The sequence below is a fragment of the Pinus tabuliformis genome, chromosome 4_2, assembly GCF_031772625.1.
Source record: "Pinus tabuliformis cultivar Carrire ecotype Pingquan chromosome 4_2, CPIR1, whole genome shotgun sequence".
NCBI lineage: Eukaryota > Viridiplantae > Streptophyta > Pinopsida > Pinales > Pinaceae > Pinus > Pinus tabuliformis.
In genome coordinates, this window is record NC_142304.1 from 365,221,824 (window position 1) to 365,293,912 (window position 72,089).

Consider the following 72,089-nt stretch of genomic DNA (forward strand, 5'->3'; position numbering starts at 1 on the left):
AAGATGGGGTATTTTTGACATATGATTTGTGTATCTTCCCAAGTAGTCAATCCAAGGGTATACTTGTCCCACTAGACCTTAACTTGGTCTACCAGACAATTCCTAAGTTGTCGAACCCTACGTTCCAGTATACGTAATGGTTCGACCGAAATGATTCCCTCGTCTGATACCTGCAGTTCCTTCCATTGAAGGTTATGAGATTTTTCAGCTATGTAATGCCTTAATACATATACATGAAATATATTATGAACTTTATGCAAGTGAGGTGGCAGTGCAAGATGATAGACGACAGGTCCAACTTTTACCATGACTTTAAATGGTCCGATAAATCGGGGTGACAACTTTGTCCCTTTTCTAAATCGTATAGTGCTTTTATTTCATTTGATGCGGACGAAAACCTGATCCTCTACTTCATACTTCCTATCAGTTCTGTGAGCATTAGCATAACTCTTTTTTCTATCATGCTTCTTTTAACCATTGTCTAATCCGTTTACCTGTTCCTCCATCTCTTGGATTAATTCTGGCCCTAATATCACTCAATATTCTAACCTGTACCAACTTAACAATGTTCTGCAATGTCTACCGTATAATGCTTCAAATGGAGTCATTCTAATTGAACTGTGGTAACTGTTATTGTATGAAAATTTGCCTAAGGATAAGTACTTTTCCCAATGTGATTGTTGATCCTTAACGTACATCCTCAACATATCTTCTAGTACTCGATTTACCCTTTCTGTTTGCCCATCAGTCTCGGGATGATAAGTTGTACTCAAATTAAGTTGAGTTCCTAAGGTTGACTGCATGCAAGTCCAGAATCTTGAAGTGAATCGTGAGTGTCTATCTAATATAATCTTCTTAGGTACTCCATGAAATCTAATAATTTCATTTATGAATACTCGAGCTACGTCAGCAACTTCGTAAGTATCTCTTACAGGAATGAAATGGGCACTTTTTGTTAATTTATCCACTACCACCAGAAAAGCATTGTGTCTTTGTGAACTAAGAGGTAGCCCAGTGATAAAATTCATAGAAATGATCTCCCATTTTGTCATAGGAATATCATGAGGTTACAAGAGACCTACTAGGTGACAATGATCAACTTTTACTTGTTGACATTCAAGACATTTTGCAACGAATTGAACGATATCGCATTTCATGCCTGATTAGAAGAAGAGTTTCTTGGTATTAGTATACATTTTCTTTACCCCGGGATGTGCACAATACATTGCTATGTGGGCTTCCTTAAAGATGGTGTCTCAGAGATCCCCATTATCAAGAATATACATCCTTCCATGAAATCGCAAGATTCCATCATCTTCTAGTTCATACCCCTCAAACTTAGGTTCTTTTGACTTTTTACTATCAAGACTAGATCTTACCTTTAAATACTAGCTATCTCTTAGGATATGTTCTAGTACTTGTTGCTTTAAGTCTACTTTGATAGGTATGAGGGAAAATATTTGAGATCTTCTGCTTAAAGCATCTGCCACTACATTCTCTTTTCCTTTAATGTGTGTTATTCTAAATTCATACTCACTTAGGTATTCACTCCATCTTCTTTGTCTAGCATTCAAGTCTCTTTGAGTAAACAGATATGGTAGACTTTGATGATCGCTTTTGAGCATAAAGCTTCGTCCTACTAGATAGTGTCTCCATATTTTTAAAGCTAGTACTACAGCGGCTAACTCTAAATCGTGAGTTGCGTAGAGTTCTTCATTAGGCTTTAACTTTCTTGAGGCATACACTAATACTCCTCTATCCTGCATTAAAACTGCACCTAATCCTTGTTTGTATGCATCAATACATACAGTAAAATCTTTGTCCATATCAGGGGCTCATAAGATTGGTGCAATGGTCAACAGTCTTTTGAGTTCAGAGAATGCTTTATTACATTCTTCAGTCCATTCATACCTAACAACTTTACGTTGGAGAGTTGTAATTGGCTTTGCAATTTTGGAGAATCCTTCCATAAATCTTCAGTAGTAACCAGCTAAACCCATAAAGCTTCGCACTTCATGTGCATTTTTCGGTATTAGCCATTCCATGATTGCCTTTAATTTCTCAGGATCTACTGAGGTTCCTTCACCAGATATGATATGACCTAAGTAATGAATCTTTTTCTGAAAGAAAGAACACTTGGATAAATTTCCATATAACATATGTTTTCTAAGGCAGGATAATACTATCCGTAAATGGTCTTCGTGCTCTTTCTCATTCTTAGTGTAGATGAGAATATCATCTAAGAAAACTTGTACAAATTGATCAAGATATTTGTGGAAAATGTTGTTCATAAAGTTCATGAATACTGCTGGTACATTGGTCAACCCAAATGGTACCACAGTGAATTCATAATGCCCAAAGCGTGTTCGGAATGCAGTCTTAGAAATATCATTTTCCTTAATCCTTAGCAGATGATAGCCCGATCTAGATCGATTTTTGAAAAGACGGCAGCTCCTTTCATTTGGTCGAAGAGGTCATCAATTCGAGGCATTAGATACCAATTCTTTACTATAGCTTAATTCAAGTCTCGATAGTCTATGCATATTCGTAAGGAACCATCTTTCTTCTTGACAAAAATTACAGGAGCACTCCAAGGTGAAATACTGGGCCGAATGTGTCCTATATTCAATAGTTCCTTCATTGAATTTTCAATTCTTGAAGTTCCGGTTTTGTCATTTTGTAAGGTATTTTAGAGATTGGGTATGTACCAGGTTTCAATTCTATTGTGATATCTAGCTCTCCTTCGGGGGGTTAATCCTGGTAGTTCCTTTGGAAATACATCCCGAAATTCTGCTAACACCGGATATTGTTCTAAGGATGGTCCTTTTTCCTTGCTTACTTCTTGAAATGCATATGCCTGAAAACCTTTCCTTAAGAAATGCTTCATTTGCATTGTTGATATGAAGCGTAAAGATACTTTTCTCTTGATACCTTGAATTTGGATCATTTCTCCTTCATCATTTATACAAAGAATTATTTTCCCATAACAATCTACCCAAGCTTGATGAGTTTCTAACCAATCCATACCTATGACGAGGTCATAAGTTCCTAGGGCTATGACATAAACTTTTAACTTAGTCGAACAGATCCCTAGATCAATTTTGCATTCCTCCACACTTAAGTCTACGGATTGGAGTTCTCTTGAGGCCATTTCTACCTATCTGAAATCATTTTTCTTGCGAGCTGCCAACCCACATTTATTTAATGCATATGACGAAATGAAACTATCTGTGGCACCAGTATCAAATAATATTTTGATTTTTATACCATTAATAATACCTGAGGATTCCACTACAATATATTGATGTGTTGCCTGATTGTTGTCGACTATTGCGTGGATTCTATGATTGCCTTAGGTATTTGTTGTTGGTTCTTTTCCTACTCTATGCATTATACTTTACGAAGCTTCTGAACAACCACGTTGAAATTGCGGTCCTCCACATCCCCAACAATTAACTTGGGTCGGTCCTCTTGAATCATATTGTGAGTTTCTAGATAAGGAGCTTCATCCTCTTATGCCACTCCCTCTCGCATTTCTTCCTCTATTAGCAGTTCCACGAGATTTCCATGGACTAGTGTTTGATGATTCAGCAGCTATAGTATGAACTACCATGGGATCTCTTGCTCCTACTCCTCTTGGGGTAAATCTATTATCATAATGAGGTGGTCTTGAGCTACTTCCCCTGAAGAAGTTTCGGGGAGTTTTTCCTCGAAACCCTGGTTGTAGAGGTTCTGTTGGCTTGGCATCCCTTTTTATTCCTAGATGCTCTTTAGTATAACGGCTACATTCTACTGCCTCAGGTACTAATGATGGCTTCCACATCCTAACCATGGCCCTGATACAAGGATTTAACCCATATATGAAGCGCTCATCTTGACGTTCATCAAAATCCAAATAATGAATATATTTCACAAGCTCCATAAAGCTTATTTCATATTAATCCATTGTCTTGTTACCTTGGATTAACGTATGAAAGGCCCTGACTTCTTGTTCTTGAAAATATGGAGGTAAATACTTAGCGCAAAATCTTTCCTCGAACGGTTTCCAAGGAACATTATTCGTTGTGAGGTGTAGTTGTCTTTCCAAATTTCCCCACCAAATCAAGGCGCTTTCCTTTAATTGAAATACGACAATTTTTGTTTTTGAAGTAGAAGAGTATTATCTTAGTGCAAAGCATCTGTTCATTCCTTCTAACCATGCTTCAGCACGTTCTCCAGCTTGTCCTCCTGAAAATTCTGGGAGTTTAATTTTCTGCAGCTCTCTAGAAATATCTTCCTTTGATTGTCTATACTCAGAACTTTTGGGTTCCGCTGGATTTGTTTCTTCGGGTTGAGGTTGCTTTTCTTTGGTTTTAGCCATTGTCAACCCTTTTAATGTTTCCAATATGGCTTCCAATGAGCGCATTATAACAGTCACATAACATTCAACTCCAGTGCTAGAGCGATTGATGTTGACGATGGTCTTGATGGTGGCCGCGATGGAGATGGTGATGATGACAGTGGTGGCGTTAATGATGGTGATGTTTCCCGATCACGTCATCATCGTTGATACGTCCTTACTATCGTAGTGTCCCCTATATACATAATAAAATTGTAAAAATTTGAGGTATACTTTCAGATTTAACATATAATTTTGCAATTTCAAGTTTACAAACGGGTATAGTTTTTTTTGCTATTTTTACCTGCTAGGCAGGTCTTACTGGTATCGAGGTCAAGGAGGGTGGTCTCGCGACCTCCTTGTCCTAATGCAAGGTATTCTATCCTAATGCCTAATAATTCTTAGTAAGATGCATGGGTCTTCATAGACCATAGTATTTATTTCGTAATTTACCTAATCATGCTATAAAATATTTACAAAATAAATGAGTTGAACAAGAATAATTTACCTTTTTAATTCCTTTTTCCTCATAGTTTGGACATAATGCTCAAAACTAATATCTTAAATCATATTAATATATAAAAATATTTAGAATTTATTTTAATAAAATCTCCATATTATATAAGGTCTCAATATAATGTATACAAATGTGCCCCTTGTAGGCTCCTCCCTTGACTTGATATGTTATATTGAGCAGGTTTGATTGTTTGGAGGACTTCTATAATATATATGGTAAGGTCTATTAAAATATAAAGTCTCAATAATTATTATAAAATCATATATTACATTAATTATCATTTATTGATTTTATAAAGTTATGGTACGAAACCTAAAATGTTGGTTCTCCTCTAGGCATCTATCTTATTATTTCATTATGAACATATTCTTGAAACCTTTCTGAATAGCGTCGGTAAATACTAATGGTAAAATTCAACAATAATATCATAATTATGTTTAACTCGCAAATTACTTCAGTTGTAATGGGTTCGACCCTAACCCTGAGATGCTAATCTTTAATATGAGGACATGTAATGGTTTTAATATTCTTATACATTACGTATTTATAATATATTTTCATGGTTGCGTTTGATGTAATAAGAGAATTTCCAATTAAATTAGTGGAGTATATGATTTATAACCTACGCTAAGATATTACTATGTCATAGGAATTTACGAGAGCCATCGACTAGGTGTTTTAACTTTAGCATAGGTTAATAAATTTAAAGGCCTTTAGACACGGATTTGCTTCATTCCAAATTATAATTCCATTTTGGCTACGATTATAAAATTAGCATTACTGTAGTGATGAGTGATAGACCTATCATTTGTGTGTGTATATATATATAATGTGTGAATAAACAGTGGTCCCTACTAGATGCTACAATGCATCGATCAGCTTAATGGAAACTATGGTTGTGTTAATTTATATAGTCAGTCATTTACTAAAATTATTTATGTGACTTATGTATTATCATAAATAATTATATTTCTAAAATACAAATAATAAAATTTAAATCCTTTCAAAATTATTTACATGGTCTAAGTATAATATCCCACATTAATTATATTATAACTCAGCACTTTGATACACCTGTTCATAAGGTGAATACGATTTAGGTATATCGATACATTTAACTGTGCATATAATAATTCAGATTGTGGTTACATGTTCGAATTCCGCTGGTGGTTGACATGCATCAAATAGTCTCATATGACACCAAGTGCCATTCAAGAGATGGGTTCCGACGCGTCAAACTGTTGAGAAAGGGTGAGTGAGCACCGTGGCACCATGGCTTCCTTAGCGCATGCAGGTCTATAGATTTGCAATTGGTATATATTTTGTGCGACTACATACCATTCTCTCTACTCAGTCCAGTTTCCTCCTGGCAAAGGTCAGGGTATCGAATCACGCTGCTTATACATTTGATGCTTAATGCATCGAGTTTAGATTTGATAGCAGAACAGCTACGAACAAGTAAGGAGGCATGGGGAAACACAAAATAAATGAAGACGTGTTGTTGCAAATTTCCTCAAGTAGAAAGTATGAATTTATTAAAAAATCACTATATATATATATATATATATTTATTTATTTATTTATTTATTTATTTATTTTTATTTTATCGACTATTTGAACTTTCGACTTGTAACTGATTGCCATTGACACCAAGTATGGCAATCGTGGGCATAAACCAATTCAGCAAGGGTTTAAACAAATTTGCCCAAAAGAAAGGAATTAAGACAAGTGTGTAAGGGTTTACTACTTCGGCTAGCGCTCGATTGTACAAATGTACACACTCTGGTCACTTCCCATAATGACCGTAAAGCAGGTGCAAATATATCGTTGCAGATGTAAATCACCGTGCCAAAGTTGGCTTGTTCTCTGAGGAAATCATCTTTAAAATCCTCATCAATGTACCATATTTGAAAAACACTTGCATACAGAAGGCTTGATATAATACTATGGCTTATTCATTAGTGACTCTCTTATTTTCTGAGCTTGCATGTACCTCTAAGATTCACTTTTTTTTAAGGTAACATCTATCTATAAATTGTTGTGGATCAAACACAGTGGCACATAGAGCCTGTATACTCTATTTTATAGCTCGCTTATATTTGTAGTGCCTTATATAATCATTTCTGATGCTTAATAAACTCACATGACTAGTTCTGACTTACTATATGTATAATCTCTATTGTACAGTGATTCACTATTTTTTTTTACCATTACAGTGATAGATTATTACCGTGACCGATTATTACAACATTATATTAGTCGGATGATTACAGTGGTGTGTGGCTTGTTCTGTGGTTCACATTACAGTGAATTAGCTCTATCTCTCATACAGTTCTTCTTATTGCCAAAGAATCCATGGTTTTATGAAATAAAAGAATGTCCTCTTTTTTTCTTTTTTTATACAAGCAGGATCTCACTAGAGGTCCTTATGTCTTTAGATCCAAATACACGAGGATCCCATTGCTTCAGCTAGTGTAAGACATCTCTATTTGTCTGTTCATCACTCAATAGTTTAGTAATTTTTGAATTCAACTGTAACCTTATCTTAACAGACTTAACAAGTTCGAGAGTTTGAACTAAGCTCTGATACCAGAATGTAAGAGCCCTAATTTCAAATTAATTTCAAAATACCAGAATATGAAATTTAAACACCGAATTTAAGAATTAAGCTAATGAATACCAACCTGTCTGCTCCGCTGCAATTCTTGTCCAGCTGCGTTATCAAAACGGCCAAAACCTCCCTACCGAACTGGGTACAACCTAGGTACTCAGTCTCAAAATGCTTTTCAATTAAAGCAATCTGATCCTTGTGCCCAAAAACTCCAATACAATCAAGACTCAAGACTCCTACATGGTTGTACCTCCATGTTAAAAATTGTTCTCATGTCTGTACCTCCATGTTAAAAATTGTTCTCATGTCTGTACCTCTGTGTTAAAAATGGTTCTCCTCCCCCCTTCCTCGAGATTTCCTTCCTCCTTTTAATTCACGTCCACCACCTTCCTCCCATCTCTGTGTCATTGTTTTGTTATGTATAACTTTTATAAAATCAAATTTTGTTGATTTTATTTGGATACGTAGATTTGATTTGATTGAAGTTTATTATTATTTTAATAAATTAATTTGATTTATTTAGTTTATAATTTTAATTAATTTATATTATTATTTTATTAATTTTAATTTTAATTTTAAATTTTAATTTGTAAATTAAAATTAACATTTTCTTTTAGTTTAAGGATATATGTGTGTTTGTGTGTGTGTGTGGGGTATATGTATTACCTATCTAATTTTATATATAGGATATTCTGGTGAGATATTAATTCATTACCTTAATTTATATCTCCTCCTATAATAACCAACATATATATATATATGTTGTGATACATGCGGGTCCATGCATACATAGCTATCGTATGGAGGTCTCATATGTATGCTAATATTCGTATTTTATTTATAGTTGTGGGTGGGTCATTACAAAGATGATGAAGAGGGAGAAGGAGAAAGAGGACATGTTAGAAGACACGTATGGAGCTGAAGAGATAAGATGATTATCAGGGAAGAAGATGAAGGAACACCACACTATAACAAAAGATCAAGATCAAGATCACATGGAAGATTCCTCATCTTCAAGTCATAATGAGGAGGAAGAAGAAGAACATGTACCATCTTTTCAAGAAGACACAAAGAAAGAAGCAACAAAAAGGAAAACTTGGAACTGTCACATCATCATGCAATCCATGTCATCAGTGTCATGTCATGTCCTATCACAAGTCATCATATGCGACATCATTATTGTGAATTATGTAATTACCTATTCAAAATGTATTGTAAAGTGGAAGTCAAAAGGACACATTTAGAATATGAAGAGTCATGTAAAATTGAAAAGTCATAGGAATTCAAACAGCGATGAAGGTAGTCAAAGAGTCAAAAGGAAGGTGAAGCATCACCTCTTGGTTATATTTACACCCTCATTGTATGAGCAAAGAATTTTTCACCTTGACTCCTCCCGCAAGGCATTAGAGAGATAAGCTAGTTCTTTTGAGGAGTATGGAGTGGCTCCAACGCTCCACTATTGGAGCTAGTGATGTTCATTGTATACATGTGTCTTGGAAATTTTACTTAATAATAGGAGTCTTTCATGGCCGACATGTTCTTCATGCATGGATTATAAATATTTGTAGCGGATGTTTGTATTTCATATTTGTTTTCATATGTTCTAAAGTAGTTGAACTATTTCGGTTATTTTAGTACTTATCATATTGAGAATGTGTTGTAATTGATATTATTGTTGTTGCATGCTCATGGACTATTCCGTTGGATATTAGACAAATCTTGCTTGTTACATTGGTTGCAATGACCATTGCATCTCTGTGGACTATTCCACTTGATGTTGTACGAATCCTTCTTGTTCATGTGTGTCTCTACTATGGTGGTACTACTACCTCTCTCTTAGAGACTCGCTTATCCTCCCCTCCACAGTGAAAGAACTTTGAAACACATATGATCGAACACTCACCAGGCGCACACCCTTGCTTTTCGAAGGTGCATTCACGTTTCTCTCTCTTGTTGATAGTTAGAACCAAGGAACAACTATAAGAATACATGACAACCGGATCGATATTCCGAATGGGGCTCCTACTCCAAACACTGTGAGGTCTAATTGGGACTTCACATCGAGGAGACCCCCTTGGTTGATAGATTTCCAGCACCGTCAACGCCAAGGTAAACCTAGATAAATCATCGATAAATGTCAAAATATACCTCACACTTGCTAATGAAAGCTTATTAATGCAACAAAGATCACTGTGAACCATCTCCAAGAGTTGTTATGTGTGTCATGACTTTCGAGAGTCAAAAGGTGCCTAATGATGCTTTCTTAGTGCACATCCTCTATAGACTCCACACAAACTCAATAACGTGGAAGAATCTTTCGTAAAATAACAACCTATTTTGTATTGTCATTGTGTTTAGACTTTAAAAATTTAGATGTTTGAGTCATTCATAGTGGAGTTGACTTTGGTTGTTGGTCTATGCAATAAAGGAAACTATTTCAACATTTAGTTATTACATGTCATAGAACTTATACAGTCCATCATTTGGGTTGAGAATCAGTTCATCAACAATTGACTTATCTTTTCTCAAATCTTTGACAAAGAACAAATTTGACCTAAAATCAACATTTTTTATAGTTTATGTCAGTTGGAAAACCAACAACAGATTTGTGCTCAAACTAGGCACATGACAGACATTCATGATTCTCCCATGTCAATGAGGTACATCACGATGATTGAGAGCAAAAGAATCTCTAAGATAGATATTTTTCTCAATAGTTTTATCCACGGAGGAGAATAGGGCCAGTCATTTGACCTTGGGAGTGTCTGTCTTGACACCTACCCTTTTGTGACCTGATTGTAAGTACCTCAACGTACTTATAGGGGAAGTATATAACCTTTTACAAGGTCAACCCTTGTGTGTAAAGGGGAGTACTTGTTGGATTATTGGGAAGTGTACCTTCTAAGTGTGTAAGAGGGAGTACTTGTTGGATTATTGGAAGTGCACCTTCTAAAGTCTTGAAGGGATTGCCATTGTTACAAAGTTAGTGGACTTAAGGGTCTTTTCTAAGTGTTGTGTTATAAGGGTTTTCTTTGTGTTACAAGGGTATAACCTTCTTGCTTGCATCCTTCCCACTCGTATGTTTTCTTTATGAACTTACCTTCACTCTAAGGCCAACTCCTTTCCTCATCAGCAACTCACCTTTATGGATATAGATCAACACCATCCAATTCAAGATCTCCATCATCAATATGTGGCACCACAAAAGATGATACAATATCAAAAAATGACATCAAGAGGCTTATCCATTGCTTTGATGTGAGGACATGTGCCAAATGGATCCAAGTGTCTTACGTTGAAATGCTCTATAATGGAAATATTGGATATAGTTGATGGCTACTTTCTATTTTACTAAAAGAAATGGAAAATCCTACTTGAAGGCAAACCTTAATTATAACGACCCTTAGGAAACCCTCATCAAATAAGAGTGACTTTCCAATTCCATTTGTAAATATATGGATTTTGAATGTGCTAAAGGCTACAAGAGGCGTCCATCATAGCTTTGGTTGTTGTGGGAGCACCATAGGCCTTCTAGATATGTGTGTATCATCATTGGTGGACAGTGTCTTTCTCTTGTCACACCAAAGATCTACAATAAAATGTTTATTATTATACCAAAGGATTCATCCAGCCTCAAGAGGTCATTGGCTTACTGTTGCTTTGCTTGACATTGTTTGGTTTCTAGTGAGGCTTGTAAGAATCCCTATAGCTTTGGTCTTCAACTTCAGCTCCCAACACAAAAGGGCATAGTGAGCATCACTAATCATATGTTGTTTAAAAGGAAATGCACTCAGAAGTACATATTCTCCGACAACTAGTTGCCCAATTGTAGAAGCTCTAAATGGCATCATGTAGGGGAGTGTCAGGGGATTGGAAACAAGTTAGTTCTATGATTTACTCACTTCCATTGTTATTAATGTTATATAATATCTTCAATTTTTGCTCCTTATATGTAATCTTTGAGTAGTTAGATGTTTATAAAAAAGTGTAATTTCACTATGATAGAGCTAGGATAATAAGCAGTCCCAAATTGTTATGTTACATATAGTTTATTGTATTGTTGTGCTTCATACATATTGATTATATCTATTTTTTGCACTCTAATCATGTAAATTGTAGTTGATTACCATAACCTGCATTCATGGAGAAAAGTACTATTAATACAAAAATCCATAACTTAGTCAAAATATTTGTACATGTTCAACTTTCTTCCCACTTTGCAAGCATCCTTTGCTTCCTATAGTTTTGGAAGCATGTCCTCTATTTCATACAACGTTGTTAACATAATAATTCTTTATCATTTTCATCGAATTCTTCTTGCCAATTCATCAATCTTTAGGTTCGTCTCCTTTCCTTAAACCACCCTTATAAAATGCATGTAGCGTCATATGGCAACCATATGTTGTTTCCATACATTAAAGCTACGATCATTGGACCTTTGAGTGAGGTCCAACATTGTGGTTGTGTAACTCACCATTTTCCACCAAGTAAAATACCAAGCATAAAATAAATTAAAAGAAATGAAAAGAAAATGTTGATCGAACTTTAAAAACCACTATTACCTCCACACAAGTGATATGCTTGCTCGTGTAGTCTATTGCACAACCCAACATTGTTGCACCAGTTTAACACCACTTCTATATTGTTGTTTTGCATCAAGATCTTTGTCCAACCAACACTAATCAAAAAATAAAGTTTATGCGAAATTCTACACCATGTACATTGCAAAAATTTTAAACGGAAAGTGATAACCAATACCTATGTTCTCTATATTTTCCTTGATAACATGTATTTTTGCATATTTATTGCTTCTACAGACAATATCGTCTAGATCTTCCCTAGTCACAAATTTTTCTATACCCAAGGAACCTACACTTTGCCTACATGTTTTTCCTCTTGGTAACTTCTTGGAATTTGTATATATCTCGTACATTGGGATTTGCATCTCTTCACTATGAGTTTCTATCTATTGCAAATTACCTCTAGAGCCACACATATTTGTGCATTTGAAATCACATTGCCAGCCACTAACAATGTGCTTTTGTCATCACACTTATGTTGTTAAGTGTGAGATTCATGTTGCTTGTTGATTCATAGCTTTATTAGACAATGTTTTTTCTTGTCTACCTTTTATTTTTTAATAAATTCTCCCTCAATTTCTTACTACGACAAATTTAATTTGATAAATAAAATTATCTTCTTTGCAAATGTATACTTGTAGCCTTTCACTCTATGGTTCGGGTTGTACTTGTGATTTGTTTTGGTGAGTGACAATTTTTCAAATGTTGTCACATTTTATGTGATAACTTCAACCTCTTTTATTCTTCCCCATCTCTTAGTGGCTTTCTTAGTTTATGTTCTAGCTCCAATACTATATAAGACTCATATAAAAATTATTTAAAAAATCATTGCTTAAACATACTTTCAACAACAAAAATTATATAAGTTATTGACTTGCAATCTCTAATTATAATAAAATGTTTAATTAAATCAATTTTATGATAAAATGTTTTAATAATATATCACTCATTTTGAATTTATAAATTAAACTACATAAGTTGATATAATCATTAACTGAAACATAGTAAATTGAATATAATCCTTGAATAAAAAAAATAATTCTAAAATATATGAACTCTTTTATCATAACATCACCCTTGTCTTGAGTATAATATTTTACATTTTCAGTGTAATGTTAGAAAAGTGAATATATCCTAACAATTTGTTTATGCAAAGAAATAAATCGATCATAATCCCTTTTATTATTTGTAATTAGAACATCAATGATATCTACTTTCGAGCATCATTATTGTAATAAAGTTCAAACCAGTTTTTAAACTAGCAAGCTAATAATGTGATCAGAATTAGTCCTTTTTAAACCACCTGTGTGTCGTGATGTAGGGTATACTGCAAATTAGGGGCAGATATCAAATTTTGTGAGGCAGTTGAGTTTGTGGCCTTGGTACATGATCATAAATTATTTAAAGATGATAACCTTGATACACGAAGATAAATTATTTACATGGGATTATGAAATTATTATTATTTATCTGCCTTTCTAACACAATCTTAAGAGGTATTTTATTTGCACAAATTATGGTTCATGGCAATCACTTGAAATAAAAAGATGAAAACTCTGTTGGTGGGAAAAAGGAAAATTTAACTAGAAATGTAAAGATGAAGGTTCTGTTAGCGAGATGCTATGATGGTAAGAAGGAACTAAACAACAAAACTAGAAAGTAGATTCATTTACAAAATTAGATTTTATTAGGGCAAGGTTAAAGAGGAAGGACACCTAAAACACGGAAGTACTACAAAACTGCCTCGGCCTTGAAACACCACCTAAGAAAAAAATATTGGCAGAGGCTGAGCTAAAACGCCAGCAGCCAGTAATGTAAATTTGCTCATCATGACTGTCAGCCTAACAGCTCTCTCGTCAATCTGGACCAACCATTCCACTGAAATTTTCTTTAAAATGAAGATAGATCATTGGTAACTTCCTAATTCTGTAATTCATAGTGAAACCCAAAAATAGATGGGCATGTACTCAGGAGATTATTTCTGGTTCAAAAGTACAAAGCTTTGCATGCAAAGATATAGTAACTTTTTTGCATTGAAGAAGAGGTCAGGTCACCCCTTTCACGATTGTGAACACAATTTCTTCTTTAAATATAGCTATACACGTCAAAGTTCTGCCAGAATTGGTTTACGAAAAGACGATAAATCCCATCAAAGAATCGCTTGATGAAAGGAACCTTTTATTTCCCTCTCTCGAGGGCAGCTTCTGAAAACAATGTGATGTTATTCGAGAACAGTTTAATATCTGTGACTATGTCATAAATGATTCTCCACAGCCACATTCGCCTCGGGAATTTGGATTGATGAAAACAAACTCCGACCTGTTACACCATAAAAGAAGTAATCCTTAACTATGGTAAAAATTAATGCAGTCATTCAAATTGACAAGTTCGGATGCAACATTGCAATGTATTCTCCAAAATGTATCACTAAACAAATATTTAATACGAGTGTTCTGAAAGTCGATATAGGTGAAGACATTTCCTACATCAATCTATTGTCCACAAAATCCATCTCAGTCCCGATAACATGCATAAGTGCCTTCGGATCAATCAACACTCGAACACCTTTATCTTCCACTACTTCATCAAATTTTCCTTTTTCATCTGCAAAACACAGATTATTCAAATCAAGTTTGCAGCAACATCTAACACAGAATCTGATGGAATTTAGCATTTCTCTATATATAAAACATTTAAGAAACAACTTTGCAGAAAAACACACGGCGATCTGATCTAATTTTGTATCACGTCCAAAAAAATTTGTATTTACTATTACCTACTCATCATGTGGAATGTTGCCAGTGACAGGTTTGACAATAAGATGGGACATACAGCAGCTAGCTACTCCAATACATCATGCCAATTGCATGCACTGTGAATTCTCAACTGATAGAATGCTAGATTTCATCTACTTGAATTGTTAGGGTTATGCTCACAGTGACCAATGTTGATGATAAACTATGATGGAGCTGGTTGACATAAACCACCTATGTCATCGTTACATATAGGTTAAACCTTCTTTGTGAATTTCAATCTCAATTAAAAAGTTCCATACCAATAATGGGGCCTTAGATCATTGGTGAGGTCGACAAAGTATGGGTTCCATTCTGACAATAGTCTGCCCCACCTGAATGGCAAGTCAAAAAAAGGATCAGGCAGACTAAAAATCCCAGGCAAATTTGGTGGAATCGATGCCCCTCAGAGCTGGCAACTTAGCTGAAGGAAGGCCATGTTATAAGTCTGGCCCGACCTTGGAGCGTGTTTCCTGGAGCAATTTCCGAGAAAAAAAAAAAGAAAGAAAAAAATAAGGGCTCAGATATCATATTATCATTTTACCATTGCAAAAACCAATGTCCAGGCTGACAAAAATTCCCAAGAAAATTTGGTGGAAGAGATGCCCCTCAGAGTTGGCACCTTAGCTGAAGGCAGGCCATGTTATGCAGTCTAGCCCCTGACCTTGGAGCATGTTTCCTAGAGCGACTTCTGAGAAAAAAGAAGAAAAAAACAAGTGCCGGGATATAATATTATCATTTTACCATTGCGAAAACCGATGTCCATGTCAAGGTTTGTTTTCTGTGCCAATAGAAAAATCTTGTATATTATGTTTTTGTTCATGCATATCAAGCAGATTATTTATATTTGTATTGTCACTAGTTTGATTTAGACTCAATAGTCGCTATTTGGCAAAACTCGTGCAACTATCCCCAGTGCCCATTTCTGAATGAGGCCACATTTCTATTTCAACATAGCTGGAGGTACAAGGCAATGTGTCAAATGCTTGGGTTCTAGTCCAGTTAGAAAGAAAAGTCATAAAACAACAATTGACCATGTTCTGAGTTAGATGTACAAGGTTGAATGCACGATGAAGCAGAGCTGGTGAAAGTTGAAGCAGCGACTAACTGCAAGCAGATTGGTGCTAATGATTTACAAGTTGTTGAAAACCATGTGATGAATTGTGGTAGCCTAGAAGAATGCAGAAGTGAGGTTATGGAATCCTAAGAGGTCAACAACTACATTGCATGGACGGCCCTGCAACTCCAAAGAAGCCAAAGCCCGAATTGTGTCGACTCAGAAGCCACAACACCAAGAATGTTGGTGCACAAGGGAAGAAGCACTGGCATGAAAGCCAAACTGGCACAAAGGAAGACATTGCTGATTTTTGGTAGCTTGGGAGGTACTCCAAGCCTTAAATGATTGAGGGTTTGGAGGAAGGAGCTCCACAAGTGGCCTTGTGGGCTTGAAACCCAAGCCTAGGGTTTTGCAACCAATGTTGTTGGGCCAAAACCGTGACAATATTGCAACATGTGATGGATGAGGATGATAGTAGATGTCGATACGAATCCAACGCATCAAGAATCGTCCAATTCCGAGTTGTCATTGAAGAGATGAATTTTTTGAAGGTCATGGTTGGGTTTGCACATGTGTTGGTCAAGTCGGCCTACTGCTTTGAGGCCTAATGACAGTTGTACAAACCCATGGAGAGACTTCGTTGAAGCCCCACACAAAGGTATAAAAGGAGGACTTGTGTGAGGCATTATGCGAGAGATCCTTGTGCAACAAAAGGCAGCTCACATTAGGTGAAGGAGATCTCTGTTTGGGCCGTAGGAAGAAGGCAGATTCCAGCGAAGGAGAAGATGGCTAGTTGAGCATCTTCATGACTGTTTTGGGAGCCGAGTTAATCTGCAGTAAGGGCCGAGGTGTTTGAGACATGGTTGGGCTGATTTGGGCAGATCCTGTAGGTGTGTTTCCTCTCTGTTTTGGAGCAGCGCAGATCTGTGTTTATTGCAGGAGCTTAGTGTGTCTTGGAGAGGGGCCGAGAGGCCTAGAAGCATCCTCATGCTAGGCCGCATGCACAAGCAGTCCAAGTACAGGATTGGAGGAGCATACTAGGGCTGATTTGTCACTGAAATAGGCCGCAAGCGCTTCTGTTGTAGAGAAAGTGATTTTGGGGATCTTTAAGGGTGGTTTCTGTTCTGTTTTGACAGGCCGCAAGCTTTGTTGAAGGAACAGACCTGTTCTGGGCTAGTTGAAGAGGCCATAGGGCCTAATTCCTCTGCGCAGACCAGTGCTTCAGGCAGCAAGTTTGGACAACAACTTTCTGAAGTGGACGGCTGAGATTGGAGGCCTTGTAGTGGGTTGGAAATTGTCCTAACAGCCAGCGAAGGAAAGAATGTCTAAGGATAAGGGAGGCCGCAGCTGTAGGTGAGCTTTTGGGAATGTTTGGAGAGGGCTGACAAGGACTATTAGAAGCCCTAAACAGGTCACAAAAGCTACAGCAGTACACAACCCTAGAAGGTATGTTTTGATGATGACTTTGATGCTAGGGATGTAGTGTCTAGGTTGGACACTTGCTGGATGACTGTGGCAGCTAGAAGAAAGGGTTTCTTAGTAGGCAGATGCTACAGTAGGAAGCACAAATCCCTAGGCAAGAGGGCAGCAGCAAGGAGGATGAGTGTCCTAGAAGAGGACAGATTGTAGAAGTCTGTTGGCAGCGAAGAGGAAGGGCTTCATAGGCGTTGGATGCCCTAACTAGCAGCAGCTGCTACAGCAAGACCAAGTGTGGACATTGGATTGGGTATTTATGGTCTGTTGGAGGACAGCGTGATAGTGCCCAAGTTGGAGCCCAGTGTGCACCATCTTCATGGACCTAGGTGGTTGCTAGAGTGCCAGTTGTTGAGCTCAAGGTTTGATGAGCCATAGAACAGCTGAGCAGCCCTAGACTTGTGTGTGGAGAAGGACTTCTACAGCAGATAATGGGCAATCTTCCTAGCCCGTGTTCATTGTGGGAGATGGACATCTTGCAGTGATAGGTGGCAGCCCTCCGTGCCCTATGTTGTTCTTCATTGGAGCAGTGCAGGAAGACCATAGTGAGCTGAAGTCCCTGAGTCACTGAGGAGCAGCAGTGGGCAGATTGTGAGTTGTTCACAAATGGAGTTGTGAACAACTCGACAGGAGTCTCGATGTGTTGTGCCCTTGATGGACTAAGGCACAACTAGTGAGCAGATTGATCGCTGAGGTTCAGTGACCACATGGACTTGGATCGTTGATAGAGGCAGTGTTGCAGATCGGGAGCCGAAGGACCGGGCAGGTACAAGGTACGAACAAGAAGAGTTGAGAGAGTGCGCTACAGCGAGATGACCAGAGTATCTTGTTGAGGGTAGATTGGTTGTCGATGGATTGACACCAAGCCCAGTTTTGTATTCTTGTACTAGTGGATGTATGAGGGCCATTATCCCTAGTATGGGAGCCCTAGACTGTTGTATTATTCAGTTTGATTAATATAACAAAGTTGGGTTGAAAATTGTAAAAAATTGTCTATATTTTGTGCACTAGTAGATTTACTGTTGTTTATATTCCACTGTGCAAAGTAGTTTCGTTGTGATCTTTGGTTTGGTAGCGTCAGTGATTTAAGATTCTATCCCAGACACCATGATCGTGGAAAAACAACAGACATGAACATAGAGAACAATTACAATAATTATACTCAAGAACACATGGCCATTGAAGACTTCAGTTAACAACCTCCCTTTTTTGGAATTTGTAAAAATAAAAATAAAAACATATTGAAGTATTGCTCACTCTCTGAGTAAGCCCGCTACCTTACTGACAGTAGGTAGCTTAGCTACAGGGTAGCACCAAATCACTGAGCTGCTCTCATCATTGTGCTGCTCCCATCACAGAGCAGTACCTCATCATCATGTTGTACCCATCATCAACAAGTCGCTGCAATACCATGCTGTACCATTGTGCTGCACCATACTGCACCATGCTGCACCCATCCTTACTGTCATCTATATGCTGCACCACTATCATTGTGCACTATGATGCACCATTCATCATGCTTCACTAATCATTGTGCTGCACCCAATTGCTGAGCTGCTCATTATCACCATTTTGGTGCATCCTTCATGCTGCTGCAACATATTATGTTGCTGCACTCATTCATGCTTGCTGTAATATATTATCATTATGCTGCACATACAGCATCCAATATGCTGCAACCATTTACACTTATCAGCCTTAGCTGCTTGCTATGGCTTGCAACCTAGCAGAGCAGCTAGGCTATGGTTGTTTAGGCTTCTTTCATATTCAGGCAGCGGAGAGCTTCTTTAGGACAGCAACCAACATATTGCTTATGACAGTCCTCTAACAGTCCTCCTTAACTGCCTCTAACAGCCCTCCTAAACTGCCTCTAACAGCCCTCCTAACAGTCCTCTTTAACTGCGGATAGGTTCCCTCCATGGACTGCGTCTAGGGCACCAACGTGACACATAAGACTGCAGTTAGGGATTGCTAAAAGGCCTCCCCTTGCTGTATTCAAACCCTTAATGAATGCGGCCTAGGACAGCATATTAGGGCTGAGGTAAATGTCCCTTCTTGCAGCGTAATAAGGCCAGCATTTAGAGTGCTACACAGAACTGCGGCTAGGTCTCTTTTAGATCGGCGTGTAGACCTGTCCTCAGGACAGCAGATTAAGTGCTGCGGCTAGGAGACTGTATTAAGGTCATCTTCATAGGGTCATCCATGACAACGATTGGCTGCAGTGTAGATTCTTCTAGGACAGAGTTTAGGTCTCTCTGCGTTTAGAGCATGACAGCATTAGAACCCTTGTTCCATGACTGCGATTAGGTGGCATCTTCATTAGGCAGCGTTAGGGCTTTATTTCCTTGCCAGCGTTAGGAGCTAGGGCATCTTCTTTAGGGCTGCGTAGATCCTTCTTACCTATGGCAGCATTCAGATCTAGGGCATCTCTTCATTAGGGCAGCGTTGTCTCTTAGGATCTCTTCTCCCACCAAAACCCAAAGACAAGTGGAGAAGAAGAGATCACAAGAAGAGTGTGTGTTCAAATGACTAGCAAGCCACCTCTTTTTATATTAAAACGTTGAGCACAAGTGGGGGCAATTTGGTTGCTGGCCGACCTTGACGAATTGTCCCATAACACTAAAAAATTCATACCTCCATGAATACATGTCAGAATCAGATGATATTTAGATCAATCCTTCACCTCTCTATGAGAGGAATCCAAGAAAAATATCAGCAGCCATGAATAAGATGACCCACATGGATTTTGGCCCTAATTGCCAATTTTAACAGCAAGCCAGATCTAGGATAGCAATAAGTCTTAGCTCACACAGCAAAGTGGACAACACTGTTGATGCTGTTGAGAATAGTAACGCTGTGCATCCAACTATCTGGCAATTTAATTTAGTTTTGTTTGTTACTAAGGTGGCTTTTGATATTTCTGTAGGATGCTGAATGACTCAGCCATCCTACAGTACATACAAATTAGATTGCCAAAGCAGCACAGTTTATAATGTATATTTTTTCTCTTTTTTCTGTAGCTGCAGTTTATCCTATTCTTGAACATGGTATAAGAACCATTCCACAGGAAGAGAGAGACGACATTTGTGAGAGAAGCTAAGACAGCCTAGAAATGCTATGGATGTGCAGAATTGCTTAAGAGGAGAGGTAGATGAAACTTAATTTGATGGAGAAGCAGGTGACTGTGATCGAGAAAAAAATACTGCACTTTTAAATTAGAAGTTGTTTCGAGTTGCAAAAGTTAGCAGATGAATGTGTTTGATGGGAAAAAGTTTGCTGCCATATTGAAGAAAGAAGAGTTTAAGTGAATGATTTGCTATTTGAAATGAGTTGCAGTTATTTGATTTTCTATCAGATGAAGATAGTGAGAGGGATGGGCAATGCACATCTAGAAAGGTGACTATGGTCTGCCTCCAATTATCAAGAACCAATTTTGGGTGTCCAAAGGTTTTGCATAGGTGACTTTTGCAGTTGTCGCCATATTGACGCTTCACTGTAGACGGAATATTGAAAATAGTATAATTTTTAATTACTATTTATATATTTTTGAATTTTCTCAGTATATTCAGATAACTTTAATTATGTCAGTACTTGCACTTTGTGGGACTTTGGTAGAAGTTAAAGAGGAATTTAGGTATAGTTATGTTCTTTGTGGGACATTTTTGATAAATCTCATATAATACTCCATGTTATTAAATTAATAAAAATAAATAAATAAAGTAGCTAATTAGTAATTTATAAATAAAAATGAGTAAAAAGAAAAGATAATTAAAAAAAGCTTAAGATAAAAATAAAATAATACAAGATGATCAGTGGATTATGTGCATGAAGTTTCTCCTATTTTTGGACAAAGGAGTCCTATTTAATGGATGAGGAGAAGAATGTGAAATATCTTTTCTCCGGTAGAATTATTGGGAGAAGGTTTAGGCACTGGCTCAGGTAGTTGATTTAGGACTTGGGAGTGGGTAGCTGCAGAAAGAAATGGTGCAGGTGAGCATATGGTTGAAAGGAGAGTCATCCCCCACACATTGGGTGCAGTCAGCAAGATCAAAGTAGTGCAACGGTTCTAAAATCACAATATTATAAGTCAAGTTCTTCATCTCACAGGTTAGTTCTCATCATCCACTACTCTCGTTTATGTAATTATTAATGGAATCCTCTTTATGTTTATCAGTTAATGGTTTGAGTTTCTATATGTAATTTGTATATAATTTTATTGAAGTTCAGGCCATTGCATCTTACATCTCTGTATTGGTTTCCACAGAACACTGTGTATCACACCATGGGCCCTCGAAAAATATATTTTATAATCTATATACTGGAATAGAAAATGAGTTTTCTTTCCTTGGCAAAAATATACCAAAAGAATTTGATATAGCAACCCTAGAATCAATGTGATCTATAAAATAATTCACCCAAGATTTTCCTCCAACTTACAAATTTACCGTAACCTTGACCTTCTTAAAGGAGATTTTCTCCACTTGAATTTCTGACTTGCAAATGGGTAGAGCTCATCCTTTTATAGCCTTCTCCCCTCAACTTGTTTTACAATTAATTATTTAAATAGGTCCAGAGAGTCTTACATCCTCCTCTCCGAAAAATAATAACAAAAGGTTATGAGAAGGGTCTTGAAATGCTTCCTCTGTAGCATGAACAAACTCTTGAAGATGCTTTCCTTCTTGGATGAATGGGCTGTTCTAGGACTTTCCAGGCTGAATGCTTCCTTATAGATAGTCACTCCTTAACTACCCGCATAAAATAATAATAGATGCGGAGTCAAAGAGGGTGTTCTTCAAGGTAGGAAAGTACTCCTTGGATTGATAAAAGAATTCCAGGTCTCCATTAGAGCTAGGGTATTCCTTCAAAACTTTCTACAAATCGCGACCAATTTGAAATCACTTCAACACCCTGAATATTGGTCATATTTTCTGCACGTATTGGCATTGATCTACAAAGTATCTAGGGACACTATCAAAAGACATCCGCTCAAGATAGTGGGTGCTGCTAACCAACTCCTTACTAAGTGAATCTCATGGACATATGTATCCCTACAATGAGGATCTCATAGAGCAATTTGCCAAATTAGGTGTTCCTTTCCAAATACATGGAAGAACAATTGTAAGTACATGCCAAATGTAACCTCCTACCTTGGTCCGCTATTCAAGACGCTCATCTTAAAAATGTACATTAAAATAGGTATAAAGGACCAAGTCAAAGGACAACTCATCAAGATGTGGTTCCACCTTCGTTGTGGGATAAGGAAAAAGATGTTAAAATTTGGGTACCAAAGGACAAGTGGTTCCCTAAGTCTTTGATCTTTGGCCTAGGGAAAAGTGTCCAAATTTATTTTTTACTTTTCTCCTAAAGTGACTTTATAAGTGGTAAAGTCAATTTAATTTAAAAGTGACTTTATAAGTGGTAAAGTTACATTCTTATTTAAAAGTGACTTTATAAGTGGTAAAGTTACATTCTACTTTAAAAGTCACTTTATTAAAGTGAATGAAGAATTAGAAAGTGAAAAAGTGACTATGGAAATAAAAGGCTAAGTGGGTCTTTATTTAAGTGGGTGAGTTAAAAAATAGAAAGTGAGAATTAAATGCACATTTATTCTCATCCCTAGATCTAAACGAATCTTAGCCATTAGATTTTAGGGTAACCCAAAAGGTCATTTAGAGAATAAAAGGAGAAGAGAAGAAGAAAAGATCAATTCATTCTTTCATGAGCATTTGAGAGAGATAAGAGAGAGCAAGGAGAAAATTTCTGAGCAGTGAGGAAGTGAAGGAAAGCAGCAAGAAGACATTTCAGCAAATCTGGGCAACAGCATTTATTGGCAAGCATCCCAATAAAAAACCGTGCTACAGGAGAAAGGCATAGAAATCGAGGAAGAGGGACAGCAAGTTTTGGGCACGTTTTTTGAGGCTGGTTGTACAGCATTTAATGTTGTTTTTATTGTTGTAAAATTTCTGTTTTGGCTGTTTGCTAATTGGCATGATTTTCAAGGTGGATTTGAAGCACGGAAATCAAGATAAGTTGTAATTTGTGGTTGCTGGAATTTTTACTGTGTATTTCAGTTTCTCTGTAAAAACATTTTCAGAAATAAAGAAGAGCTCTCAAACTAGTTTTCCCCAAGAGTTGTAGGGGGTTTTCCAGGGTCACATTGACCAAAAATCACTGTGTTATTTTCTGCATGTGGCTATCATAATTTTGTTGTGTTTTATTTCTGCAATTTCAGCAGTTGTGAAATCTCTAAATTTACGTTTTCAGAAAAAATATTATCATTTCCAGATTTTAGAATTTTTATCATGCTTGGATTCAAAACTAAATGCATGGAGTGATAAGGAAAACTGATAACCGGAGTGGGGGTTGAAATTTCTTCATGGTATCAGAGCTTGGTTGGCTGAAAAGTGCAGTTTGGGACAGCAAAGTAAAAATTACAACACGCTGATTTTTACACAGAAAACAGAAAACTTTACCACAGATTTGAAAATTTCAATTTGGTAGGACATTGAAACATGTCTTTCGATTTAAGAGTTGAAGACAGGTTGGATGGGCAGAACAACTACAGTGCATGGAAGGAGAGAACCTAGAGCATCTTTGAGGAAGCAGAAGCCTGGGGCTTTATGGTAAATACCACACAGAACCCAGTAGTAGTACCTGCTGACCCTATACAGTTGGCAGAGTTTGACAAAAAGAATGCTAAGGCAAAAAGATTGATTCTGGAAGGAATCAAAGACCATGTCATTCCTCATGTTAGAAGAAAGACTTATGCACATGAGATGTGGACAGACTTGACCAGTCTTTACCAGAGCTCAAATGAAAACAAAAAAATGGTCCTAAAGGAGAAACTAAAGGCCATTAAAATGGCTAAGACTGATAATGCTACAGCATACCTCACAAAGATCACTTCAGTGAGAGATGAGTTGGCAATGGTAGGTGAGATCATTGCACCCATTGAGTTGGTGAGAATTGCTTTGAATGGTCTTCCCAAGACTTAGGAGAATTTTGTGGATGACATTGTTGCACGAGAAAACCTTCCCGATTGGGAGAGGTTGTGGGATGATTCATTCAGAATGACATCAGAAAGAACCATCTTGGGGCAGCCAAACAGGTGGAGGAGGATGACAATGTGGCATTGTTAGCAAGAGGCAAAAAGGGCAGAGCAAAGAAGCAAGCTTCCAACAGTGGAGGCAAAAGCAAAGGTAAAGGCAAGCAGCAGAACAAGGAGAAGAACTATTCCAAAATCAAATGTTGGAATTGTCAAAAGTTGGGACACTATGTTGTTGTGTGTCCAGAGAAGAAGAACAAAAAAGGGAAAGATAAACCCATGGCAGCTTCTGCAGAGATAGAGAGCTTCTCAGAGAGATTTGATCGGGAGTTTGGGTTCATAGCTTGTGAGGCCACTAGTACAGGATCACCTGCCATACAGGTTCAGAGGGAGTGTGCATTCCCCGCTACTAGCAGAGCATCTTCTAGCATTTGGTATGTTGATAGTGGCGCTTCCCGCCACATGACAGGAGTCGAAGAGTACTTCTCAGAGCTTTCAGAGGGTGATACTATATGGAGGTAGTACTTGGTGATGACAGCGTTGTTAGAGCAGTCGGTGTGGGGACATTGACATTTGATAGGGGACCCAAACCTCCCTTGAAAGTGTCAGATGTTCTATATGTGCCTAGAATGAAGAAGAACCTGATATTCGTCTCAGCACTTATCCGTCTCAGCACTTACGGATAGAGGGTATGATGTGTTGTTCATGAGAGGGCAAGTGCTTATATATCCTAGGGGAACTCCAGCTTCTTCAGCTAGAGAGATTGGTGTGCGCCATGCCAAGGTGTACAAGTTCTCATTCCAGCCCCTGATGGCATTGAGTCGCGGCGCCCGAGACAAGACTGACAGCAGATCTAGCAGTTCATAGTTGTGTGAGATTTGGCACCGCAGGATGGGGCACATGTATCATGGGGCCTTGAGTACATTGCGGGAGATCACCACTGGTGTGCCAGATTTCAATTCTGATCACCTTGATGTATGCAGAGGATGTGCTATGGGGAAGTTTTCCAGATCCCCTTTTCCCAACAGTGACAGTAGAGCGACCGGGATCCTTGACTTGATTCATACCGATGTGAGTGGTCAGATGTCTCTTGTATCCTTGAGTGGCTATGATTACTATGTTTTATTCATTGATGACCACTCCAGGAAGACCTGGATTTACTTCTTGAAGACCAAGAGTGAGGTCTTCAAGAGGTTTCAAGAGTTCAAAGCTCTTGTGGAGACCCAGACAGGTAGGAAGATCAAGGTCCTCAGGTCGGACAATGGAGGGGAGTATACCCTTGGTGAGTTTGTTGATTTTTGTGTTGTGGCGGGCATTAGGAGGGAGTTCATTGTTCCTTACTACCCCCAGCAGAATGGAGTTGCAGAGAGGAAGAACAGATCCATTGTAGGGGTTGTCAAAGCCATGCTTCATGATCAGGGATTAACTTTATTTTTGTGGGCAGAGGCCTGCAACACTGTTGTGTACTTGCAGAACAAGAGTCCACATCGTGCCTTGGGGAATGTGACTCCAGAAGAGGTTTTTTCTAGGAAGAAGACTAATGTTGGGCACTTTCGTATCTTTGGGTGCCTTACATATTCCTATATCCCCAAGGAGAACAGTACCAAGCTAGAGCCCACTGCAGACAAGGGCATCTTTGTGGGTTATAGCGAGACCTCGAAAGCTTATCGGATTTATATTCCTACGTAGAGGAAAGTGGTTGTCAGGCGGGATGTGAAGTTCGACGAGGAGAGAGCTTTCAGGAGGTCACGGGAGTTAGAGTATCCAGAGTCACCGAACCCTCAGGAGCAGCTGAGTCAGTCACAGGGATTCAGTGGTTAGGGATCAGGAGGTACGTCAATTACAATGTCAGGTCCATCAGTGAGCAGTGACTCTCAGAGTCAGGTGGGTGGTTCTTCAGGCAACATGCAGGGCAGTCTGCAGAGCAGTTCACAGGGTAGTCCACTAATGGACAGTTCGCACGATACTTCAACATCTGCAGGCACAGGTTCAGGCATGAGGTTAGTTGACAAGCCTTCAGGATTTCAGGATTCTGATGATGATGAGAATTCTTTCACTCTAGTGGGAGAAGTATGCTCAGGGAAGAGGAAGCCCAAGTGACTTCAAGATACCTTGCGCGAGGCCAAATCAGTTGCTCGGCCAAAGAGACAGGTTAGAGAGAGTAAACCACCTAAGCGATTCTGTAGTTACATGGCATTGGTAACAAGCATTGTTGACTCCGAGCCTTCTAGTTATGAGGAGGCAGCCAACCAACGAGTCTGGAGAGAGGCCATGATGGAGCAGTATTCTTCTATTATGAAGAACGATGTTTGGGAGGTAGTGCCAAGGCTTGAAGGTAAATCAGTTATTACTTCCAGATGGCTCTACAAGATAAAGCATGCTGCATATGGCAGCATCAAGAAGTTCAAGGCTCGAGTTGTGGCGAGAGGGTTCTCACAAGTAGAGGCAGTTGACTATCAGGAGACCTTTGCTCCCGTAGCTCGGTATACATCTTTTCGCTCCATTATATCGATTGCAGCAGAGATGGGTTGGAAGATCCACCAAATGGATGTGAAGACCACATTTCTCAATGGCTTCATTTAGGAGGAGGTTTATATTGAGCAACTATAGGGCTTTGAGGTGCATGGGAAGGAGTCCCATGTATGCAGATTGAAAAAGACACTTTATGGCCTAAAGCAAGCTCCTAGAGCTTGGTACTCGAGGATTGATACATACTTGCAGCAGTCGAGTTTCACAAAGAGTGAGGCTGATCCAAACCTACACTTCATTGTGGTGGGTGAGGAGCCTCTCATTCTGGTGTTGTATGTTGATGACTTGATCATCACTGATGCAGAGAGACTCATTGAGGGCTGCAAGAGAGATCTTGCTTCAGAGTTTGAGATGAACGATATCGGCTTGATGCATTATTTTCTCAGATTGGAGGTGTCACAGGAGGAGGGGCATTTCTTCCTGGGACAAGGGAAGTACATTGTGGATATTCTTAGCAGATTTCACATGGAGGACTGCAAATCCATGCCTACACCTATGATCACTAACTGGAAGAAGCTTCACGCTTTTGATTCCGAGTTGGTGGATCCTACTCTATACAGACAATTGATTGGTTGTTTGATGTATGTGGTCGACACTCGACCAGATATATGTTTTGCAGTTAACACTATGAGTCAGTGCATGTGTGAGCCCAAGAGAGTGCACTGGGTAGCTGCAAAACACATTCTTCGTTACTTACAGGCGATTGTGGATTTTGGTCTGGATTATAGACAGGGTGATGGAGTGACACTGGCAGGGTACACACATTCAGATTGGGCAGGTTATGCTTCAGATAGGAAGAGTACTTCCGGGTGTTGTTTTAGGTTGAGTTCGGCAATTGTGTCGTGGATTCGCCGGAAACAATAGTCAATTGCATTGAGCTCAACTGAGGCAGAGTATATGGTTGCTAGTTTGGCTAGTTGTGAGGCCATATGGCTTTGCAAAATGTTGTTTGGTCTATTTGGTCAGGCATATAGACTTTCAGTAATTTACTATGATAATCAGAGTTGCATAAAACTCACAGAGAATCCAGTTTTTCATGACAGGTCAAAGCATATTGAGATCAAGTATCACTTCATTAGAGACTATGTCCAAAAGGGCGTTGTCAAGCTTGAGTACATTTCTACAAATGAGCAGGTAGTGGACATTTTCACCAAAGCCTTACCACGGGACAAGCATGTATACTTCAAAGACAAGATGGAAGTGGTGAGAAACACTTTCCTCGGTAAGAGGGAGTGTTAAAATTTGGGTACCAGGGGACAAGTGGTTCTCTAAGGCTTTGAACATTGGCCTAGGGAAAAGTGTCCAAATTTATTTTTTACTTTTCTCCTAAAGTGACTTTATAAGTGGTAAAGTCAATTTAATTTAAAAGTGACTTTATAAGTGGTAAAGTTACATTCTAATTTAAAGATGACTTTATAAGTGGTAAAGTTACATTCTACTTTAAAGGTGACTTTATTAAAGTGAATGAAGAATTAGAACGTGAAAAAGTGACTATGGAAATAAAAGGCTAAGTGAGTCTTTATTTAAGTGGGTGAGTTAAAAAGTAGAAAGTGATAATTAAATGCACATTTGTTCTCATCCCTAAATCTAAATGGATCTCAGCGATTAGATCTTAGGGTAACCCAAAAGGTCATTTAGAGAATAAAAGGAGAAGAGAAGAGGAAAAGATCAATTCATTTTTTCATGAGCATTTGAGAGAAAGAGAGGAGAGAACAAGGAGAAAATTTCTTAGCAGTGAGGAAGTGAAGGAAAGCAGCAAGAAAACATTTCGGCAAATCTGGGCAGCAGCATTTATTGGCACGCATCCCAAGGAAAAACCGTACAGCAAAATAAAGGCACAGAAATTGAAGAAGAGGGGCAGCAAATTCTAGGCACTTTTTTCGAGGCTGGCCATACAGCATTTAATGTTGTTTTATTGCTGTAAAATTTCTGTTTTGGTTGTTTGCTGATTGGCACGATTTTTGAGGTGGATTTCAAGCACGAAAATCAAGATAAGTTGTAATTTGTGGTCATTGGAATTTTTACTGTGTATTTCAGTTTTTCTGAAAAGCATTTTCAGAAATAAATAAGAGCTCTCAAACTGGTTTTCCCCAAGAGTTGTAGGGGGTTTTTCCAGGGTCACATTGACCAAAAATCACTGTGTTATTTTCTATGTGTGGCTGTCATAATTTTGCTGTGTTTTATTTCTGCAATTTCAGCAGTTGTGAAATCTCTAAATTTGTGTTTTCAGAAAAATATTATCATTTCCAGATTTTAGAATTTTTATCATGCTTGGATTTAAAACTAAATGCATGGAGTGATAAGAAAAAGTGATAACCGGAGTGGGGGTTGAAATTTCTTCACAAGATGCCAAGTGTCTTCACGTAATGCATGGCACTCTCCTAAAAGCTTCAATGGTGTGAAATGCTTCCATGTATGTAACTTATTCCTTGGGATATGTGAAATATTTCAAAGTACAATTCAAAGTAAGAAAATGCATCATCATATGTAGAATGCACCACAAAAAGTGAATTGCTGCCACATGTGCAACAACGTCTCCAAATATGTGAACTCAACCATAGAACATGCCTCGAATAACATGAGCACAATTGCATCTCAAAGAAAAAGGCAAACACGTAGATCTCCATCTCTCCCAAGTCTGATGAACAAGACTATGTTAGGATTCATGATTCGTACTAAGATCCCAAGCTCACATCCTCATCACAATACTACTCGAAGAATGCCTCAAAATGCAAAAAAGAATCTTGCATTTTCAGGTGATAATAGGTTTCTGAGGAGACATGGTTCTTTTCATAGCATTACATGAGAATGGCAGATTTTACTGTCACCTAGTGGCCAAGAAGGGTGGAAAGAGCTTTCAACATTGATGAGATAATGGAAGAAAAATATGATTGGCACCTTATGCACAAGATACTTTCTATTAAGCTGGGAAGCCTGATGCAGTGTTATCCCTGCCAATTTGAAGATCCCTGTTTGAGAGTCATCATGTAGGCAAAGAGATGAAGGTTTCAAGAAACCTTGTATTTTGAGGTGATAATAGGTCTCTGAGAAGACATGGTCCTTTTCATCCCGTTACATCTGGATGGCAGATTTTATTGTCATCTAGTGACCAAGAAGGGTTAAAGAACTTTCAACATTGATGAGGCAATGAAAGAGAAATAAGATTGGCACCTTAAGCATGAGATACTTTTGATTAAGCTGGGATGCCTGATGCAATGTTATCCCTCTGAGAAATAAGATTGGCATCTTAACCATGAGAATCGTGTTGCAGGAATCGCCCCCCCCCCCCCGGATCCAAAGGCAGAATCGCGGATCGGAGCGAATCGATCCGGAATCCCCACTGGAAGCGCGATTCCGTTTTGGAGGTGGCGCGATTCCGGGCAAAAAAAAACGATTCCTGCCATTTCATGTTGCGGCCCCCCGGAATCGCGGTTCGGCAGACGCTTCGGGCACGGGGTGGCGCCACGCAACCTGCCCGGAAGCGCACGCCATCCAGGCGCAACCCGGACGCAACCCCGCGGGCAGCGAATTAAACATATTTTTTTTTTAATTTCTTTTAAAGTTTAACTTAACTAGCATGAGGGGGTGGGTTAGGTGAGTTTAAGGTGACTTTAGGGTGACTTTAGAAAAGAATAAAGCCCCCATTCTCTTCTCATTTGCTCACTTTGAGTTTATGAGAGTTGGAGAAGAGATGAGAGGAGAGGAGAAGAGAAGAGAGGAAAGGAGAGGAGAAGAGAGGAGAGCTTGGAGGAGTGAAGAAGGAGGAGCTAGGAGAAGGAGGAGGAGCTTGGAGCAAGAGCTTGGAGGACTTCATCTACAAGAGCTAAAGAGGTAAGTTCAAACCCCAAACTCCCTTGTTTTTTTGAAAAAAAAATTGTATTTTTCTCCTCTCTCTCCTACTCTTTCCCATTGTTTCTACTTGCTCCTTTATTTACAGGTTGTCCACCACCTATATCCATATTCCAAAATGGTGTTCTTTTGGCTTCTATGTATCATTCCACTCTTGGTTTTAATGATGGCAAGGGTGAGGAATAGAGGGGAAGAGGAAGGGGATGAACTTGGTCCTAATAGTAGTGACCCAATGTATGATGAGGAGGAAGGGTTTGAAGAGGAAGGGGATGAACTTGAAGAGGACACTGAAGCACAAGATGGGAAAGGTACATCAAATCCCTTGTGGAACTATGTGACCAAACTTGAAGGGGGAAAGGGTGGTGGATCTTACAAATGGATGTGCCCTCATGGTTGTCATGGAGGAAAACCATATACGGGTTCATATACCCGTCTGAGGAGGCATCTTTGTGGGGTGCTAGACAGTGATGAAAAAAAGGGTTCTGTGGGGGTAACCATTTGCCCAAACATTTCAAGTGAACAAAGACAAAAATACATCAAAATAGAGATGGCTGCACAACGAAAAAACAAGAAACAAAAAACTCATTCTGAATCAAGTGCAACCTCTAAATTTGGTAGTTGCCCATCTCCTCATGGTACTTTTGCAACCTCTGGAGGTAGAAAAACAATAGGGGATTTCCTTAATGTTACTGGGAGGGATGATGTGGATGGAAAGATAGTCCGTTTTCTTTGTGCTTGCGGTGTACCATTCAATGTGCTTCGCTCTCCCTATTGGCATGAAATGGTAAAGGCCATCAATGAAGCCCCAAAAGGATACAAGGCCCCCAACTATGAGAAAGCTAGAACAGTGTTATTAGAAAGAGAAAAAGCTAAGGTTCAAAGAGCTTTGACACGTTTTACACATGAGTGGGTGGATTCTGGGGTATCCATTGTATCAGATGGGTGGACAAATATTAGAAACCAACATTTGATAAATGTTCTTGGTGTTTCTTCTAGTGGTGCAGTATTTATTGCATCTCATGACTCCTCCTCCATCAGTGCAACTGCACCAAACATTGCAGATCTCCTATTGAAATCAATCAAAGATGTTGGTCCGAATAATGTGGTTCAAGTGATCACAGATAATGCAGCAAATTGTAAGTTAGCAGGAAAAATTATTGAGCGTACTCATCCACACATCTTTTGGTCTGGGTGCCTGGTTCACACATTGAACCTTTTGATGCATGATATTGTGAAACACAAAGATTGTGGGTGGATTGCTGAGGTTTACAGGAAAGGGAAGCAGCTCATTAAATTCATCACAGGGCATACAAGGGTAAACTACTTCTATGGCACTTACTCCAAGTTGCAATTGCTTAAAATTGCAAAGACAAGATTTGCTAGTTATTACCTCACCTTTAGGCGGCTAGTGAGGGTGAGACAAGCTTTAACTAATCTGGTGTGTGCTGAAACATGGGATGAAATTAACGTCAGTACAGATGGTGCTAATGAAGTCAAGGACACTGTTCTTGACAGTTACTTTTGGTCACAGGTTAAATATGTTTTGCAATTCACCAAACCAATTTATTACATGATCAAGTTTGCAGATTCAGATCGACCAGTAATTGGGGAGGTGTATGAGCAAATGGATAGCATGTTGGGGCAGATTAAAGACATTGTTGAGCCTAGAGATACCACCTTGTACAATTATATTCGTGAAGAGGTGGAAAAACGATGGGATATGCTAAATGTTCCATTGCATGCATTAGCATATGTTTTGACACCTAAATACTATCATCCATCATGGCTTTCAAAACCAGCACCTGGGGGGGAGTCAGGAGAAAACCACACCAAGATAAAGAGGTTCACGAAAAATATATGGCTGCATTGAGTAGATTAATCCCTGATGAGGAGGAGGCTGCATTGGTACGGAGACAGGTGAGCAACTATACGAGCAACACTGGTCCATTTTCGAGCATGCATGCAATTCAAGATCGAGAGCATTTTTCTGCTCTTGAGTGGTGGAACATGCATGGAGGGCCTACTCCACTTCTACAGAGTTTGGCATTGCGGGTGCTATCACAAGTGGTAAACACTTCTTCTGCAGAGAGGTGTTGGAGCTCTTATTCTTTCATCCACAGTGTTAAAAGGAACAGGTTGAATTTAGACCGGGCAGAGAGCTTGGTTTATGTTCATTACAACTTGCGATTGTTGTCCCATTACTGTGAAGATGCAAAGTCTAATAAAGACTTGTTGACTTGGGACAAGAATCCAGAGGAGCCCAATTTGGAGGATGGAGTGTTGCGACTAGAGCAATTAGAGGATTCTCTTATCCAGGTATGTCCATTGTGGTATGAATTTTCCAATTTTCCCTTATAAAGCATTTCTCTAATTCATGTTTTTAATTTTTTTGTTAACTAGTGTTTTTTTTTTGCATGAATTTTTTGAGCGATTCTAGGATGATGACACGGGTGTTGATATGCCACCACCCCCACCCCCATCTGGTCCCTTGGTTTCTAGGTTCCATGGTTCAACACCAACGGCAGGGGGTTCTTCTTCATCAGTTCCAGTGCCACGACTTACACAGGGACCATCTTCTTCATTGCCACCACGTGGAGGCCCGCCATCACGTTCTATTCGTGGTGGAAGGAGGAGAGATTAGTAGATATATTCACAATCTACTTCTTTTTGTCATAGATTACTCATTAGACTTGTAGACTTGTGAATTTGAATTTTGAACCTTTTTGGCTTGGCGGTGACCAAGTGACATATTTTGTAAACATTATTATTTGAATTTTGGACATGACAAATGTTGACAGTTGCTCACTTGCTAGATAAATCATAATATGCTCTATGTTTTATGTTTTATAATATGCTTAAATGTTTTATGTTTTATAATATGCTTAAAAATTTGATGTATGTTTGTAATAGCTAGAATATAGATGATTGTTGTACATACTAGTAACTACAATGGAATCATGGATGCCATATCTATCTTGATTTATGCAAAAATATGCATGTTTTCATGTCTTCTACAATTAATTTGGTATTTGGGATGTTTGTTTTGAGTATAAATGCAAAAAAATATATAAAAATATATATATATAGCAGACGCTTCCGCGGACGCTTCGCTCCCTAGATTTTTGGAAAATGACGCTTCCGCGCTCCGCGCTTCCGCTTCGCTCCCGCTTCGTGCAACATTGCATGAGATACTTTTTATTAAGCTGGGAAGCCTGGTGCAGTGTTATCACTGTGAGTGATCATGTAGACAAGGAGATGAAGATTTCAAGAAACCTCCATATGCATTTGAGTTAATCTGGCGTGCATTCTATTTAACAAAGGGCATGCAATTGCACCAATGTTAACCTTCAGCATGCATTTGTGAAGATGGCAGGTATTATTCCATGGCATGTATGTTCCATACTCTAGCATACATGTTAAGGCATTCAGACTTCATATTCTAAAGCCACTGTAAATGGTGCTAACACAAGGAACAATTAGATCTGTAGAAGGTTGAAAGGTCTTTTATTAAATGAGTCAGGCAGAGTGAAAGAGTGGACATTACCTAAACTGTAGAAGGTCAAACAATTGGCAGAGGCTGAACCAACAGACAGGTGTAGCGGTTAAGAATAAAAACATAAAAAAAAAAGAGGAAAACAAATAGCAGAATGAATGGGGAGAAAGGGGTGCCTGATAGAGAAGAGAACAAGTAAGCAGGCTGATGTGCCCAACAGCCTGGCAATCATAGCAGTTTGTAAATTAATATAGATGTCTTAAGTCATTTGTAATTAGTTATGCAGAAACTGAATAAATAGATAGGCCGAGTGCATTACATGTGGTTATACCCTGTGAAGTTTCCACATTAAAAACCTTCTGTGTTAAGGCAACCCTTGCCAAGGACTAGATACAGGAGAGTCAGGACACTCTCAAGGTACTCAAGGAGAATATACAGGTTGCTCAGAATCGGCAGAAGATGTATGCAAAGCAGCATCAGACAAAACGCAGTTTTGAGGTAGGAGATCTTGCCTTCTTACGATTACAGCCCTATAAGCAATCTACACTCAAGAAGAGCAGGGCAGAAAAATTTAAGCTGAGGTTTTATGGGCTGTACAAAATTCTTTGAAAAGTGGGCGAAGTGACGTATGAATTGGAGCTACCGAGTGACAGCAAAATCCACAATGTATACCATGTGTCGTGCCTCAAGAAGGTTGTGGATCAGCAGGTCATCACCTCTGTCGAATTACCACCATTAGATGAAGAGGGACAGTTGGAATTGATTCCGGAAACGGTCATGGCTGTGCGCAAAAAGAAGTTAAGGGGAAGAATAATTCTAGAATACCTCATCAGATAGAAGAATTTAACAGAGGAGGATACAACATGGGAAGGAGAGCGGATTCTGCAGCACCCAAACTTGCAATTGCTTGAGTGCAAGAAATCTTGGGCAAGGGGGACTGTAATGTCCTCTACGAATTGAGGACAAATAGGACTTATTAGCGTATCCATCCCCGTAGGCTATAGTCCTCCATAAAGGGGATAAAAACCCAAAATACCCATTGTTGTGCAAATTTTGGGTCAGCTGGGCGAAAAAACCCAAAACTGAGGTTTTGAGTAAGGTTCACTCAATCAATTAAAAAAGATGAAACCCCTTAGAAAGTCTATAAATAGAGGAGGCTTGAATTCATTTCGGAGCATCGAATGTGAATCATTTCATCTGTTTTGAGCATTGGCTCTGAGGGTTTTAAGACCCCCTTCTTCCTTGTTCAATTTCGGTGGTGAAAGATCCCACCCTAATTGACTTTTCTTTCTCTCTCTGTTCTGGCACAGGAAATCCTTTGAAGGGATAATCATTTTTTGGAGAGTTTTATCTACAGGCAGCGAAGTTTTCTCTCTTTTTGTTTGGGTCACCGAAATTGAGGAGGGCAACGAAGTCTACTTGTATTCTGTGTGACGCAGAAACATAGCCTGAAGTCAAACGAAATCACTTGGTGATTCGATCTTGTTCAGGATTCATTGGCACAGAAATGGTCTTCTAACAGACAGCGAAGTTGTGGGATGATTTCGGTATTAACACAGAATTCTGCATCCAAAACCAAGCTCGGACTGAACCTCGCTCTGGCCAAGACATCCCTGTAAACAAGGTTCAGATATCTTCAATTAGGGTAGCAAAGCACAGTTCCAAACCCTGCAATTATTCAGAGACGGATTAAGAATTCTGGGAATGACATCCTCTTAAAACTAGCAAGACCAAGCAATCAGAAGCCTGAAAGTGGTACGTGTTGGCTCTTGATCGTGATCTGTGAATTCGGCACTAATTTGGATTGAATGCGAAGAGTTACTTCACAGGGAACGTGGTCTTCGTGCTTCAACAGGAATCACTTCTTGTCATAGGAAGGACCCGTGGTCCCTCGACAGAGTCAAGTTGCAGGACACGTTCTTCCAACAATCGGAAATCAGCCCCGCCTGAAGATTGTAGTGAAAAATCACATAATTTGAAGCTGCTGAACCAGACCCCGATTTGGAAAATGAATTAGGAGGACCGATTCTGTTTAGAGTTTTGGAATCATCAGTTAGAAGGAATTTTATAATTCTTGATTAGGTGAACTTTTATAACTGAACATTGGCATATGAACTGGAATGGATCAGCTTCCTGTTGGGACACAAATGGGACTTGTGGCCTGGAATCAAGTTGTCTATAGTTGAATCACATATTACTGTTGCCATTTGCAATTATACATGATTGACTGTTTGGTTATCTTGTGAATGAGAATTTCCGTACTGATTGTTAAGGATTATAAGTGGCCAAATAGTATACTACACATACATTGTATTGAAACCCTAGGGATAAATTAGGGCAAAAAAATTTACTGCCATATTACAATTTTCCAGAAATTGAAGGATGTCCTGTGGGGCAATGGAAATGACTCCGTCGATTTTTTTTTTTTAAATAGACAAGAAAGATCCATCATGTCGGCCTAATAGGAAATCCTAGAATGTCACTATTGTGCCCAATATATCTGCCCCAAAACCCTAATCCCTCTGATTTTTTCAGTTTGTCATTTACCTGTCTTAAGCAACAAAGAACAAGAAATTTTTTTGAACAAGCTTCCTCTTATTATGATTGAGACTAACACACCTACATATAGCATTACAGAGGATTCATTAACACAATTCAATTTGGTTTCTCTTCAGACTAAGCAGCCATGAGGTGGAGGTATCTATAAGCACTAGCATGTCACTGCCAGGACTTGAATCCTAGTGGAGCCTACGATCAGAGAACCCACACTTGCTAGAGAGAAAAAAATTGGGGTTTAAATAGATTGACTTTTTTCAATAGAGTTGTTAGTGGTGGCCAACAATAGGTATTTAAAAGTAAAAAACAATTTACAACTTTAGTATTTTGGATTTCAGTTTTCTTGATGTTCACTTTCAGTTTAATGGTGGTCAGCCATTGAACAAATTTAAATGTACTTGGTTAAACATTTTTAATTTTGATTAATGACTCTGAAACTTTTCTTTGATATCATTGCCAATTAATGAATCCAAATCATGATTTATATTTAATATTCTTGTCCAGTCTTGACTCTTGAATATTTTTATATCATTAGCGAATGAATCATATAATTTCATGTTTTAATTTTTCTAATCACATAATTGTCAGTTGTGTTTATTTAAATATAAATTTCTTTCATCTATATAAAATTTTGTGTGAAGTACCCCAACGTTCCCCAACACCCTTATTTCAAAGAGTATAGTTCCTGTCTTCATCCCCACATACTTGGCAACTTTGCTTTCAGGTTTCTGAACCAAATGAATGATTGGATTATGTAAACACGATTATGCAGATGTGTTGCAAAAGTTAGATAAAATTCCAACCCACAACAACCAGAAGGAACCTATTGGAGTCACACCTGGCCTATGATTCACCACATAGGAACTTATACGATTCCTAAAAGAATGCAAATGTTGGCAAGATTATGGCATTAACTCAAACGAAACCCAACTCAGTGCTAATGACCCTTAAAGAGCTTGGTTTTAAAGTCATATATATTGCCAATTCAAGGTTGCCAATTGCAGATGCTTCGAACTAAACATTGGGGTGGATTGCATCCTTTTCCATGTAGAGGTTGCTAGGAATCTCGAAGCAAGGAAATTTCCTACATAACAGAACACCTTAAGGAAGGGAAAGAAACGGAGCTACCCCTCTACTTTTGACATGGAAGACATCATATATAATGAAAGGTCTTACCTGAACAAGCAAATCTAAGGAATTAAGGGGTTAACCCTTTGCTAGATGAAAAGGAGGGACAAACTTGTTTTAATAGAAGGACCCACCACATATCCCAAACTAAAAGGTTGTTAGTACCATTTCAAGCAATCAACGCATCAAGTCATTCGTCCCTGATAGAGGATTTTACCTCAAAACAAGAGAAGTTGAGCTCCCAATTCAAGGGACCCTTATATAGATACAAAACCTAAATTGAGCAATCTTTGTCTTGCATCATGCTCTCAAAACTTTTAGCACTAATTTATGATCGACAAACAAACAAGTCAATGCAAACATGCCAAATCCATTCCTTGAACCTAAGTTAAAGCAATACAAGTTGCCCTCTACAGCACCATTAGCAATGTGGATATTCATAAAGAATATGAACATTAGTTGGCTGGGATCTAGGTGCATCAAGCAACAATGACACGGGAAGGGGTCAAGACCTGGGGATGAACGACCCATTTACCTCAGTGCAACAAGACTTGTATGGATTCCACATGGATTTCTTTTCTTCGAAACCAAAATTGAAGACTAAGTTGAGGATTTTTATGTTGGGCCTTTTTTAGCATTACACAAAATAATGAAGATATACCCCTGTAAGAGTTGTAAAGCACCTCACTTCGCTTGATGCAATGATTATTTCTTATGCATCTTTTCCCCATACTTAATCCTACCTACCATTGTCCACAACAATTGTGGTTCATCACTTTAAGTTTCTTATCCTATAAATCTACATAATAGAGTCAAAATCAAAATCAGAACAAACTTTTCCAATTCATCCAGCTACCATTGAACTTACTATAAACGTAAAAACTTTTTACTTTTAGCTTTTTAGGTCAAATCTTGGAGCATTGGTTGGGGTGTACATCCCGGAATCTCCCTATCCACCTATGAACTTGCTATAAATGTAAGCATTTTGTAGCTTTTTAGGTCAAATCTTGGATCATTGGTTCGGGTGTCCTGGAATCTCCCTCTCCTAGAGTGCTTCGAATAATATGTGAATGATGCACAAAAACCCCGGACACCAATCATGAATGTTGATATTGCCATTTCAGTCCTTGGTAGACCTAGTTCATATATCATATCCGCCTTTGAGAATTTTAACATTTTCTCCCCTTTCGGCGGGTTGCTAGTTGAGTTAACCACCACGGCCAATGTTAGTGAGAGTGTAGTCATAACCTTTTCGAGATTGGAACTCTTCTGAACCATTCCTTTTGAGGTGTAGTTTTTTCTTTTACTTCCAATTTTTATTGTCTTATGTATTTTAAATTTTCTTGTACCTCTTCTAAAATCCAACTTCTGTGGCCAATGGTTCCAATCAGGGTGGTCATATCAAACATTTGGAATGAAGTTTCCTACTTCATGAATTATTGAACCTCAATGTCTTCAATATTTCAACTCGCTCCCATGCTTTCTATCTCTATCACTGATGTTAGTGCCCCTTACTCAACACACTCTACCGTAACTAACATTCTTGACTTGTGGCTATCTCAGCCCTCTCAATTTTTGGCGAGATTCCCTTGACTCGGTCAAACCTCCGTAACTTCTTGCCTTTCAAATTTCTCCTTGTTTTCACTTAGTTGATTTGGCTTGGAAGTGCTTCTTCTCTTTGTACATATCTCTGTTTTCAAAACCGACCGACTCGACTGAGTTGGTTCGAGCCAGGCCAAAAAAAATTGACTCGGCCTTGGATTCGGTTCGTCCGATCAGGTTAATACCGAGCCGGCCAAGTTGTCTAACAACTCGGCAGGCTCGGTATTAACCCAGCCGGCTCGGCCGAGCCCGCATTAACTCGACCGGGTTAGAAAAAGCGGCCCAACAACCCGTCAAACAGCGATTTTTTTTTTAATGTTCTTTTAGGGGACTCCAAACCTGTTCTTATTTTGCCTATGTTGTCTTTAGGGTCCATTCCCCTCTCCTAAACCCTATTTAACCCACCCAACCCCTCTCATTTTCTCACAGCCATCTCATGCATTTGAGACTTGAGTGAGAATTTCAGTGCGAGTTTGTGAGGAGTTGTTGAGTTTGTTTGTTTCTTGAGTCTTGGGCAAGCATTGTAGTTGGAGTGAGGAGCTTCTTGGGCAGCCATTTGGAGCAACATTTACATTGAGGAGTTGGTTTCTTGGAGCAAGCTTGAGAAGGCAGTTTGTGCCCATTTGTTTTCACTTGTAAAAATTTGTTTTTGCTTATTAAATTTTATGTGCAAATCTAGAAATCCTAAAGAGTGTTTTTTGTGAAAGAAATGAACATTGAATCAATGTTTTTTTTTCATTTTCAGATTGTTTGCTTTCATTTCCAAGTCAAAAAATGGCACCTAGAGTGAAAGATGCTTGGCCATATGTTGAAATGGTTGATGGCCAAATGCATTGCAAATTTTGCTATAGGAAAATTAAGGAAGGTCCTGGGGGCATTAATAAGCTGAAACAACACTTGGCGGGGATTAGAGGCCAAATTACTCCATGTACCTCGCCAGAAATTGGGGAGATTACGAAGGATTTGTTAGCCAACTTTGAGAAGTTTAAAGAAGATAAGGCTAGGCAAAAAGAGTTAGAGGCTGAAATTGGGAGGAAGAGGAATATACAAAAAATGCTGGCTACCAACCTCCATTTTGATTTTGAGGGTTCTTCCTCTATCCCTTGTACTGATGCATCCAACCCCTTCCGATATGTTCCTCCCTCTTTTGAGTCTATTCAAGAAAAGGGAAAGGGTAAAATGAAAAAGGGTGATATGAATATCAAAAGTTATTTCACTCCCTCCTCTCCATCAGATGTACATGGTCCTCAAGCTAGTAGAATTCATTTGCAGCCCACTTTAGATGACCATTGGAAGAAAGAATTGAGGGAGACTACTTGTGATTACATAGCTAGATGGTGGTATGATGCTGATATCCCCTTCAATGCTTCCCGTTCACCATATTATGAGCCTATGTTTGATGCCATACATGCTGTTGGAAAAGGCTTCAAAGGCCCTACTATGCATGAGCTAAGGGGGTATCGTTTGCAGAAAGAAATTGCCTCCATTAATGAGTATTTGAAAGATTCCAAGGACTCATGGGAAAGAACAGGATGTACCATCATGTCAGATGGATGGACTGATCAAAGAAACCGTACCATCATAAACTTTCTTATCTTCTACCCATAGGGAACCATGTTTCTAAAATCAGTTGATACATCTGATAAGGTAAAATATGGACAATTGTTGTTTCAACTATTGGATGAGGTTGTTGAGGAGGTGGGGGTGGCTAATGTTGTTCAAATCATCACAAATAATGCCTCTAACTATGTTCTTGCTGGTAAATTGTTAGAGGAAAAGCACAGAACCATCTTTTGGACCCCATGTGCTACACATTGCATAGACCTCATGCTTGAGGATATTGGCAAATTAGATTGGATCAAAAACACTGTAGATCATGTCAAAAGCATAACAAAATTTATGTACAGTCATTCATGGATTTTGAGCCTGATGAGGAAACACACAAGGGGCAAGGATATTATTAGGCCTGCCATCACTAGATTTGCTACTCATTTTTTGACATTGCAATATATGCTTTCACAACATATAAATTTGCAAAAGATTTTTTCCAGTGAAGAATGGAATCAAAGCCAGTGGTCTCACAAACTGGAAGGCAAAGAATTGAAAAAGAAAGTTAATCAATAAATATTTTGGAGAAAGGCAGCAAAGATTGTGAAGCTTGCTGAGCCACTGGTTAAGGTGTTGTGGTTGGTGGATGGGGAAAGATTGGCTATGGGCTTCATTTATGAGGCTATGGATCAAGCAAAGGAGCAAATAAAGAGGGCATACAAGGATAAAGTGGCTAAGTATGGGCCCATTTGGGCAATCATTGATGAAAGATGGAAAATCAACTCCATTGCCCTATACATGCAACTGGGTCTTTTTTGAACCCACGGTATCATTATAAAGCTAAGGCAACAGGAGCTTTGAAGGGGGACATTAGAGATGGATGTAGTTGACTGCATTGATCGCATGATCCCATTGGAGTGTGATCAGCTCGAGATACACTGACAGGCCACAACCTTCAGCGGTGCCTCAGGTACCTTTGGGAAGAACCTAGCAAAGATTGCAAGGGAAGTAGATGAGCCAGGTAAACAAAAATTTCAATTTTCAAATTCTTAATACTTATTTCATTAAATTGTTTATAATTTGAAAGTTGGATATAATTTGTAATTTTGTTGAGCTAACTCATTACACTCCTATGTTTTTTGCAGCGCAATGGTGGGAGGCTTTTGGTAGCCATTGTCCTGAATTGCAGAGGTTTGCAATTCGTATTTTGAGTCAAACTTGCAGTGCTACTAGGTGTGTGCGCAATCGGTCTGTCTTTGAGAGGATTCACACAAAGAAGAGAAACCGTTTGGATCAAAAACGGTTAAATGATCTAGTCTATGTCCAATACAACCTTCGGCTCAGACGCAACCAATTGGTGAACAAAAGACCTGATTATGATCCCATTGCGTTGGAAGACATTGATCCAACATCAGATTAGGTAGTGGAGAGTCATCCAGCAGAGTTTGATTCTGATGAGGATCTTGATTTGGATTTACAGGTGGAGGCATCACTCGAACATAATGTTCAGTTGAATGCAGATCCTACTCCACTTGTACCAGCCTCAGGGCCAGCCCCAAGTCCTCCAGTTGCAGAGGCTTCTTTTGTGGAGCCACGACAGAAGCACATATCTCGTCTATCTCAGCTTGCAGTTGTTGCACAACCTGCTAGTGCTACCACTTCTACAGTTGCGGTTAGAGATGATGAGGAGGAGGAGCCATGGGGCCCCCTGTCTGACTCTGATGATGATCCAGAGATTGATCCACATGATCTCGGCTCCTCTGGCAGTAGCCAGTAGTACTGGTCACAGTTTACTTTTGTTGTAGAGGCCATTTCTAGCCTCCTTGGTTATGTGTTTTTGTTTTGATCTGTATATCATCATCATGTATGTATTGGACAGTGCACTGGGTGCCATTTTGATATAATGGATATATACATGAGCCTGCTTTGATCATATGTTGTTTTCTATCTATATTCTGATGTTGTGTGTTTGGAAACATGAATGAAAATCTTTGAAATTATGTTCTTTTATTAAATATATATATAATGTATTTTTTACAATGACCGAGTCATTGAAATCAAGCCGACCGAGTTGATACCGAGTCAGAGTCGGAGTGAGAGTTGACCCTCAGCGAAGTCAGTGTCGAAGTCGGAGTTTAAAAACATTGGTACATATATATGCACAAAATCATTGTTTTAAAAATCGGCCGGTCTAAACCGGTAACCGGTCAAACCGACCGGTTAGCAAGCCCACCAGGTCAAACTAGCTTAAAAACCCGGTTTACCTCCTCATGTCGCCGTTTTTTTGCCCTAACCGACCGGTTTAGGACAGAACCGGCCGGTTTATCGCCAGGGCAACTATAACCCCCACAAAATGCATTTTTGTGAGTTTTGAAGCTGGTTTGAGGGAAATTTGGGGTTGTTTTCCTCTAGAAATAGTCCCTCCAAGGAAAACATGCCTACCCTCTCATGTTCCTGACACATATCAACCCTAACAATGTTGGCAATTAATGGTAATGTTAAATTCTTAAAGTAAAAGGATGAAAACATGCCTACCCTTTCATTTTCATCCTTTTACTTAAATTTTTAACATTACCATGAAATGACTCAAGATGTTTGAGAGTGGTTTCGATCTCGTTGGATTTCATACACAAAAACTAGAATTTTAGATTTCACTCAAAATTCAGTAGACTTAATGGTTTTCAGGATTTCATGGTTTGGGGGTTTGCAATGTTTCCATTTGATTCTATCATGCGTGAGGGTATGAGATTGACATTTGATCAAGAGCATGAAGCCCTTTAAGAACCTTGATCATGGTGGCATTGATTGTTGAACTTTGTTGATGTTGGTGGTACTAATTGTTGAATTCCTCTACCATGGCCTTAACAAGAATGCACCCTTCACTCAAAGGAAAACGACTGGTTAGGCATGCCAATCTTTTTCTACCACATTATAAGGTTGAGGAGATGAACCCTTCACTCAAACCAAAATCATTGGTTAGGCATGTTAAACCTTTTCAATTTCTATCATGTTATAAGGTTAAGCAATCCAAGTCTGAAGACTTTGAGCTAGATGATGTTCATGTATCTCTTGTTGATGATGTTTATGTAGTTCTAGTAGCGTCGAATCAATGATGACTTTGATGAGTGACCATGTTGATTAGTGATTTGTAGTTTTGCTGTCTATTTTTGCTACTACTAAAGTTGTAGAGGAGTTTTAGGAGTCCTCAAACTCGGAGGCATATTATTTATGTAGCTCATGTTGATAATCTCTTGTCTAGTAGTGGTGATGAGTTTGATCATGATGAGGAGCGATCATGTTGTTGATCATTGATATGTAGACTTGTCGTAGTTCAGTGACCCCATAGCTTACAGCATTGTTTTCGGACTCTAGAGGCCATTTAGAGCCTCATTGATTATGTATTTTGTTGCGGATATGTATTGCACTCGATGCCATTTTGATATATTCATCTTTACATGGTATATAGATGAGTAAACCTTGCATATTTTGTTTCTATTGGCTTGGAATCATGGTTTCAAATCTTAAAAATAGTTTTTTTCATTAAAAATTAATTATTTAATGTATTTTTTTAAACCGGTTTGTTTAGCCCTGACCATTCAAATCTTAAAAATAGTTTTTTTCATTAAAAATTAATTATTTAATGTATTTTTTTAAACCGGTTTGTTTAGCCCTGACCAATCCCGGTTCGACCGGTTCTGGTTCGAAACCCGGTTCATTAGGTGGACCGGTCCGGTCACCAGGTCCAGTTTTTAAAACATTGCACAAAATCTATCTTAACCTTAGATTTCTTAACCACTGAGAGGTTTGGCTTTTCTTGGTTTTTTTAAATCCATCCCAGTGCTTCATAAATCTAGAATTAAAATGGATCCATGCTATTAGTAGCCCAGCAATTGAGTCGGGTTCAAAACCAATCTGCTGTCCAAAGAAACCTTCAAGATGAAACGATGAGAGTTAAGAGTCATAAGAACAAGCCTAAGCACTCAAGTTATGGTAGCATTAACTATTATTAATCAAATTAGGTAGGCAGTCAGTGGGACATTATATGCAGGGCCATATACCTTGGACACAACATTCCCTCAAGTTGGGTCTATATACGCCAGAGCTAAAGTTTAAGGCATATTTCTCACCAATTGGCTCCAGTTTATTTGCCCACAAAGATTATCCGAACAAAGAAATTGGTAAATGAGTAAAATTTCGCTGTAATGTTCCGCAGACTAGTTGCAATTTGAAGAAAAAGTTCACCTATTCGTCTAAATTGTCATGAAACCATCTTACACCTAAAATTCACCCTTACCATCCATATCTCTTCATAAAAGGGTTAAAGGAAAAAAAATGATTTCAACGCATTTTCTGCGGTTTAATTTCCCTTATTACTTTTTCAGAGTTCGATCGATGATAAAACAGAAAATTCAGCAACCATAAAACTAAATAAGAGATGCCATTCATGAAGGCCACTAAATTGAGGGCAAAATTAAGGGAGTAATTTTTGTACTTTACCGGCATAATTAAGTGTATAAGAGAGGCCACTGCATCCGCGCGCTTTTACCCCCAGTCTCAGGAATGCTTTCTCTCTCATGTTTACGAGCTGCCTAATCCTGGCAGCCGCCGCCTCCGTCAACGTTAGGGCCTGGCGCCTCGCGCTCGGGGCCGCCCTCTCTGCTAGTGCCTTTGCCAACATAGATAACGAACCTGATACCATTTCTTATTTTGCCGCCTATGTTATGATTCCGATTTGGAGGCGCAGGGTGTCAACAGGGAAATCATAAATGTACTGCTGCCTTTCCTAGATCAATATGCCGATTCCACCTATCTCATGGAAAACATAGAAGTTTCGTCGAGTGTTTCGAGGCTCTCAACTTCAAATGAAAGTCTCCTATCTCATGCTAAATCAACCGCCTCAATCTGCGTAAATTCTCTGAAGTCCAGAATCGTCCATGACGTTTCATTACTTTATTTTTAAATGTATCGGTGCATGGAACGGTGTTCATTCGTCCATGTGTTTTTATGTATGGTAAATTCAAGGAACATCGTGCGTATATAGCGGAGGTCTCTACGCTGGGAAAGGGTTCGATCCTTATGGACTAAATTATAACGTGAGTTTTCATGTAGCTAGCGTTCGATGCTTATGGACTGAACTCTAATTCATGCTTATTTTTAACATTGGCTACGCGGTTTATTTATTATTAATTTTTAATTTTTTTAAATTGGGTTGAGTTTAGATTGGGGTGATGTTTGTTTGACAATTCCTTATAAATGATTTTTATTTTAGATATGTGGAAATTAAATTCTACTCAAATTAACTAGTTTACATTTTAGTGATGGGTTTAATTTTTATTATTATCCTACTTCTTGAAATAGAAATTTATATAATATTAATTTTAATTTTATCTTTGATAAATATGAATAGATTTTAGTAGTCCGTGGCCAAATAAGTGTGGATTCTATTTAAGAAAAAGATGTATTGTTGTTCCAAAAAAGATGTAATAGTAAATGTTGATATTACAATGAATAGGGTGCATGCAATTTGGTTTAAAAATTACTTAAACCCCACAAATGGTTAAGTAAAATTGTATATGCACTAAGCTCACTAAAATCAAATTCCACTCACGTTAAAGATAATGTTTTGTCTCAAGCTCTATGTGGGCCAAAATGTAGTGGTAACGAATCTAAGTATTGAAGAGAGTTTGGAGTCCCGCGTGAAAATTTTTTAATCAATGTTCTGGGCTAAGCATCACAACCCATCATTAGGGGATTCACAGAAGAATCTAAGTATGTCAAGGGAACCTGGGTTATTGTGGAGATCATCCTCACACTAACGCAAAAACAAAAGAAAACATTGCTTAGAATTGGATCAATTTGACTCTTCTCTTAATAAGTGAAGAAGAGGCAAATATCAAATTCTGCTATGGTTAAAGTTGTGGATAAATTGTTGGCTATATCAACAAAGTAGAGGGTTCAAGCTATTATTTATGATGTAATACGACAAGTCCCACAAAGTCACATCCTTTAACTGAACTTTTGAAAATTGACAAAGTCTCATAATCACACACCTAAGAGACATAACTCTGTTTTCGAATAGACTAGAGCTCATACCTAATAAGATCATCTAGGCCATGATCAGTGGGAGAGATTTAGATGGCTTTAGAGTTACATTCTCAAACTATTCTTTAGGGCAATAATTCTGAAACAATCTTCTCCAAGCATTCATGTGTCTTATACAATCTTCAATCTCCTTCCATACAAAACCAATATATGAACATGAAACAAACAAGTGATAAGGATATTCATCACATACCTAAGAATGTGGACAATTTTTATGTCCATATCAACATTTCCTTTGCATAAAGTCCTAGGTAGGTATTATGCCATTAAGAATAACCTACATGGAAATCCTAGTCTTGTGTGGACATTTAAATTTTAGTATCATGTTAGACCACCATTCCAATGCTTGTATATCATATATCTCCATAAGAACCTTATGACCCAATTTTGGTGTCCACCTTCCTCCAATAAAATTTCAAAACTATACCATCTCATCACCTTCTTGTTTTATTCTTACATGGTTGTTCCTCAAAGTTGGTAAGCATGCTTCCCAAATCCTCAAAGTTGGTAAGTATACACCAATTAAACCTCATGAAGGGTCATCCATGACTCATGAAGTTCTCAACTACCAGGAATCCAAGTTGGAAAGTCAACTATCAAAATCGCAATAATCAACTACAATGGATGTTGGACAAAAATTGGAGGAAAATAAGGAAGAAATGGATAAGAAGCAAAGAATAACAATGCTTATTGACTTAGGTGGTACTGATAACTTCATTGATAAAATATTGGTAGAATGCCTCAATTGTTTTGTATCTCTAGTTACAAATTTTCAAGTTTTACTTGCTAATGGAGGGAGTATTGATTGTGTGGGAAAATGCCACAACATTAAAATGAGTATGGGAGAATATAAATTTGAAATCTCAATGTATGTCATTCCAATTGGAGGTGTAGATGTTGTTTTATGGACTTAATGTTGAGAACATTGGGTACAATTTCTACAAACTATAATGAAATATTCATTAGTTTTGAATTGGAAGGAGTTCAACATGAGCTCAAAGGATTAAAATCTAGATCTTGTTAAGCCTTCAACTCTCATAGAATGGAAAAATCCTGAAAAAGGGTAGTTGGAATTGTAGTTGAACTGTATTCTATGGAAGTTAAGCAGGAAGATGAAATATTCCCAAGGAATTAAAGGAATCTTGAAGAAGCACTATAGGGTCTTCCAAGAACTTCCCAAAGGTCTACCTCCATCTAGGGATCATGAACCAAATTGAATTAATACCTAGAAACATTACTCTTAATAAAAGGATTTATACCCGGATGCGGGTGAATTTCCAAAACATTAATGCTGAGGAGATGGATTGACGGCGCTCGGCCCAGCCAGCTAGTGGCCAGCGCACCATCCCAGGCTCAGTCATGACACCTGCAGACTCACCTCAGGCGAGAGCAAGCCAACCTGCAGAAAATCTTTAATGCTCTCTCTGGCCAAGAAATGAAGGAAGATCAATTTAATATGGCGCCCATCAACCCATCTATTTGCCCTCTGTCCTTCAGCATTTGCCCTCTCCAAGCAGGAATTCCCTGCAAAAGAACTGTTACAGGAAAACGTTGTTGCCTACTCTGTTGTCTTGCCTTTGGCAATGGGTTCCATTTTTCCCATTCCAAGCACTGCCCTTTGAACCCTACCCAGGAGCCCTCTGTGTATTCTCTGTTTTCCTTCCAAGCCCCTAATTCTCCTGAGCTTCTCATCCGCCACAGCACGATGGTTCGTCACTGCATGCGGAGTCGCAAAGGAGGTGACCGAGGAGGTAGCACCCGCTCTCAGGCTGCGCACAATGAAGCTCCGCCTCCACCACCTGTTTCTCCACCTCCTTCTCAGGCCAGCTCTCTCCCTCCCAGTCTGCCCAACCATCACTATCCTCACTCTGCCTTCCATTCGAATCATTTCAGGTTTCAGAGCAACCTGAACCGGCCCATTATTACGGCTAATATCACTATCATCCTCTCTGAAGAAGAAGACCAGCACAGTGCTCCTGCGCTTATCTCTGCAGAGCAACCTCAGAACATTCACAGAATGGAAGTTTGTCTGGGCTCTGAGCAGCCTCCGTCGGATGAAGGCAGGGCAGCCAGGCGTGGCAGTCAGAATGTTGAAGGTGATACTGCAGGCGACACTCGGCACCCAGGTGGCAGCGCTCATGGAGCCACAACTTCGTTGGCTTTTGCTGGCAGCTCGAGCGGCACTCCTCCGGCTATGGAAATTCCAGGTGGCAACGCTCATGGTGCCACTATTTCGCTGGCCATTGCTGGCAGCTCGAGCGGCATCCCTCAGGCCAGCTGGCAGAGCGGACAACGACGTGGCGAAGGAAGGCGAGATTTGGTATGGGAACGCGTGTCTAGTTGTCGAGGAGGCTCTTGACCAGGATTTCCCAATGTAACGCCACGTGGCCTCCCAAGAGCCACCTCAGAGTTTTGTTGCTGACTGGAGGTCCTGTTGTCTGTGGTTTTGTTCCTAGTTCTATGGTTTGGCTTTTCTGTCTTGTTTCTCAACTGTTTCAGATGGTGAAATCTCAAGACTTCATTCCAGTTATGTCGTTGTTCTCCCGGTCATTAGCTTGGTTTTTTGTAAATCTAAACCGGTTTCCCCAAATATGGGGCAGTTACGATTCCCAGAAGGAACTTAGTTGTTCTCGGCTAAGGCTGCAGCCTCATTGTAAATTTATTTTTCCTTCTTTTTAATAGAATTAGCTTTTACAGAGAAAAATAAATAAAAGGATTTATAGATATCCTCATCAACAAAAAGGGGAGATTAAGAAAATGGTACAAGACATGTTAGATTAAAGTATTATTCAACATAGGAGGAGTTCATTTTCATTTCCAATAGTGATGGTGAGAAAATAGATAATTCTTGGAGGATGTGTGTTGATTATAGATACCTAAACAAAAGCACCATTAAGGATCAATTTCCTATCCCAAAATTTTTATGAGCTATTAGATGAGCTTCATGGAGTGGTTGATTTACATAATACCACTAGATTAAATTTAGGAAATAAGACATCCCCAAAGCAATTTTTGGAACATTGAAGAGCATTGTGACTTCTTGGTCATGCCTTTTGAGTTGAATAATGCTCCTTCTACTTTTCAAAGCCTTATGAATAAGATTTTTCAACACTTTCTTAAAACATTTGTGTTGGATTTCTTTGATGATGTTCTTATCTATAGCAAATCATGAGAAGAGCACACTAAACATGTGTAACACTACACCCCACATTTACTCTCTTTTACAAGCTCTCCAGGATAAAAATGAGCTAAGAGTTACTATGACATTACCAACATCCAAGTTCTAGTTATGGAAGTGGGGTCTACCATACTAAAACTCACCACAACTTCCCAGGGACACCAGACCACATAGATGTATTAAGACATCCACTGATGATCTTACCCTAAGCTAGAACTATCTTTCTCCTTGACTTGACACTCCAATTGCACACATGCCAAGATGTGAATGCGACTAGAAGGCTCCAGCCACACACAGAGGCCTTCCTTCGTGTGACTACAACCAAGATTTCTCAGTTAAGAGACTATGGCTATGAAAGGGCTAGCCTACAAGCCACTACCCATAATTGCTCAGAACTCTCCATAATCAAGTCTAAGATAATCACAAGTATGCATAACCTATACTTAGGCTCGGGTATTTCCCAAACATAAAAATCACATGATAAACATTTATAAAAACATATGTTAAACATGGTAGCAATAGGCCATGAATGCATATTTGTACATTGTTTCCTTAGTTTTATCAAAGAATCATCAAGAAGGCTCACTGCCCTCTCTAGATAGTTGCAATAAGACTAGTTATCCCATGCATTCACATAACCATTCAATAGCTTATCAAGCCATAAGAAAGATCCATAACAAGAGCATGTTATTTAACCATGCATATAACCAACATATAACCAAAATGAAATCGTGACAAACCAGTCGTATAATCAACACAATTACCAATACATGTGCTCATTGATCTCAATAAGAAATAACACATAATAACATATACATAAAGCCAACCAAGTCAGGGACTTCCACATACCACCTAACCATAGATTGGGTTGAACCAAATCTCTCTTTTAGCCAATCATCCTCTTGCCATATTCCAAGCATGAATGTGGGATCACATGGGATAAATCAAAAAAGAACCAACCAAGGCTTCTAAAGTTTAAATCACCTCAACCCTCCACCACAGTGATTTCACCTAAACCGGTCCAAAAATCACCAAAACCAAAACCAGCTTGGATGCCTCAACTTCTTCACCAACCCCAAAGGAATTTTCCTGTCTCCACACATCTATTAAGAGTTCTAGAAGAATTCATCTCCACCCTCAATGCTTGGGAATTTTCCTGAGACCACCTCACCAAGATCTAAAATTTGCCAGTCATCCAAATATTAGCCAAAACAGGGAACCCACTACATCATGGCTATCCATGAAATGGAAAGGCAAGTCTGAAACCATTGTCAATACAAGAAAAACCCATGCTAATGACAACAAAATAACCAATTACCAAATGCGTGTACTATGCATTCAAATCTCAGCAAGGAAATCACACATGTAACCTATTACCAGCAATATTCTCCTACTGTAGCTTCTTTTCCAACCTTCTTCTTCACTAACCCAATTTCCTCTGCTTGCTTTTGTTCTAGTTCTCTCTCTCCAAGTCCAAGTGAGAATGCCTCAATGTCCAAGTGAACATTAGAATGTTGCAAGAGTAACTAAGAAGTGATCAAGAGTAACTAAGAGTGATTAAGAGAGGCATGGAATGTTCTCCCTCTGCTTTTTGTTTCCTTTTCCTTCAATTTCCTTCATTTTCTCTTGCATGCATATTCTTGTCTCTCCATCTTCCTTTTTTCTATTTTCCTTTACTCTTTGAACTAATTGTCATTTATTGCTTGCTTTCCTTTGCCAACGTTAATGTCAATTTCCATAGCCAATAATAACCAAAAGTGATGCCCACTTTAATGTTTTTCCTGTCATTCAGCTTAGAATACGTGTCCCATGACCTTGGTTTACTTTATTTACATGGAAAATCAAACTGAGTTTGTTACAACATGTGGATAAAGTTCTACAAATTCTTGAGAACAATCAATTATATGTTAAAATATCCAAATGTGCTTTGCGGAAATAATAAATAGAGTATTTTGGTTATAATGCTTAAAAAAAAGGAGTTAAGGTGGACTGTCAAAAGATCTAAGCTATTAAAAAATGGCATATTCCTAAGGACATCAAGCGTCTTATAGGATTTTTGGGACTTACATGATATTGTTGGAAATTTTCTAGGAATTATGCATGCATTGTAGGCCCACTCGCATCTCTCTTTAAGAAAAATTCATTTGTGTGCAATGACAAGGTTATTTTGACATTCTCTCTATTATGAATTCCATGTCATCTACACTAGTATTGGAAACACCTGATTTTGGGAAAACATCCATAGTAGAATGTGATGAATCATGACAAGGAATTGAAGCAATGTTGACATAAGGAGGGCAACAATTAGCTTTTGAAAGAAAACAACTCAAGGGAAAAGGTTTGGTGAATTCGATGTATGAAAAAGAAATGGAAGGAATTCTACATGCAATATAAAAAATGGCAACAATGTCCTATTGGAGAAACTTTAAAGTTAAGAAAAACCATGATAGCCTAAAGTGATTTTTGGAGCAAATATTGTCATAAGAAGAGCAACACAAATGGGTAGAAAGAATACAAGGGTTTAATTTTGAAATAATCTACAAGAATGGGAAGGACAATGTGGTAGTGAATGCTCTTTCTAGAATGGAAAAAGCCTCAATCTTATATTTTATTACATCTTCTATCCTAATATGGTTGGAAGAAGATCGCCATGTATGGAAAAATGACAATAGTACTAAACAAAAAATACAATGTATAAACAAAGGAATAAACTCTCTGGAACAGTGGGAGTGGAAAGGAGATATACTTCGGTACATAGGTAGGATATTTTTATGCCCTCAATCAATGTTGAAGCAACAAATATTAGGCAATTCCCACGACTCTCCAATGGTAGGACATGCAGGGCTTCATAAAACATATCAAAGGATCAAAAAAAAAAATTGGGAAGGAATGAAGAAAGATGATTCAAAACTTTTCAAGTGAATGCGAGATATACCAAAGAAATAAAGGATAGACAGTAAAATCTCTTGGGTTACTTTATCCATTACACATACCTAGACAAAGATGTCAAGAGGTGTCAACAAACTTCATTATAGGGTTACACAAAATTATAGGTAAAGATTCCATTTTTGTGGTCGTCGATAGACTCACAAAATATGCACATTTTTGTGGAATTCAAAGTACATACACAACAAGCTAAGTAGCAAAATTTTTTATGAAGGAAATTCATAAACTTCACGATCTTCCTAAGACTATAATAGTAAGTGATAGAGATCCAAAATTCACAAGTAATTTTTGGAGTGAATTGTGGAAGATGGGTGGAACAACACTGGTGATGAGTTTAATCTATCACCCACAAACGAATGGTCAAATAGAAATAGTAAACATTTTTTTAGAGGGGTATCTACAATTCTTCAAATAAGCAATCTCAAAGGATGAAGTGGCTTTCTCTGACAGAATGGTGGTATCATACTAACTATCATATGTCTATTAAAATGACCCCATTTGAGGCTATTTATGGATATTCAAGTCCTAGTATCTCATATTTTTTACAAGATAAGTACAAAGTACAAGTAATAGAGTCATATATGGAGAAGAAAAAGAAACCTTGACTATTCTTTTAAACGAAAACCTTTAAATCGCAGAAAACAAGATGAAGTAACAAGCAAATAAATATTGAAGTGAAAGACAATTTGAGGAGGGCAATTGGATATTTTTGAGGCTACAACCTTATAAGCAATCTATACTCAAACAAAAGAAGAATTAGAAATTAGTTCCAAAATTTTATAGGCCCTACAAGATTATTCACAAATTGGACAAGTGGCGTATGAGTTAGATTTGCTTTCTTCTCACATTCATAAGTTTTTCATGCATCTTTCTTAAAACAATATTGTGGGACAAACTATACCAATGAAAACAGTGCAAACAAAAGCTTCATAATTAGATGAAGAAGAAAAGTTGATTCTTGAACCAAAAATGGTTATGTATCAATGTTCTCCATCTCTTCGAAATAGAACTGTTATGGAGTACCTAATCAAGTGGAATAACATGCCTCTAGAAGACGTTAGTTGGGAAAATGGTATTTCACGAAGAAACACCCTCGATTACAAGTTTTGAGGGAAAAGGTTTCTTAAAAGAGGGGGGCTATGTTATAGGCCCCAAACCTTATATTAAGGCTCTAATAAGCATTTATTATTAGTTCAATTATTAAATTAGAAGGTCAAATAGAACCTCTCATGGTACCATTTTATTATAATTGTACCCTTTCTCTTATATATATATATGTGTGTGTGTGTGTGTGTGTGTGTGTATCCTAAGGAAACCTAGTCATAGGATCAACAATCTTGTCTTGTACATTGTATTTATTGTAAAAGGAGGTTTCACCCTTGAAGTGGTTTGCAATTACTGGTTTCTTATTATTTTTATTGTGCAAGGTTCGTACCAATTACACCAAGTTTACTTGTCTTAATAATAAGAAAATAAATGCCTTTAGAAAAAACATCATTGGCATGTTAATTCATTGTTAGCATCCACTTCAAAATTTTGAAGTTGGAAAAAAGAGAAAATTTGTAGATCTCTTACCTTAAGAAACCATCTCACACATATTGTTCAAATGTGTAGAAATTTCTCTATAGATCAGCTAGCTCTGATACCATGTAGAAATTCTGCAAATTCTATACAAATCTACCTTTGAGATCTCTATAGAAAATCTGACTATAGATTAACCCGATAATGCAATATATCAAAGCAAAATACTATAATCTACTTCTACTATCAATTTGCTTTACGGAAGCTTAAAGATTGAGCAAGATCGAGCTGAACACATATAACCAGAAGAAGAAGAATCAATGCACAATACACATTAAAATACTCAGGGGAAAGCCTTAGCTAAAAACCCCACTATCTGTATTATCATACAAGGTAGAAATAAATCAGAATTATACAAAGCCTTAGCTCTCACAGCTAGCCAGCTCTCAGTACAATCCTCCTGGATGCTCACAGGCAAACTTGGATTCTCACAAGCCTTCCTCTCTGCCCTCCAAGCTCCTAATTCCTTGAGCAATTTCTCCTAGGTGATCCTCTTGTTACCAAGTGGAACACTGATCTCTCACGCTGATCTCACACCCTGTCAGAATTGCGCAATCCTAAAGGAACCTTACCTTGACAGCACGCATGAGTTTCCTTTATAGGAAAACACATGCAACTGATAGTACAATGTCCTTGTCTTTAATCTCAACTGGGTCTTTCTCAGAATAGACATGCATGAGTTTTTGATGAGGGAATCTTCAGTTATCTGGAGTACATTGGTTGAGTGCATGCATGCATCAACTAACTGATAACTCACAATTAGTTCCTCAAACAGTTTGGAACTAATTTAACTAGACTTAACTCAGTAAACTGAGCTAACTAATTTCAACTCAAATATAACTCAATCTTATCTCCTTAATTAAGAGATAATCTCCTTAATTTAAGGGATAATTGTTGCATGACTGCAGAAAGACTTCTAACTTGAATTTCTCCAACTAATTAATCCATAATGAATTAATTAATTATTTCCAAGCAGCTGGTGAGACTAAATTCGATTTTAATTCACAATTTTATTTCAAGGACAAATTAAAATTGGAATTTCTGGATTCTATTTTTATCATTTCTTGTTGCTATTTTCAACAAAATGGTTACTTCATACATTTGATTAGAGTGCCTTGATAAAAACATGGATGAACTATAGAAACCACCTCGCATTTTTCTTTTCAAGATATGCATAGATTTAGTGTATTTGTCACATTGGAGATCATCTTAAGTGAGGAAACATATTTGAGAAATGGGAAGATATCAGCCTTAACTTAGCAAAATGGGAATTACATATTTTGAAAAATGGATGGATATTTGTTTTGTTTATGCTTGAACTAGATTGTAGGTTATGAGATTAAGAGGGGTATTTATAAGGTATTATTTTCTTACCACATAATTGTTTTCCTTTATATTTAGAAATACATTAACTAGAATAATTATTAAGTTTTTATAAAGGTATGTTGTGGTATTTATGTTAAGAAATAAGAGATTATAGATGGTTTCTACAAACACCAAAATTGTATTAAGTGATCTATTCATGTCAATTAATGTTACCTATTTATACATCAAGTTTTGTGTTAATTAGAACCTTCTTATATGATCAAGTATCATACTTTAGTCTATAAGAATAGTAGGTTAGTTAATAATTCCAACACTCCCCCTTAAGAAATGCATGCCTTAATCTATATCAAGCTATGTCTTCATCATCTAGCTCTCATAAACACTTGCTCCTATAGATATTATAGGTGCTCCTCATCAACAAAGTTTGTCTTTTGGTTAGACTAGGGACTTACTCCTTGTAGGCATCACCAATTCGTAGAATTCCATATAAGGAACAACCATCCACTAGAATATGTAGGTACCTAATCATTGTAACTATTAGTATAGTAGGAATTCCTTCATGTACATAGACCATTCAAATTATTGATGAACTCTCCTTGAATGTGTAAACAAATTCGTCAAGGATTTGAATAGATATGTAGTGAAATAGATCTTCTTGCCCTCTACTAAAAGTTATCCCTTGAATCTTATGAAATTTTGACACACAAAACAACTTGTATATAGGTTTCTAGTTCCATAACATCAACATGAGTCTATCACCAACATATAGTATAATCATAAAGCATTCAATTGACACACAAACCACTCCTCCAAGTGTTAACCATTCCTTATATGAGTGGATAATATCCTCCTTTAGGAAAATACAATAGCACACTTAAGAGACTCAACTCAAGTCACACTCAACTATTCCGTGTGGATCTGCATCAACAACCCTCATGCTCAAGCAAGATTGAATGGTTAGTTCAACTTATGCACCCAAGTATGAGGATGCACATCCAAATGTCCTAATTAAGCTAAACTCACCTTTCATCATAGATACCAAACTTTGTAGCTTAGACACATCATAATTGAGGCTATCTAGTTCTCGTTTTAGACACACCAAGACATCCCCTTAGTTTAGCTTAGACACACCAAGCCATCTAATGCTCAACTCAAACACACCAAAGCAAGGCTCGACTCCTTGTTAGAGAGAATCTCTCATATTTAACTAAGATTCAACAAACTACACAATAATATAATATGCATATATGTGTACATAATTAGACACATTCATTAGACACTCCAATAATAAACCATAAAAAATAGTATGTCCTTTAACTAGCACTAAACTCATCCTTTCTAACACTCCCTCTTAAGGATAGTGTTAGGAACATATAAACCAAGACTAGTCCTACAACATTCAAATTTCAACTTAGGTAAGGCTTTTGGGAGTATGTCAACTACATTATCTTTAGTAGAACAACATTCCATGTAAACCTCCTTCTTGTTGATCAAGTCTCTAACAAAATGATCCTTAGTCTCAATGTTCTTTGACCTATTATGAGGACATGGTTCTCCATCATTCCAAGCTCAAGACGCAATTTCTTAAGCCATATTGCTTTACAACTCCCACTAGTTATTGTATCAACAACTTTTCTGAGCATGGTTGTACTTCTAATTGTATCACCTTTCAAACAATAAGAAGGAATTGTGTTCCACAATCTCCTATACAAAAATATACTTGTTATAAAATCAACCAATCAATAATTGATAACACATTAACTTCTTTATTAGGTCTTTAATAACTTTCTCATATTTACAACACCTTGAGGTATGGATTTTTCACTTATCAATGGCCGTGTAAGGGCTTCCTTACCCCCCCATAAGGCAATAATATAAATTATATTCCATAGGCTCCTAATCACATATAGATTTCGAATAATGATTCTATTGTGATCATACAACATGATTTTATTTGTCCCCCAATCCAAAATAGTGGTTACTACAGTTGGGTGGCTTAAGTCTTCCAAAATGAAATATCATTTTAAGCCTTTGCTTTGTCAAAAAATCAAATTGGTAGCACCTTCTTTGGAAACTCATAGGATATATTCTATAGAGTTATCTCAACTCTCCTAACACCACCCTCTCTAGCAACTGATACCACAATAGGAAAACCATGACCACACACCACTAATACAAACAAGCTAAATAATAATAACTCATGGCAAATAAACCACTTTCCCACCTATAGTTGCTAAACTCAACCCCTTTTAGAATTAAGCTCCCTCTATGGGTTTTGCCTTACGTTTCCCTTGTCATATGACTTCCTTTCATAATCAAAATCGCATGCTCGAATCTTCATGACAGAATATTTATGTCCACCCTACATTCTAGGTTTAATATTATAATGATCATTATAACTTATAAAAACCATTATTATATTAAATGAAAAATTAGAAGTCTTAACCTTAAGTCAATACTTGTAAAACACTTTATAATTATTATTATAATAATTTGAAAATAAAATTTTAATTATTAAAAACTAAAATTTTAAATATAAATCAAACATAATAAAACAAAATAGATTAATTAAAATAAAAAAATATAAATAAAACAAATATGAATTAACTAAAATATAATATAAATTAATTAAAATAAATACAAAATATAAAACATAAAAAACAAAATAAACAAGTGTAATATGAAGGTTGTTGCTTAGTACCTCTCTTTTAAGCAAAAAGTAGTTGATAATTAAATTAAAGTAAAAACAATACTTTCAGCGAGTACAAAAAGATACAATTATAATCTGTAATAGAAAATTTTTTGAAATTTTGAAAATACAAAAATTAGCAAAATTTAATATTTCTCAAAAAATATTTATTTGATTATAATGTTTTTTATAAAAAATAAAATTAAGCACATTATCCATTTAATAAATGGTTTGAATTATCAACTGAATTTCACTTCTAATTAAATTTGTTTTACCATGTATCCTCTGGTAAATTAAGCAAACTCTAATATATACTTTGAATATATATAGTGATCGTGATATAAATATCAATTTATTACCGACTTTTAATGCTATCATGTATTAATATGGTTGATAGTGGATTATTATTCACAATAGAAAAATATATAAATATTAATTTATTACCGACTTTTTAATACCAGCATCAAAAGCTCATGGCCCTATGGGGTCTCTTATGGCTCACCCGTTTTCTAGATATTCCCCTAATCCACATCCATGGGACTCCAAAGTAATAATTCAACACATATTAGGGACTGCTAGAATCACCAACCCCCTAATTCTTGGATGGTTAATAAGAATTGAAAATTTATGAACACCTCTTAATAATTCTTCTTTAGAACATGTCCATAGAGAACAAAATATGACTGCAGATGAGCTATCAAAGAGGGGACTAACTAGTTCTATAGGCATGATACACATTATTAGAAGAACATAATTATGGAAGATTTTCCCCTCCCTAGTTAAATAAATCCTCCCCGCTAACTTTTGTTTTTTCCTTGATGACATTGCAGGTTTATAATGTGAATATAGTTTCTTGAGATAATATTGGATAACTATTTTTTTTTTACAATGTTGTAGCTATTGGATGCCTGGCCATTGGGCTCTAAACAGTGTCCTCTACAAAGCTGGCTTCGCCCAATTCAACTGGTATATATTCTGACTCATCCTCCTCGTTAGATGGTGATTTCATACTAGACCCCTGCAGACCCTACAAGCGATCTTTCATCCATACATATACAATATTATATTTTGTAATTATGATATCTCGCACATTTCTGTGGAGCACTTTTTGGTTCTACTTATAACTTATCATTTATAAGTTACAAAGGCACAAAGAATGCTCAGGAGAATTCCAATGCTCTATCACTAGACCATAGGGATAGTTGATCAAGGAATGCAAGGTTCCAACACAAAAATTGCAATTAAAACTCAATTAAAGGTCTTCTTAGGTCTATCCTTAACTGATTAAGACAGTGAAGGTCTGAAGAAATGATAAAATAAACACTAAGGACAAGGAAACTATCAAGGGAATACACCGATCCCCAGTATGGTCACCAAATTTTTATACAGAATCTAGGACTGCAGACAAAAGCATCTTCCCTAGATCTAGTGGACTGACCTAGAACAACAGAAGGCAAAGAAACCAATGTTTTCCTTAACGTAAATGGACAATGGGATGAAGCCTACCTGGAATCCGTCGTAAGTCTCGTTCCTGTCTTAGCTTGTATTCTCCAATCCTAGATTTGATCACTATAATTAGAACCTCCACAATTAGATAACACAAGCCACATATCTACAATATCTATGTAGTATTATCCAATCACTTTATTCAATAGATCAACATGATATTGAAATACATGAAATCATAACATCACATATAGGAAAACAATGAACTCTTTGTATTAATAGAAATGGAGAGAGTTACAACCAAATATAAAGTTGGTCTTGTACAAGAGCTCCTCCAAGTTGACTTGACCTTCCTTGTCACAAAGTGTATCTCTATGTCACCCTAATGCATGGAATAATGACTCTCACAACAACAACATGAGGGTAGAATCTATCTCCAAAATCCAACCGCTAGCTTGTGGATGATAGTAAATATATAAAAGAGGATGGTAGGTTAGGAATTCTTATCCATTTACCCAATCTAGGCTTGAGATCCACTCTTGATGGAAGGATGAGATCAAGGGATAAGGGATGAAATCTCCAAGGTAGGATAGGATTAGCGCACCCCCAGCAAGGGGCAACCTATTGGTAATCATCGCAGCTCCAACAAGAGTCAGCCTGCTGGTGAACGTAGTCTCTTAAGGAAGCAGGGTGCGTTGGGCCTTAAAATCACTTAAATGAAGTAGTTAAAGGAAGAAATTCAAGGATTAGGGAGAGTCATGCTTAGGGATTTGTGCAAATGTGACGACAAGGGGTAAAATGATGTTGATTGATCCAGTTAACGTGCCTAGTGACAAAATGTGACAAAATGGCCTATAACAACTCATATGGTTTATATTTGTATATTTTATAAATTTGAATTGAAGACCTTGGGTTGTAGTAGTTTTTCATTCTTATGCTACTCCTCAAGTTACACATATTATACTACTTATCTATATGAAATGGATACTGTTTTGGAGAACTAATTCCTATTTTTACTCAAGTTTTGGTTGCTTTGTCGACATACATTGAGACATAGATCCACTATTTATTTGATCGTGGCTATGATCTGCATTTGACATGGTTCCAATATGTATTTTCCATGTCTAGGATTTTCCATTCTATATATTCTTCATGTATTTTCATCATACATGATTTGGTGACCATGCTTACCTTTTCATCTTAACATGTACATGCCTGCCTTGGGGAAGATAGTAATTTGATACATTGGTTTTGTTTTAATATAATGTTTTGATCTTGTGGTTGTTGGACTTCACTTCGCTACACTTATCTTAATCTTTTGTAGTATTATAATGTAATTCAACCATCAACTTCCCTTCTGATCTCATTTATTAGATGACATATGCTATAACATTTATTTTGTCATTAATGACTTCTTAACAAGGATATATCTACTTTAATATCTTTTTTTCCACTGAATTTAGTTTAAAAATGACTTTTTACCTAGTAAAAAAACTTTTCCTTATGGAAACACACATATTATACACTCATTCTCTTCATGCTCGGTGTGTATGCATTCCAAACTTTTGAAAAAATAATAAATCCACATTATTTGCATGCTCATGAGTGCAAGTTACTAGGTTGTTACACTACACAACCCTAATTTCTATTCCCAATGAACTTAGACAGCTTATGAGAGTATAAATAAGGTTTATGTGATGGAGAAGGGGGAATTGACCATTTCTGTACCTTTATTTTGGAGCATTATTTTGAAAATTTAACCTTGGATTTTATGGTTCCATTCTACACAAACCTTTGTTTATAAAGTTGACTCTCTTACTCAAATTTGATATGTAATCCCTTATTGGTTTTCCTTTTCACATATAATGAGGAGTTGCAATTAAAGTTGAAGTCAATAAGTGGTCTAAGTTAGGAGGAACACAACCTTTGTTGATGAAGGCATTGGAATTATATCAAGTATTTCCCACACACACTAACACATGTGCACACACACACACATGAAGTGATCTCTTCTCTCCCAAAAGAAACTATGTTGTAATTCATTTAATTATTAATTACATGATTTAGAAGAGAAACTAATTACTTGATATTAATTAATATTAGTTAGTTACAAGTGTTCTTGTTTTAATATCATTAATAATTTATATTGTAAATGGTTTGAGCAATGTCATGTGATGATTTTGTGCATATCTCTATAGAAGTTTGAAGCATGCAAGACTTTATCTATACAATTACAAATCTAACCAAGGGGCCAACTAATTGGTGAAAGGTATTCTTCCCTGTCCATTATTTATATCTTTGGCATAATAACTTAATCTTAAAAGTTGAGTAATGAGTCTTCTTATTTTCTTTGTCATTAACTTGACCCTAATAAACTAGGGATCATTCTCTATCAACCACCCTGGACTTTCCCAAGAAAAAGTTTCTTTGTATTTTGTGTGTGTTTTAATTTTTTGGTGTGGGTATGGGTTATTTTATGTTTTGATTTGTTTGTTATATATATATATATATATATATATATATATATATATATATATATATATATGCTAACTTTCATTTTAATGTTGTTTGTTAGTTCTTCAATATATCTATGTGAATGAGAAGCACCATTAATGACACACTTAGCCATCCATAGTAACACTAAAAGAGGTGCTACTATTACATGACAATGCATTACATGACTTACAAAAAGAAAAAAATGGGATGGTGGTGTGTTTCTCTAGTAAAGTAGCAACACCTACTGTGTTATACCCTAATTATCCCATGTCCATTAATATGCACTTCTCATTCACTTAGTGTAGTTATCAAAGATGTGTGATACACATTATCATATGGTAGTATTGCAATAAGTGCTCCCATACATTTGTTAATGTACCAAAGAGCATAGTAAATTTATGCACATTTCATATATGACTATTTGATGCACTTCAAATGATAGTGAGTTTTGTTAATTGATGTGACCTGTGTACATGCTTAGAGTTAGCATGGTTTGAATTCCAAGGTGACACTATTAAGAACTTTTTAAAAGAAAAAGAAAGAAAATAGAAATGTAGGCTAATTTTAAATGTTTAGCTAGTGAAAACAACTATCAATATATGGTATCTATGTAGATGAAAACTATAGATTTATATGTTTGCCAAAATTCTAAAAATGAATCAAATATATTATGGAATAGAAGGAATAATGAAATATAACAATTCAATAGCACAAGACAAAGAAGTGCTCATACTAGAATATAAAGCATTGGTGCTTGTATGTGTGTGGTGCATTATATACAATTTAAAATGAAAAGTTCAATGCAATATATCTTTTTAAACCCTACCATGGTGCCCCATGTATTATATTGAAGGTACAATAAATATTATTTTATAAAAGAACTTAACCTACCTTAGTGCACATAGGAGGGTAATACATGGCTATGATGGTATCTTTCATATATAACATTGGCCAAATTTTTTGAAACCTTTACAACAATCTACATTAATATAACTCTATTTAACACATTGAAAATAATTTTTAAAAAAAAATTGTTGATATTAACATGAATAAGCACTAACAAAAATATATTTAGTAAAACTTTTACCTAAATTTATTTATTAAAAATATAATATAAATAAACTAATTTTATTAAAACATTTTAAAATTAATATTTAATATTTTTTGAATAAATTATCTATTAAATTTGTAACAAAACATTATTTAAATCTAAATTGAAATTGTTGTAAACTTACATTTTAATAATAATTACGTTTTCACAATTATCAAATTTACCTTAATGTTAACTAAAATATTTGATTTCAATTTTGTTAAAATTGGTGAAAAGTGCATATGTAAATAAATGACAGATACACAAAATGCTTTAGATAATTGTTATTATTATAATATACGGAATCGAATATACATGACTTTGGATTATATTAAAGTTCATTATTATTTAAAATTTTTAGTTGTAAATATAATTATATAGATAAATTAATTAAGAAGTAATAATTTAAAGGTTTAGGAAATAGATTTTGTATTTTTCCCCACTTAAATAAAATAAAAATTAGTCTAGAGTAGCCAAACGTTTTGTTTTTTAATATTATTTTATAAGAGGTGCTTCCAATGACACTTCAACGTTATCCTTAAAGGGTTTTTGAGTTAATGAATATCTAAATTTAGTTTTTCCTTTGATTTATTATTATACAGGATTGAAAAATCTCACTACATAATTTCATAGCAAAAATTAACAATTTTTTCCAAAATTCAAATTTTATCAAAAAATATAACTCTTTACACCATTCAAATCGATATCAAGTTCCTGCATGAATGAGAAAACAATATAGGGCATGGTTCTGGTAATATTTCTAAGTATTTAACAATGTAAATTGCTTCTGGACCTCAAAACCAGAGATGGGGAGAAACCAAGGAGTGAGCAATGGTGTCATACGCTGAGATCATATGCGCAGCACTGCAATTTCGAGTTTCAACACCCATACTTTCAAAGACACCATGAGGTTGAGCGTTTAATGTGTATTGCAATCTTTGGAGCTTGTGACTCAGCTCCATGGCCTCTGATCTCAACAGGGAATTCTCTTCTCTTATATGAGCATAATGCGCTGAAGTAATGTTGAGTTTCTTCAATATCTCCCATTCTCTACTCTCAAATGATCCACCTCAGCCCTCAGCTGGTCCACAAGATGTTGTTTCCGGAGCCTAGACCTCCTTGCAAACTCTCTGTTAGACACATCCTTCTCTGCTTCCTCCCCTCTCTAACTTGTTGCTCCTCTGTTTTGTCAGAGGCTGAGTGGCCCCAAATGTGTGACATGGCCTCCCCATTGCACCCAGGAGAATTCAATGAATCCTCTGTTGGGTACCCCTCGTTCACCAACACAAGCACTGATCTCTCAGTGGGCACTTCAGATATAGATCCAGGAGTATTCAGATTGGCAGAAAATGACATATTTCCATATTGGGTACGCCCCATATCATATATTTCTCTGCTAAATTGTGCTGGACTGATTGGGATTACCGAGTTGTTGTAAAGGTCCATTTCATTTGAATGAGAAACAAGCATCTGATTTGACTGCAAGTCTGAGAAAAAGGAAAAACCAGGTACAAATGTTTCAGATCCTGGCTTGATAATCACTCCCTCTGCTCCAAAAATTGAAGAATCTGCCACGATCACTGATTCTGACTCCATCACTGCTCCTTTGTTGCCTCTGATGAGTCAATTAGGATTGGAAATGACACCATATACCCTAATCACCAGGGAAGGTATCAAGATCTGAAATAATTACAGAGAAAGTTTGGGAATTTTCAAGGAAGACAAAGTGAGTAATAGGCATCAACAATGATGAGAAAAGACTTGTGCCACAGACGCCAACGGAGAAAAGTTTGAAGAATCTCTGCAACAATGGCAGTATAATCCAAATAACAACCGATGCTCCTCCTCTGAGTCAATCCACCGAGCTTTAGTTTGATACCAACTCCTCCGAAGCCCGTGGCCTTGTTATAACAGTGAACTCCTGTGAGGATATTGGCTTGACCTGTCACTGCAATCCCCACAGCAGTCGAAAAGATGACAACGTCCATTACAGCGTTGTCGTTGCCCATGAGGCTTATGCCCACGCCGTTGAATTTCTTCTCGTCGAGGCTTCCGTCGGCGGTAATGTGCTGCCCAAGGAAGGAATTCCAGATGTATGTCTCGTGCCCACCCTGAACCATGATGCCAAACGACTTGAAATGCGAGATATAGCAATTATCGATGTTCAAATTTTGAATTTGGGCGGGGTGGGTTCACCAGTTCAAATTTCGAATTTGAATTTGCTCAGGTAGTGAATAATGAAGAAACAAAATAGGTTTCCCATGTATTTAAGAAGTACGCTGCGCGGTGATTCCAAAATTCGAAATTGAAATGAGAAGGAAATGGGAGGGAGTACGCCACTTGGGGTTTTCAAATTTTGAAATTTAAATGAGAGGGAAGTGGGAGACCATAAATGATAGCCAGAACACATGACGCCATGGTATGATGGGCATGTCATATATGGGCACGAGTAAGATATGTATGATGCACATGAGCATGCCTCTGCATTTCAATGACCATCCATACAAACAACGAGATGGATGATCATATCATGAACAACAACGCCTATACACATTCTCCTATTAATCGGAAACTGTTAGCCGAGAAATGATGGACATGGGTTGACAGCCAGAGCCGATGTCAGAACCCGTGTCCCAAGACTGTCCTTAGAGTCTCTTAATGGAGCTATAGAGGTGGAAATAGGAATTGCCCTATTAAATTGCATCGTGACACATTTACTTGATTGACGTGACTTAATAAATAATTTTATCTAATTATTTTTTGTAAATATACTTAGTTCATTAAAAATTTATACATACCTTTACTATAAGTGCATTGAAAAACTCCACTTCAATAAATGATCAAAACATAACGATAGTGTTCATTGCATCTATATAATTTATCTTAGTTTTTCTAAATATATATTTTCGAGATTCTATAAAGTAATGACTTTATACATTGAGAATTTTTTAAGCGGGGTTGTTTATGGAGGTTGAAGAATTGTCTGGACGATTAAAAGTGGTCGGAATCCAGGCAAAATAATTTAAAAAAATAATCGAAATTCAGAGAAAAAATTTCAAAAAATCTTGTAGACGCAGTATTTAAATTATATTTTTAATAATAAAATAAATTCAACACTATCAAAAACCTCTAGAATACTTAAAATTATAAAATTTAACAGCTTTTACTTAGATTTACAAAAATCCTTATCAAATTTTTTCAAAATATAACCAAAACTTTTGTGTTGCCTTTTAAACATTGCCTTTCTACTTCTTCGGATGCTTCATATAAACAATGTCTTTATTTTAAGTCAAGTCTATGCGAAGGTTTGCAGACAATATAAACATGTTACATTTATACTGCCTAAACCATACTTTTAGCAACTTCTGGGAAAAAATAATTCTCCTTAGCTTTATATTGGCAGTGATGTGGGTATCGATCCTCGTACCTTTCGCATATGGGAGCAAGAAACTTTATCAAGACCAACATGTACCATAGTTTAATTTTTTTTATAAAGTTAACTCATATAAATAATTGCGTTACGTTTCCTACAACATGGTCTTTAACACCAATCTTAAAATAAGTGAAACAATTCACTTACTCTTTAAATAAATAAAGCTTTACTTATGGGTAAACTCTTTTCGATGTTTTAATTCCACTATAATTTTTGTTTCATGGTTTACTATGCACAATGATGAGTTAAATAATGATAAACACTCAGGGAAAAATTTAATATTGGGATTTTTTTCAGTACGAAAAAAAGCTTAATATTGTATGGATTTATAATAAAGGTTGTACATAATTATCATACATAATCATCATAAGTTTATATTATATGCTAATTTGATAATGACTGAAAACCAAATATATGATGACCATATCAGCAGAAAGTAGGGAGGTCCATCTATCTTCGAACGAGCCTACAAATCGAACATTGTCTATATACAAAATAGCATAAACAGAGCGGTGGATATTAATATATACAAACACCCATCAAGTGAATGGTAAGTTATAAGTAGAACCAAAAAGTGCTCCACAGAAATGTGCGAGATATCATAATTACAAAATATAATACTGTATATGCATGGATGAAAGATCGCTTGTAGTGTCTGCAGGGGTCTAGTATGAAATCACCATCTAACGAGGAGGTTGAGTCAGAATATATATCAGTTAGAATTGGGCGAAGCCAGCTTTGTAGAGGACACTGTTTAGAGCCCAGTGGCCAGGCATCCAATAGCTGCAGCATTGTAAAAAAAAATAGTTATCCAATATTATCTCAAGAAACTATATTCACATTATAAACCTGCAATGTCATCAAGGAAAAAACAAAAGCTAGCGGGGAGGATTTGTTTAACCACGGAGGGGAAAATCTTCTATAATTATGTTCTTCTAGTTGATAGTAATAATAGGAATGTGCATCATGCCTATAGAACTAGTTAGTCCCCTCTTTGATAGCTCATCTGCAGTCACATTTTGTTCTCTATCGACATGTTCTAAAGAAGAATTATTAAGAGGGGTTCATAAATTTTCCATTCTTATTAACCATCCAAGAATTAGGGGGTTGGTGATTCTAGCAATCCCTAATATGTGTTGAATTATTACTTTGGAGTCCCATGGATGTGGATTAGGGGAATATCTAGAAAACGGGTGAGTCATAAGAGACCCCATGGGCCATGAGCTTTTGATGTTGGCATTAAAAAGTCGGTAATAAATTAATATTTATATATTTTTTCTATTGTGAATAATAATCCACTATCAACCATACTAATGCATGATAGCATTAAAAGTCCGTAATAAATTGATATTTATATCACGATCACTATATATATTCAAAGTAGATATTAGAGTTTGCTTAATTTACGAGAGGATACATGGTAATTTTTTTTTAATTAGAAGTGAAATTCAGTTGATAATTCAAACCATTTATTAAATGGATAATGTGCTTAATTTTTTTATAAAAAACATTATAATCAAATAAATATGTTTTGAGAAATGTTAAATTTTGCTAATTTTTGTAAAATTTCAAAAAAATTTCTATGACAGATTATAATTGTATCTTTTTGTACGTGTTGAAATTATTGTTTTTACTTTAATTAAATTATCAACTATTTTTTGCTTAAAAGAGAGGTACTAAGCAACAACCTTCATATTACACTTGTTTATTTATTTATTTATTTATGTTTTATATTTTGTATTTATTTTAATTAATTTATATTATATTTTACTTAATTCAAATTTTTTTATTTATATTTTTTTATTTTAATTAATTTATTTTGTTTTATTATGTTTGATTTATATTTAAATTTTTAATTTTTAATAATTAAAATTTTATTTTCAAATTATTATAATAATAATTATAAAGTGTTTTACAACTATTGATTTAAGGTTAAGACTTTTAATTTTTCATTTAATATAATAATGGTTTTTATAAGTTATAATGATCATTATAATATTAAACCTAGAATGTAGGGTGGACATAAATATTCTGTCATGAAGATTCGAGCATGCAATTTTGATTATGAAAGGAAGTCATATGACAAGGGAAACGTAAGGCAAAACCCATAGAGGGAGCTTAATCCTAAAAGGGGTTGAGTTTAACAACTATAGGTGGGAGGGTGGTTTATTTGCCATGAGTTATTATTATTTAGCTTGTTTGTGTTAGTGGTGTGTGGTCATGGTTTTCCTATTGTGGTATCAGTTGCTAGAGAGAGTGGTGTTAGGAGAGTTGAGATAACTCTATAGAATATATCCTATGAGTTTCCAAAGAAGGTGCTACCAATTTGATTTTTTGACAAAGCAAAGGCTTAAAATGATATTTCATTTTGGAAGACTAAAGCCACCCAACTGTAGTAACCACTATTTTGGAGTGGGGGACAAATAAAAGCATGTTGTATGATCACAATAGAATCATTATTCGAAATCTATATGTGGTTAGGAGCCTATGGAATATAATTTATATTGTTGCCTTATGGGGGTAAGGAAGCCCTTACACGGCCATTGATAAGTGAAAAATCCATACCTCAAGGTGTTGTAAATATGATAAAGTTATTAAAGACCTAATAAAGAAGTTAATGTGTTGTCAATTATTGATTGGTTGATTTTATAGCAAGTATATTTTTGTATAGGAGATTGTGGAACACAATTCCTTCTTATTGTTTGAAAGATGATACAATTAGAAGTACAATCATGCTTAGAAAAGTTGTTGATACAATAACTAGTGGGAGTTGTAAAGCAATATGGCTTAAGAAATTGCGTCTTGAGCTTGGAATGATGGAGAACCATGTCCTCATGATAGGTCAAAGAAAATTGAGACTAAGGATCATTTTGTTAGAGACTTGATCAACAAGAAGGAGGTTTACATGGAATGTTGTTCTACTAAAGATAATGTAGCTGACATACTCGCAAAAGCCTTACCTAAGTTGAAATTTGAATGTTGTAGGACTAGTCTTGGTTTATATGTTCCTAACACTATCCTTAAGAGGGAGTGTTAGAAAGGATGAGTCTAGTGCTAGTTAAAGGACGTACTATTTTTTATGGTTTATTATGGGAGTGTCTAATGAATGTGTCTAATTATGTACACATATATGCATATTATATTATTGTGTAGTTTGTTGAATCTTAGTTAAATATGAGAGATTCTCTCTAACAAGGAGTCGAGCCTTGCTTTGGTGTGTTTGAGTTGAGCATTAGATGGCTTGGTGTGTCTAAGCTAAACTAAGGGGATGTCTTGGTGTGTCTAAGCTAAACTAAGTGGATGTCTTGGTGTGTCTAAAACAAGAACTAGATAGCCTCAATTATGATGTGTCTAAGCTACAAAGTTTGGTATCTATGATGAAAGGTGAGTTTAGCTTAATTAGGACATTTGGATGTGCATCCTCATACTTGGGTGCATAAGTTGAACTAACCATTCAATCTTGCTTGAGCATGAGGGTTGTTGATGCAGATCCACACGGCATAGTTGAGTGTGACGTGAGTTGAGTCTCTTAAGTGTGCTATTGTATTTTCCTAAAGGAGGATATTATCCACTCATATAAGGAATGGTTAACAGATGGAGGAGTGGTTTGTGTGTCAATTGAATACTTTATGATTATACTATATGTTGGTTATAGACTCAGGTTGATGTTATGGAACTAGAAACCTATATACAAGTTGTTTTGTGTGTCAAAATTTCATAAGATTCAAGGGATAACTTTTAGTAGATGGCGAGAACATCTATTTCACTACATATCTATTCAAATCCTTGATGAATTTGTTTACACATTCAAGGAGAGTTCATCAATAATTTGAATGGTCTATGTACATGAAGGAATTCCTACTATACTAATAGTTATAATGATTAGGTACCTACATATTCTAGTGGATGGTTGTTCCTTATATGGAATTCTACAAATTGGTGATGCCTACAAGGAGTAAGTCCCTAGTCTAACCAAAAGACAAACTTTGTTGATGAGGAGCACCTATAATATCTATAGGAGCAAGTGTTTATGAGAGCTAGATGATGAAGACATAGCTTGATAGAGAATAAGACATGCATTTCTTAAGGGGGAGTGTTGGAATTATTAACTAACCTACTATTCTTATAGACTAAAGTATGATACTTGATCATATAAGAAGGTTCTAATTAACACAAAACTTGATGTATAAATAGGTAACATTAATTTACATGAATAGATCACTTAATACAATTTTGGTGTTTGTAGAAACCCTCTATAATCTCTTATTTCTTAACATAAATACCACAACATACCTTTATAAAAACTTAATAATTATTCTAGTTAATTTGTATTTCTAAATATAAAGGAAAGCAATTATGTGGTAAGAAAATAATACCTTATAAATACCCCTCTTAATCTCATAACCTACAATCTAGTTCAAGCATAAACAAAACAAATATCCATCCATTTTTCAAAATATGTAATTCCCATTTTGCTAAGTTAACACTGATATCTTCCCATTTCTCAAATATGTTTCCTCACTTAAGATGATCTCCAATGCGACAAATACACTAAACCTATGCATATCTTGAAAAGAAAAACGTGAGGTGGTTTCTATAGTTCATCCATGTTTTTATCAAGGCACTCTAATCAAATGTATGAAG

At 36.9% G+C, this 72,089-nt stretch overlaps 1 protein-coding gene and 1 pseudogene across 1 annotated transcript; both read right to left on the reverse strand.

Annotated features, from left to right (window-relative positions):
- Positions 1-13,988: 13,988 nt before the first annotated feature.
- LOC149169460 (iron-sulfur assembly protein IscA-like 1, mitochondrial) lies at positions 13,989-46,167 on the reverse strand. Its single transcript, XM_089428705.1, has 3 exons — positions 45,656-46,167; positions 14,573-14,690; positions 13,989-14,405 (listed from the first exon to the last, which is right to left on the reverse strand). The coding sequence occupies exons 1-3, from the start codon at positions 45,855-45,857 to the stop codon at positions 14,336-14,338; spliced, it is 390 nt and encodes a 129-aa protein (XP_089284831.1). The 5' UTR covers positions 45,858-46,167; the 3' UTR covers positions 13,989-14,335.
- Positions 46,168-65,724: 19,557 nt separating this feature from the next.
- On the reverse strand, positions 65,725-66,132 carry LOC149169461 (polygalacturonase QRT3 pseudogene; annotated as a pseudogene).
- Positions 66,133-72,089: the final 5,957 nt, after the last annotated feature.

Coding starts and splice junctions, on each gene's coding strand:
- LOC149169460 (XM_089428705.1), bottom strand. CDS start 45,857: ATGGTATCAGGTTCGTTATCTATGTTGGCAAAGGCACTAGCAGAGAGG. Junction 14,691..45,655: donor TTATACACTTAATTATGCCG/GTAAAGTACAAA, acceptor TGTGTTTTGCAG/ATGAAAAAGGAAAATTTGAT. Junction 14,406..14,572: donor TTTGTGGACAATAGATTGAT/GTAGGAAATGTC, acceptor ATGGTGTAACAG/GTCGGAGTTTGTTTTCATCA.